Here is a 64,445-nt window from a genome sequence, read left to right as displayed (position 1 = left end):
AGGAAATAGGAATATTAGTATTCATGGATTCTTCCAGCTGCAAAGAACTAATGTTTTAAAATCAAGTGATATACTAAATTATTTATCCATTAATTTATCAAAGGCATCAATTAATTTTCCATGTTTTACAGTATTTATTCTTTTTATTATTGCTGTCTTTGTCAATTATTTGATCATTTTTTTAAACTTTTATAGTTTTGTATCATTGCTTTTCTATCTGAAGTAGAGTACAAAACATCACTATTTCTCGTAGCCTCCTGTCCTAGCATCTAACAATCTCAAGTTTCAAGCCAGATTTCAAGAGAGCATTCCCCTTGTTCATTTCCTGTTAAAACAGACCTCTTAAAATCATTTTGTAAACTATTAAAATGCCAATTTTGACATGAATTAGAAGCCCATAAAAGTTATAAAAGAAATAGTTACCAAGGAGATACATTTTTAGAACACATATTTATGGAAAATATAATTTCCTAAAAAAAGAAGCAGATAAGGATTGATTAGTTTATAGCTACTCAAAGAACTAACTTTACTTAGACTCAGGCATTCAAAAGCATAAAAGGAAGAAAAAAAAGATGGAAAAGGAAAAGAAAAAATAGGAACTCACATATTGAATATCAGTTCATTCCAATCAATATCTGAAGGGAAATCCTTGTCTTCTTGAACTCATGCCAAAAGACCAAAAAAAATCTATTCTAAATCAAATAGATCTCTTAGGAGAGAAAGGCAATGAAAAAAAGTCTCATGCTTTGTATCCAGCTTTCAAATTATATTTAAAATAAATATATTTTGAAAATTAACTTTCTGTATACACATAAAAGGAATGAGCATTACATCACAAACTGCAGGGGAAACGCACAAAGCTCTCATCTTTTTTCCTTCCAACACAGTAATGAGCAGCAAGGTACTGCTCCCTCAGTGCACGGGGCTTGGAGGCACCTGGGGAAGCTGCAGTCAGGAGTATTTAAGGGCAGAGGAGGACCTGGGTGCCATCTCACAGGCAATCCCCGTGGTGATTCTTGGACAAGACCAGTGAAAAAAAACTGGTGATTTTAATTTCTTGCTGCTTCGACTTTTCAAGTGTGCTGTCAAAGAAATCCTTTTAAATTGCTTCAAATATGTGATGTTAAGTATTAAATGTAAGTTTTATGGTCAGTGACCAAATGGTCTTAAAAGTAGCTTTATTAGTTTCTATGCAGGGATAAACCCTAATACACTGATTATATTTCTTAAGAGCCTCCTTTTGCTTCCATGTCCAAGGCTAATATTTATTAACTAGAGGCCCGTTGCACGAAGATTCATGCAATAGGTCTTCCTTCCCTTGGCTGCCAGCACCGGTTTTCCTCTTGCAGCCAGGACCCAGGCCTTTGGTCCAGCTGCAGCAGAGAAGCCAGGCCTCTTCAGTCTTCAGTTGTCTTTAGTCTTTGCTCTGTGCCTGCGTATGCAAATTAACCCGTGGGCAGCATCTGGCAGCGGCGTCTGACACTGCCCACCCCGCCTCCCCGGGTCCCCAATCGAGGCCTGGACCCAGCGGGTGGTGTCTGGTGCTGTCCACCCGCCTCCCCAGGTCCCCGGTGACACAGGCCCCAGACCATCCTTGATCAGCAGCCTGTGCAGGCAGGAAGCTTGGCTTCCTCCTTCACCGGGGGCAACCCATGCCTCCAGCTCTGTGGCCGCTGCCATCTTTGTTGGGTTAATTTGCATACTCTCCCTGATTGGCTGGTGGGCATAGCAGAGGTATGGTCAATTTGCATGTTTCCCTTTTATTAGTGTAGAAGAGACTTGGCACACAAAATTTATGTGGAGGTACGGTCCCTAGGCCTGGCCTGTGATCAGGGCCATCTTCTACAGTTGCCCTGCAGCTGGCCCTGCCCCCCACCACCACCCACCCCCTGGTTCCCCATTCGCCATTGGGTGATCAGTGCCTGATAGACAGGGGAAGGGACCAAGACGTGGTCAGTGCTCCTCATAGTGACTGGTCCAGTGGTTGTTCTGGTCATTCTGCCATTAGGGTCAATTTGCATATTACCCTTTTATTATATAGGATAGAGGCCTGGTGCATGGGTGGGAGCTGGCTGGCCTGCCCTGAAGGGGGCCCCGGATCAGGGCGGGGGGTCCCCAATATGGGACAGGGTCAGCCTGGGCGAAAGGCCACGGGTGATTTGCAGGCCAGCCATGCCCCTGGCTTTGTCAGGAAGGACATCTGGAAGACATCCGTTCTTTCTGGTCTAATAAGAATATTACCCTTTTATTAGTATAGATGTTGACGGTGCTCAGCTTTTTCTTAACATGCTTAAGGTCAGACTTAAATGTCCCTATTTCCACAAAGCCTTTCCTCATTATGTTGTCTTTCCTATAACCGCATTTCATACCCCAAGTTATCCCATCACACTCCCAGTACCTAAATGACCCCACTTTCCATTTTCACAGGTTTCCATTTTCACACAGAGACATTATCATCTTTTTTTCATGCTAAAGAAGTTCTAAAGATCCTGGTATGACAAAATTTAATACAGATTTAGTAATCCTAATATAATTTAGTAATTTATAAATAGAAATGGAAGTTCCAAATTTAAAACAAATACTCATGTTAACTTTTCTATGTAGATAAAAATGCAAATAAGAAAACATTGAAATCAGAAAGATTCTTAGTGATCATGTAATTAGAGACAATGATATTGACAGATGGTGACAAAAGGTGTTATCCATCTCTATTGCATTAATATATTTTTCATCCAAATATCTCAGTCTCTCTGAAGTTACTGTCTTTTCTGGATTATATTAAAACTCACTAAAAATAATTCATACCTGTGATGTAACTATTCTGCTTTACCCTAAAAATCTTCCTCTGATTATAACATTTTTTGTCTTTAATTTGTTATTATTTTAAAATTCTCTACCATCAACTACTGTCTCCTTTACTTCTAACCCACATAAATATATCTACCTTAATTTGGGCCACTATGTGACAATCATAATAACTCAATGTTATAAACAAGTTACCATAATTGGTATGATTAAGAGAAAACTTAGTACTTCCCAAAAATTCAAAGGGATCATTTTTGGAGGGAAAAAAAAGTAGTTTTTAGAAAAAGAATAATGAGTGCAACCTCAATAGCTAAAAGCTTAAAAAAAAAAAAAAACTCCTTCAAAATGTGAACTTTCTCACCATGTTCTGTCACTGTACCAAAAGGATCTAGGTAAACATGAGAAAAATTTAAAATATTATCCCAAGAACTAAAGGGAAATTGACTAGATTATATATATATATAGTCCCTTAAAACATGAAGATTCTACTATTATTTTAATATGATGCTTTCTTCTGAGTCAGGAAGAACAAGCAAGTTGAAGGTCTACGCTCAGACATTCAGAACACAGTGTCTAATAAATGAGACACTAGGAAGGAGAGCCTGCTAAACGATGGACATAAGTACATAATGTGTAAGTGTAAACAGAACACTACAAGCCAACATGAAGCAGGGCAGGGAAAACACCAGGTCAAAATCACAGTGACAGTAGGCAGGCAAGAGAGGCAGGGAACAGTGATGGCTGTTTGTTCCTGGGCTGTATCTTCTTCTACTTAAAATTGACTGGAGTCCTAACTGGATAGCTCAGTTGAGTAGAGGTCATCCCCATACTGTAAGGTTGTGGGTTTTATACTCAGTCAGGGTACATAAAAGAATCAACCAATGGCCCAGCCAGCATGGCTCAGGGGTTGAGCCTCACAGTTCAATTCTTGTTCAGGGCACATGCCTAGGTTTCGGGCTTGACCCCCAGTGTGGGGCATGCAGGAGGCAGCCGATCAATGGTTCTCTCATCATTGATGTTTCTATCTTTTTCTCCCTCTCCCTTCCTCTCAAATCAATAAAAATATTTATTTTTAAAGTAAATCGGCCGATGAATGCATAAATAAATGGAACAACAAATCAGTTTCTCTCTCTCTTTTACTCTCTCTCTCTAAATCAATAAATAAAAATAAAAAATATATAAATAAATATAACTGACTTGACACCACCCAGTATATGTGTGCACATTGCCTTTCTTCCTGAAGAAATTAATTCTAATGCCCCAAGTTAGCATTATATTAACTCCACAATAAGAAGATAATATTCTCTGTAGGCTTCTTCTAGATCAGTCCAAACTATGAAGAAAAATTTGCAAGTTCCAGTCATCATTTGTCATCTGAGACGAGCTTCTTGCTCCAGAACTTTCTCATGGCATTTTTCACCTCTGCATTCCTCAGTGTATATATCAAAGGGTTGAGCAAAGGTGTTCCAAGTGTATAAAACACAGCTATCATCTTATCCAGGGGGTAAGTGGTCGCAGGGCGGGTATATATAAAAATGCAGGGACCAAAGAACAAGATGACCACGATGATGTGGGAGACGCAGGTGGAGAGGGCTTTTCTCCTCCCTTCAGCGCTGTGGTTTCTCAGAGAACGCAAGATGACCACATAGGAGAACATCAACATGACAAAACTCACTGTACAAATGGTCCCACTGTTGGACACCAAGAGAAGATTGACCACATAGGTGTCCGCACAAGCTAGTTGCAACAAGGGCTGCAAGTCACAAAAATAGTGATCAATTACATTGGGGCCACAGAAAGGTAAACTCAAGGCCAGAAAAACCTGAGCTAAAGAATGCACACAGGACCCCACCCAGGCCACAGCCACCAACACGCCACAGACCCGCTGACTCATGATGGTCATGTAGTGCAGTGGCTTACAGATAGCCACATAGCGGTCAAGGGCCATGAGGATCAGGATGAAGATCTCCAGGCAGCCAAAGAAATGGAATGAAAAGACTTGGACTATGCACTCATTGAAAGAGATAGTAGTATTCTTCAAAAGGGCGTCCACAATCATTCTAGGGGCTACGGAGGTAGAGAAGCAGGTATCAGATAAGGACAAATGGAAAAGGAAGAAGTACATTGGACTCTCAAGGGTCTGGCTGGTCTTGATCGTAGTAATAATCAGAAAGTTCCCCAGCAACGTCCCCAAATAAAAAAGCAAGAAAGTGGCAAACACTATTTTCTTCCTAACAGGATCCTGGGTCAATCCAAGCAGAATGAACTCAGTCACATTATTATTCAGCTGCATGATTTCATGAAAGAGGACAAGGGTGAGTGTAAGATATTTTATCTGCAAAAATAATAATGATAAAGGAATTAATTCATGACATAATATGTGATTTTATGAAATATCTTAAGAAAAATAAATATTCCTCATCATGGACATTGTAGCTGTGGTTTCTTATTATGTCATCTCAACTCTTTGAGCCTGAATTTGTAATGACTACTTTATAGGGTCCTATGAGTCTCAAGTAAGCTTGTGAATTTTGTACCTTCCTATAGTACCCTTTAAATACAACTCTCCTGTGGCAGCCTTTGGTGATCATTTTGTGAAAAATGAAATTCTCTCTCCAGTTCTCTAAAGGCTTGCTTTGCAGCTTTTCTTATATTATTACATACTATGCTGAAATTCAGTTAGCTTCCTTTTTTGAATAAGAATCTTTGGAAACTACATATTCTCGGGATTATATTCTCCATCATGCCAAACCCAATGCCTTGTGCTATGTAGGTGCTTAGAGTGTCTTTATATTGAACTTTCTCTATTACCTCTTAAAATATCATATCTGATTGTTTTAGTGCTATTCTAACTATAAAACACATTCACATCATTAATCTAATGTGGCCTCCTCCTGCCTATTATGTATAGTAGACAGATAAACATGCTCCCAACTCATAAATAATTTTTTTAAAAAACCTGAGATCAACTTTAAATAAGTTAGTAAATCAGCTCCACACCCTGGAGTAGAAAAGCCCACACAGCCAAGTAAGACTTGGGGATTTGGACACCCAGAGAAAGGATTACCTTAAGCATCTGACGTGTTTTACATGGATCCTTGGCCTTGAAAGAATGCAAGGAGAGCTTTGACACTGTTCCTATCTTCCTGACACTGATGTTCGGTTTAGTGCTTGTCTTTGTGGATGACCACATTCACTATTTCCAGATGTGCATTAACACCTTTCATCATTGGGTTCTGAAAGGAACTTGTAACAAAAATGGGTAACAATGATCTGGAGGCAAAACCACACTAGCAAAATAGAACATCTTCTAATAACTTACCTGAACTTTCCAAGCAAGTTTAGCCAACTTTAGAATAGCTAAGTATGTTGAAACCATGATAAACAGACCACGTGTTGGGTTGGAGATAATGGGGAAGAGCTTAAAGGAAATAAGCTGGGAAAAGGTGGAGAATAGATGAGAATGGAACACAGAGACTTTCATCCTAAAAGTCCGTTTTATTGCAGAGGCCACAGTGAGAATCAGTATTTTCCTTAAGGACTCTCTCTTAAACTACTCAACCCTCCCTGACTCAGTTCTACTGCACTTCTATCTTAGGGAGAACCCCTATGCTCATTTTATTTCTATGCAAAATTTACCATTCTCTGTGGTAAAATTAATAGATTGTACCAAAATTCTTTATCTCTCAAAATCCCAGGTTAAAGAATGATAAAGTCTCCCTCCCATGCATATGACACATTACTTTTCACCTTCATTATAGTTTTTAACCTTCACATTGTCCTGGTTTCTCTAAACTTTCCATGAGAAGCAGTTGTTCAGCTTTTCATACTAAATCCCAAATGCACATCAACTGCAAATATGTTCTTATGATACAGTATGAGCAGCATGCAAAGCAGAATGATTCCAGACTGGGATTTACAATCTTCCATTTAAAGCTGTCACTTGGAGATGGAAGAGGTAGCATTCTCTAGCAGCTATGTCAGGCCCCTACCTCTATTAACACTTTCTCTAACTTCTAACTAGACATATTCTCCTTTAACTTGTAATACCCGTAATGAGGATGTATCTTGCTCAGCTACTGAACATGAAAAGCACTGTAAACTTTTCTGCACTCTAGCATCTCAAGAAATTTTAATAAACCTTAGGCACGGAATTCATTTTTCTCTCCCCACACAATGATGGCTTTTCTCAGACCTAGTGCTCATAAAACATTTGTTGAATTCAAAAGGTTGTGTTATATCAAAACTTATTTTCATTCTACTTATTTACTACATTAACAATAAACTTTTTAAAACATGTTTTTCTTTTCCTGTCTCAGAGGAAGTACGAGCAGTATAAGACATATAGAAATATATTTTCAAATCATGTTGGATTGTTCTGTAATAATACTCCCCTGACTATAAAGATGTCAGTCATCTGTCACTTACCTGTTAGAACACTCTAAATCAGTTTCAAGTATGTCTATCCCTTTTGGAAAGCAGGAAGAAGAAACAACAGTGTCTTAGGTGAAAGAGGAAGTGGAACGTCAAGAAACTACTCTGCTCCCATTGAGTGCCCTTAGCTGTCCCTCCATGCATTAGGAGACAAAAACTCTTCTTGTTCTTATCATTTATTTGCACATATAATCCAGGGAAGGCAGTGTGGTGCCTGAAGCCAGAGGCTCAATTTTTACCCAATTTATCTGTATCATATTTGAAGAAAAAATTTAGAACACTAAAATGGACTGGTGTCCTGTGAGAGGAAGACAGTTTCTTTAAAGCAGAAACTTTCCCTTGTGCATTAAATATTATTAAAATATGTGATCTAGAAAGTTAGGTTTGAGGTATATGATTATGCCTCTATTAATAAAAAGTATATTTATAATAATGTTTCCATCTATATCTACATACCTATGTTAATTAAAGGTGACTTTCAGAGGTTCGGAGAGCCATGAAAATAAAGGATCTTAGAGTATTGCATGATATCATAAAGTTCTTCGTTCCCCAAAGTTTAGCCTGAGCTCAAAAGCCTAACCAAGTAAAATAAGATCTTCTGTTTGGAAAATGATCATGAGAAGTATCATCTTTACTCTCTTATTGCTGTGCTACCCCGCTATATAAATAGATGAACTTCCAGAATCTTGAGCCCCAAGTGGATCTGGTATCTTCCAATGGCAGACCTTGTTTGCAGGTACTTTTGCCTACAAGAAATTACTTAGAAGTGAATAACTAAAAAAAGACAGCCTAATTAAATGTAAATTTACCTTAACCCTATATTGTAATTTAATCATCCAATATGAGCATGTGGGGGGAAGGGAGATAAATAGGTGAGCACAGAGGATTCTTAGGGCAGTGAAACTACTCTGTATGACACTATAATGATGGATGTGTGTCATTATATACTAGTATTTGTCCAAACCCATAGAATGTATAGCACCAAGAGAGACCTCTAAGGTAAACTATGGACTTGGATGATTATGAGGTGCCAATGTGGGTTCACTGAGGGTAACTAATGGACCACTCTGATAGGGGACATTGATGATGGGGGGGGGGCTATTCAGATGGGGGGGCACAGGGTAAATGGAAAATCTCTGTACCTCCTGCTCAATTTTTCTGCTCAACCTAAAAATGCTCTAAAACATAATCTTCCATTTAAAAAATACAATGTGATTTATTAGTTGATATATAAACTTTTACACACATATGCCAAATATTTCTCTAAGGTGTAATTTCTGGGGGTCATAGGCGATATTGAGGTGACGACAATAATGTATTCTTTAGGTCAGCCTTAGTTACAGATGCCTTGGACTCCAGCCCTGCCTTTGGCTCATGAAGCAGGGAAGGGAAAAGTGTATTCCCTGACGTACATGGCAAACTGTGGTCAGCATCACCTTCCAACATGGTCTCTTGGTCTCCGAGGCTGATGCAATGCTTTAATTATGTAGAATGCTTGGTGCCAAAACCACTTCCACACTAACAGGCACTTTTGTCTATCCACTCCCCAGTGATAACTTCTAGCAACCAATGGTTCTTGGCAAGAAGCTTTAGCAATAAATCTTACCATTTAGCTACTGAAAATGGCTCCTACTAGCAGACACAATTCCCCAACATAGTGAGAGAATTCTCTGAAGACATTACATCAGCCACCGTGAATGGCATCTTTATCTCCAGTACCTTGTCCATCACGAACTGTGGCTGAGGCCTCTTTCCTTTTCTCTCCATCTATGAGTGCATGCCAACCCTCTGCCCTCACAAAGAACATCTTCCTAAGATCACACTCCTCACCCTTCCACACTCTGAGCATGAGCACAGCACCAACTTCACATTCAAAACCTGTGGGTCCCTTTGAAGTTTCCATGGCACATAAGGGTACCTTGTCAATGTATGGACAGTTGTTTCTCAAATTTGAGTATTTTGCAGAGGCTTTTAATAAAAATGCTGTGAAGGTCAGCTTTGACCTTGGTGTTCAGCCAAAATTATTTATCAGCCTAAACTTCAGCATTTAAAAGGCTGAAGAGCCCAATGCCTACATTAGTGTCATTTCTGACATCTCTGCCTGTCAGGGATATGATGGCATATGTTACGGTCATATCCAATCTGCAACTCCACAATCCATGTATCCTGTTCTACCAATAAAGTGAATAAAGGATGATTAGGATGGTTAGTGATAAAGGACCACATGTGCTAGAGGACTCTTTCCACCTTTCTTTTTATCTTTGAAATCCCAATACCTTCTTCTCTTTCCTCATTCTCAACCAATCTCTTTCTACTTCACAAAGACACCTTGAAGTAATCAGAAAAGAATTTCTACAAACTTGCATCACATCCTTTGTCCACCCTCCAGCATTTGTGGCCTCATATTCAGACTCCCCGCCTGTTGTGGTAGAATCTTGATCCCTATAAACTAGCTGTTCTGCGACCTAAATGCAACACTCCTCTTGGAAAAGTTGATATGGAGAGAATTCTCCCCTTTCTGCAGAGGAGAGATTATTTGACTTGAGCACCACCTCATTGGAAGATCAACTACTTTTGCCATTAATTTTTCCCCTTCATAGTAAAATATGTTGGAAGAATTTGATATTTTTCTTATTTATTATACTAGAGGCCCAATGCATGAATTCATGCACCAGTGGGGTTCCTCAGCCTGGCCTGCGGGATCAGGTCAAAACCAGCTCTCTGACATCCCATGAGGGGTCCCAGATTTCAAAAGGGTGCAGGCCAGGCCGAGGGACCCCACCAGTGCACAATAGGGGCTGGGGAGGGACACAGAAGGTTGGCCAGCTGGGGAAGGACTGCGAGAGGGCTCCAGGGTGTGTCCAGCCCATCTTGATCAGCTGGACCCCAGCAGCAAACTAACCAACTGGACCTTTAGCAGCAAACTAAAGGTCGGAGCATCTACCCCCTGGTGTTCAGTGCACGTCACAGTGACTAGTCGACTGTCTGCCCCCTGGTGGTCAGTGCACGTAACAGCAAGTGGTTGAGCGGCCTTAGCATGTCATTAGCATATTACACTTTCACTGGTTGAACCGATGACCAGATGATGAGACACTTAGCATATTAGGCTTTTATTACATAGGATTATTTTTCAATTATGGTTTGTATTCAACATTATTTTGTATTAGTTTCAGGTGCACAGGATAGCAGATAGACATTCATATAGGTTACAAAGTGTTCCCTCCTATGATTCAAGTATCCACCTAGTATCACAGGTAGTTACTACACTATTGATCCCCTGGCCATTCAAGATTCCTGTCCTCCAAGTCCATTCTAAACCAATACCAGGCAGGTTTCTCCACCACTCCACCCTAACAAACTTCCTGTGAATATTGCAACTGACCTCTACATTACTGAATCCAATGGCCAGTTCTCAGCCATCATCTTACTAGATCAATATTAGATTTACATAACATTCTTACTTTCTGGACATTCTTTATTCACTCAGCTTCCAACTTACTTTAGTCTCTTGGTTTTCCTCCTATTTAACAGGTCACTCCTTATTCTCCTTTCTCGGTTCAGGTTCTTCTCTCTGACTTGTTAAGATTGTTCTGCACCAGTCTCAGTCCTAGGTTCTCTTCTTTTCCTCTGTCCGTGCATATTGCCTCAGTAAATGCGTCCAGTCCCATGACCTTAAATGGCAGAGAACTGCTGAAGACCCACAAACATATATCTGCATCCCACACCATGCTCCCTAACTCCAGACTCACATAACTAACTGCCTGTTCAAATATCCACTTTGTTGTCTAATCAACATCTCAAATTCAGAATATATAAAAAACTGAACACCTGCTTACAACCCCTCAACCTTCACACCACCATGACCACCATGCTCCTTTCCCAGTTCATGGCAATTCCATCCTGTCCATTTCTGAGGCCAAAAGTCCTTTTAAGTCACTCTTTACTTCTTTCTTCACACAATCTGACACTAAATTCTGCTGGTTCTACCTTGAAAATACACCCAGAAGCCAGCACTCCTTGCTATTTTTACCAACACCAAATAGTTTTTACCTAGAGCATTGAAATTCACCTATAACATTCAGCAAAATGTTCTTCTGTGAAAATGCAATGTAAATACTTGTCAGAGAAACATGTAAAGAGTCTCTAAGTGGAATATTTTATGCTAAATTCTCACTATACCATTCTTTTTCCCAAAAGCTCTGCATGTCTCCCACCTCCCTCTCAACTCTGAATCTGTTGAAGGTTTATTAATGCTAAAGTGGGACACTGCTGGGTGACTGCAGTTCTAAGAACTGCTTTGCCTGTCAGATTTTTGAGCTATTACACTTGCTTCCAGGAATTCCAATTCCTGCAGAATATTATAAGCAATACTTAAACTATTTAAAATAGCAAAAGCTGAGTTATTGCCGAAAATGAGAAGTAGCAGAAATTAGAATCCTATCTAATAAAAGGCTAATATGTAAATAGACTGAACGGCGGAACAACTGGAACAACTGGAACAACCGAACAACCGGTCACTATGACGTGCACTGACCACCAGGGGCGTGCATGGAACATGGCGGGCGTCGGCCACGGCACAGTGGTGGAGCAAGTGAGCAGGGGCTCCAGACAAAGGCGAGGCACCGGTCATTGTCATCAGGGTGAGCCTCTGGTGGTTACTGAAAATTCTTTGCTCCCGCGCACTGTGGTCCCCCCCTCCCCCGGTGCTCGCACCTGCTGCTGGCACCAGCCCCACTCACACCCACTACCAGCACCAGAGCCAACGCTCACACCCACAGCCAGCGCTGGAGCTGCCGCTCACACCCACTGCTGGCACCCAGCGCCAGTCCTGATAGCTCGGCGCCATCAGCAGGTGACGGCCCCGATCTCCCCTGAGGGCTCCTCCACTTCCCCCTGCTCCTGAGGGGTGATCGGGGCAGCAGTCACCACTTGCACCCACTGATGGCACCAGTCCCACTAGCATCTGCTGCTGGTGCCAGCCCCAATCATTCCGTGCCATCAGCGGGTGCAAGTGGGGCTGGCACCATCAGCATGTGGGAGCGGCGGCAGTGGGCAGAGAGGGGATTGGGGGCGCGGAGGATGGGCCGAGACCCACCCCTGTGCCCACCGCAGCCTCGTGGCCCACAGTTCCTTTCAAGGTGCACAAATTCATGCACTGGGCCCCTAGTAAGAATATAAGATTCCTAACTTCTTTTCATCATCTAACAGTCATGTCCTGCCTAGGAGGCTTTGAAGTTTTCTCTGTTCACAAGGTAAGGTTAAAATGTAAAAACCTTTGTCCATCAATGTGTCTTTTTTATTTCTACTTTTATTTTTTATTTATCTTTATTGCTGAAAATATTACAGATGTCCCCCTTTTTCCCCTATTGACCCCCCCTCCACCCCCATGAAATGTGTCTTTTATGTGAGTAGAAACAAATGTTTCTCAAATCAGATTATACAATCCTTTTCTAAATAAAAAAAAATTATCTTGAAGTCCAGCGTCAACACAAATTATTTATGAATCAACGTTTCTTATATAACAGGCTCTCAAAGCTAAAATTTTGACTAAACACAATAGCTGTGAAGTTACAAAGTGTGTCCAAATCATGTGTGCCTCTCTCCAAACCAAAGGAAATGATAAATATAAGTATCCTACAAAGGATATAAACCAGGTCAGAGTGTAAAGTGGGAGAGTGGTTTTGAGAATAGCTTAGGGGAAATCACCCCAAAGTGTGTGTGTGTGTGTGTGTGTGTGTGTGTGTGTGTGTGTGTGTGTGTGTGATGGAGGGGGATTTCAGAGTGCTATTCTGAGAACCTAGCATGTTCCTCCATATTGCTCAGCCCAAGGGACTGAAACTCTAGGCAGGAAGAGAGACTGGCTGACTTACAGGTGGATTCAGGTGAGGGTGGTTAGTGGATATCAGCCTACATCAGCAGTGTTTCTACATTAACAGCATTCCTAGGGCAGAGATACATGATCCTTTCCCTGTGGAATGCTATAGAGGAGCCATAGAAGGTCTTCTAGGAACCAGCCTAATAGGGCCACTTGAAATTCCAAGTACAGTATTTTGAAGATAACCACTGGCTTTCTAAGGACTGCGCAAGAAGTCAACAGAAATCATACTAGACATTTTCTTCCTATGTCAATGGTACTAGAATTAAAAGACCTACAAAAAGTCGCCAAAAGGAAGGGGAATAAAAAGCTTTCAACATTTGCCAGGCAGCCCAGTAACAGTAAGCCACTTGTTAAGATACCTGGTCAAGTAAGACCTTAATGTCCCCTGACTGCTTCTCCCACCTTCTCTAATTGAGCCCATATCTAAAATCTAAGGGAATCTGGGCTCTATATTACCTAATAATGAGAAGAAAATTTCTGAAGCTTTCTGAGTTTTCACTTAGGCACAGATATGACAAATGTCCCATCTGGGACTCAAATTTTTATTCTGCCATCGCTTGTCTAAACCAGAACTATTGGGAAACTTTGGTGAACATAACATTATGTCCTCAATTGATGGAAATGCTTTACAGACTTGTGAGTTCATTGTGTTCCTTTCTCATTAGCCCATATGACTAAAAATAATACTTTCTGGTGCCAATTTGATGGTAATTATAAACTTGAGTGCTGAAATGGCATGGCAGTACTTGATTAGGAGGTGGAGGTAGAGGTGGTGGTGGTGTGTGTGAATTATACATATAGATTATGTTCTCCTCAAAAATGAAAACACACATTTTATTTTTTATTTCAATTAATGTTATATCTTTTTAATATATTTTTATTGATTTCAGAGAGGAAAGAAGAGGGAGAGAGAGATGGAAACATCAATGATGAGAGAGAATGATTGATGATAGAGAATCATTGATCGGCTGCCTCCTGCACTCCCCCTACTAGGATCGAGCCTGCAACCTGGGCATGTGCTCTTGACCGGTATTGACCCCGGGACCCTTCAGTTGGCAGGCTGATGCTCTATCCACTGAGCTAAACTGACTAGGGTGAAAATACACATTTTAAAACATTCTTATATAAAACTAAAAGACCAGAGTTAAGAAATAGTAGACCTGACTTTTGATCCCAGATTCTTCCAAAAAATCTGATTTTTCAGTTTTGAGATAGAAGAAGAAAAAAGCTTCATTCCTGTCTTTCCTGGTACCCAAATAAACTTAATAGCCCAGGAAGATCAATGATAGAGGAATATCTTGAGATTTCATTTTTCCTTCAAATGTTCACATCCTCAAAAAATGATGCTCAAGAAGGAAGGAAGATAAAGCTCCTTCTCTTCCATCTGGACAAAATCTCCACTTTTCTTCTTCTTTTCTCTCTTCATCATGCATTGCTCTCTGTCCTCCCTTCCCCGCTGTACCCTTCCTCTGCATATTCCTGCTGCCAAACTCTCTTACTGTGGGACTCAAATTTTTATTCTGCCATCGCTTGTCTAAACCAGAACTATTGGGAAACTTTGGTGAACATAACATTATGTCCTCAATTGATGGAAATGCTTTACAGACTTGTGAGTTCATTGTGTTCCTTTCTCATTAGCCCATATGACTAAAAATAATACTTTCTGGTGCCAATTTGATGGTAATTATAAACTTGAGTGCTGAAATGGCATGGCAGTACTTGATTAGGAGGTGGAGGTAGAGGTGGTGGTGGTGTGTGTGAATTATACATATAGATTATGTTCTCCTCAAAAATGAAAACACACATTTTATTTTTTATTTCAATTAATGTTATATCTTTTTAATATATTTTTATTGATTTCAGAGAGGAAAGAAGAGGGAGAGAGAGATGGAAACATCAATGATGAGAGAGAATGATTGATGATAGAGAATCATTGATCGGCTGCCTCCTGCACTCCCCCTACTAGGATCGAGCCTGCAACCTGGGCATGTGCTCTTGACCGGTATTGACCCCGGGACCCTTCAGTTGGCAGGCTGATTCTCTATCCACTGAGCCAAACTGACTAGGGTAAAAATACACATTTTAAAACATTCTTATATAAAACTAGAAGACCAGAGTTAAGAAATAGTAAACCTGACTTTTGATCCCAGATTCTTCCAAAAAATCTGATTTTTGTTTTGAGATAGAAGAAGAAAAAAGCTTCATTCCTGTCTTTCCTGGTACCCAAATAAACTTAATAGCCCAGGAAGATCAATGATAGAGGAATATCTTGAGATTTCATTTTTCCTTCAAATGTTCACATACTCAAAAAACGATGCTCAAGAAGGAAGGAAGATAAAGCTCCTTCTCTCCCATCTGGACAAAATCTCCACTTTCCTTTCTTCTTTTCTCTCTCTTCATCATGCATTGCTCTCTGTCCTCCCTTCCCCGCTGTACCCTTCCTCTGCATATTCCTGCTGCCAAACTCTCTTACTGTCTCTTTCTCTCCTTTGTGAAGAGCAGTGTGAAGACCCCAAAGAGCAACTGACTGGCTGGTATTGCCTATCTCATCCAAATATAACATTCCTCCCTTGCTCACCACTCACAAAATTAATTTTGAGAGATTTTCCAGGGACATTCTAGGTTCTCACTGATGTTTCTAGCTTTCATTGGAGTTAGAGGGTTCACCAATGTAGATACCCCCAGGGAAATAGGCTCAGGCACAGATTTCCAGAGCAGCATTTTCTCAGACATGTTCTCTAATCTTCAGGTTGTTAAGACAGAAATCTTGACTCTGCAAGTGTCCAGACATTCATTAGAACAAGAATGAAACCTATAAAAAAATGGTGCATACACACACAGACTTACTATGTCATTAGTCAGTACTTTTCTTTATGAAGAAAAATTTGTATACAAAGCCAAATTACCTACTGAGTATGGTCAGATGTTGATAGAATTCAAGTAAGGATCAGCATAGATTGTTCAAAATAATTATGGACTTTAAGTAGTAATCATATTCTAATGCAATCTTCTCAGATTTCTTAATTGTTTATTTCCCAACAAGAATATTTTGCCTTTCCTATCCATGAAACAAAACTAAGCTGTTAAGGCAGTCAACATTAGAATCCCCATACATCATTTATCAACTGGAGTCATCCTTTGCTACACCATAATTTTTTCATGGCGTTTTTCACTTCTGCATTCCTCAATGTATAGATCAGAGGGTTGAGCAAGGGTGTCCCAATTGTATAAAACACAGCCACCATCTTGTCTATTGGAAATGTGGTCGGTGGGCGTGTGTATATGAATATACATGGGCCAAAAAATATGACAACCACAATAAAGTGGGAGGTGCATGTGGAAAGGGCTTTTTGCCTTCCTTCTGCACTGTGGTTTCTCAGAGAGTACAAGATGACACCATAGGAGATAAGCAGGATTATAAAACTCACCATGCAAATGGCCCCACTATTAGAAACAACTAGCAAATTTATCACGTAAGTGTCCATGCAGGCAAGTTTCAACAAGGGCTGCAAGTCACAGAAATAGTGGTCAATCACATTGGGGCCACAGAAAGGCAAGTGCAAAGCTAGTACTATCTGTGCTGAAGAGTGGATACAAGATCCCACCCAAGCCAGAATCACCAGCACACCACAGACTCGCTGGCTCATGATGGTTGTGTACCGCAGAGGCTTACAAATGGCGACATAGCGATCAAAGGCCATGAGGAGGAGCACAAAGATCTCCATGCAGCCAAAGAAATGGGCTGCAAAGACCTGAGTCATGCACTCATTGTAGGAGATGGTCTTCTTCTGAGAAAGGGTGTTCACAATCAGTCTGGGGGCTGTGGTTGTGGAGAAGCAGGCATCAGCAAAGGACAGATAGAACAGGAAGAAGTACATGGGACTGTCAAGGGTCCTGCTTGTTTTAATAGTCACTACAATGAGAAAGTTCCCCATCAGTGTCGCAAGGTAAAGCATCAGGAAGACCCCAAATATTGCTTTCTGCTTTCCTGCATCCTGCGTCAACCCAAACAAAATGAACTCAATCACACTATTATTCATCACCATACTAGTAGCTGAAGAAGGTAAGGTGCAGTTGACGCAGGTTTAATCTGCAGAGAGAAGAAAAGACGTGTCATGTTGAGAAGATTAGTGAGCTGAACTCTGAATTCCTTGTTTCTGCTCCATCCTGTTACCTCCAACTGCCTTTAATCCCCCATGAATCTTTGTAACTCTGTGATGTCCAGGCCTCTCCCAGATCTACCTGTTGTTCAGAAACTTATCACATTGGACCAAAGTGTCTGCATTTGGGGAATAAAACAAATAAACGTCCTTTAAAAAGTTTGATTCCTACCAAGACTGAGAACTGCACAATTTGTACTTTTCTTGGGCAAGTGACTTAACCTCTTTGAAATTCAGCCTTCCTGTGGAAAAATAGAGGGCAAATACTTGCCCTGCCTTATTCCAAGTTTTCCCAAAATTTAAAAAATATATATATTATACCCATACATATGCACACACATACACATGCATATTTCATGTATCATATATCTTACCTATGAGCTATGAAATCTGATCAACACTATTCCAATATAATGATTGTTCAGTTCTCTCATTTTTGTATCCATTATCCCAGAACTCTTTGGGACACTGGTGAAATGTGCTTTATTTTAACAGTCTTTTACCAATGCCTCTTGTGTAGCTTCACTGACTGTCTTGATATAACAAATGTCTGGACAATTCTTTGAAGTTGACATAATTGGGGAAACTTTTTTTCCTGCTTTTTCTTTTCTTCTGTTAATCCTCAACCCAGGATATTTTTCCATTGATTTTTAGAGATAGTGGAAGGGAGGAGGAGAGATACAGAGAGAAAAACATCAACGTGAGAGAGGCACACGTCCTGACCAGGGCCACGGATCAAGCTTGTAACCTAGGTAGCAACCTAAGCACGTGTCCTTGACCAGAATAGAACCGAACCCTTCAGTCCACAGGCCAGTGCTCTATCCACTGAGCCAAACCAGCTAGGGCGGGGAACTACTCTTTATTTACTCTACTCTTGAATTTATCCCATTAGAATATTGAGCCTCTCTGCTGATGAATTTGCCCTGACATAAAATTTCTATTATGCCTATAATCTAAGCAGTGTTTTTACTTGTATATATTCCTCTTTACTCTGAATTCCCTTTGATAAAGAATTCAGCCCTACCTGGTTTGGCTCAGTGGATAGAGCTTCAGTCTGCAGACCAAAGGGTTCTGGTTCGATTCCCATCCAAGGCACGTACTTCAATTGCAGGTTCCTCCCCGGCCTGGGCCCTGGTCAGAGGGCATGCAGGAGGCAACCAATCAATGTGTTTCTCTCACATCGATACTTCTCTGTCTTCCCCTCTCTCTTTTACTCTCTCTAAAAATCAATGGAAAAATATCCTTGGGCGAGGACTAAAATAAGAAGAAAGAAGAAGATCCCATAATCCCAATAAACAATTTTATGATTTTTTTTATTTCAAGCCCTTATTCATCACATATATAGTTTGTATGATTAAAATCATCATATAATATCATTTTGTGTTTTCATGTTGGCTTAGAATTGTTTTAACATTTCTTACCATGCTATTATATTTTCCATAGTTAATTGTCAATTTAACAATGTTAAAATGTATAAATTTGTCCATTAAGATACTTATGTTGCTTCCAGTTGTCACTCATAAATAACAATTTTATAAACAACTTTAGAATAATTTCCCAAGTATGATATTGCTCCCCCAAATGCTAGAGATTATCATTGCTATTGATAAGAATTAAATTTTTCAGTATCTTATACCATTTTATTAACAATATTTTTACTATAGAATACTCCATGATGATGATAAAATATTTAAAGAAGAAGAATGCAAAGGAAAAGATTAAAATCTCTCCCATAATTATTTGAATCTATAATCTTGGTCTCCAGAAATAACTCCTTTTGATTTTTTGTATGTCTTCCAGAAAATTTCTATAAAGTTATTTATATGTGTTTACTTATATGTCCTTTTTTATGGAAGTATGGCCATTATTTAAGATTGATTATTTTGTAGAAAAGCTAGTGGTGCACAAGCAAAAACAAACAAACAAACAAAACAAAAGCTGGTTATCTCACATCTTGACATTATCTTATTATCTGACTGACTTGGTTAATAGGCTTTTTTATTATATTTATATAAATTTTTATTAGCAGACATATTTAATATTTTAATCCTTTTTCCTTTGAAGAATGTTTTACCTTTTGTCAGCTCACTTTTTGTGATCTTGATTACCTGGTATAGATATTAATCTAGAAAAATCACTTATTACTTGGCCTGTGGGCATCCCAAAAATGATGGCACAGTGGCTCTGACTTGTCACCTCTTTTCTTTTTTAAAAAAAAATATATTTTATTGATTTTTTACAGAGAGGAAGAGAGAGAGATAGGGAGTTAGAAACATCGATGAGAGAGAAACATCGATCAGCCGCCTCCTGCACATCTCCCACTGGGGATGTGCCCGCAACCCAGGTACATGCCCTTGACCGGAATCGAACCTGGGACCCCTCAGTCCGCAGGACGACGCTCTATCCACTGAGCCAAACAGGTTTCGGCATCACCTCTTTTCTTAAGTATCAGAGTGCTCGCTCCCAATTAGTTTCAGAGGGGCACAGCAAGATTATACATTCCCCTCAATAGGGTCCTCTGCTGTCATCGTCAGTGCTTTTAAGACTTCATATTTTAGAGCAGTTTTAGGTTCACAGCAAAATTGAGAGACAGCTACAGAGATTACCCATATGGTCCCTGCCTCCACACATGCTTGACCCCCAAGCATACACCACTATTAACATCCCCACCAGAGTGCTGCTTCTGCTATAATTGATGGATCTACAATGACACATCACAATTACCCCAAATCCATAGTTTATCTTGGGGCTCACCAGGGTGGTGTACATTCTGATCTGGATAAATGTGTAATGATATGGGTCCATCATTATAAAAACCTACAGGGTATTTTTCACTGTCCTAAAAACAGAGTCATTTTTATATTCACAGAACATAGAACATAATTCCTTTCACACAATACCTAATACTGGTACTTGATAAATTCTAAATAAAATGTCTCACACAAGTTAGAAGAAGGAAATAACACTTTGACTGAGCTATCTATGTGAGTTTTCAATGTTATATTTATTAGCTCATATCAGACCGATATTTCATAAACGTCAGTATTACAAATGGCCAATCCTAGAATTCTTTAAGCGAATCCTCACATGGATCCTCTCTCTTTCTAAACAGAAAGGACACAGTTTCAGATACGCCCTCTTCTCCTACTCTTTTTGTCCTCTCCTCCTTCTTACCTCCTCATCACCTCTTGAAAATAAAAGGCTTTAAAAATATAATGAATCATGAATGTAATAAAATGGTTACTATGGTTTTCAAATGCAGTGGCTGAAATACTGACCATGGCTTTCAGAGCCCTCTAACTCTTGCCAACTCTTTCTTCCCACTTTTTTCCCCCAGTATTTCTCCTTATGCGTGTTTCAGCCAAGCCTGGCACTGCCCAGACCATCTGTTCTCTGAATTTTCTATTTCCTACAGTGGCTAGCGGACCTCCCTCAGCTATAACCTCCCTCACCACAGCTACCTGTATACAAAGTGCCTAGCTGAAATGCCATCTTCTCAGCAAAACATTTCCTGGTTTTACCAGTTGAATCACTTTCTTGCTAATGGCCTTCCAGTGTTAGTGTGTGTGTGCGTGTGTGTGTGTGTGTGTGTGTGTGTGTGTGTTGAATCATGTGATCCTAACTGTAGCCCTTTTCTCTCTTTTGCTTTAATGTCTGTTGTTCATTTGATTTTAAAATATCCCACAAGACAAGTTCACGTTGTCCTATTCCGTGAACTTTGGGCTAAGCTGGGAGGCAGAGGTTAGCAGACAGCAGTCAGAAAGGAGCCAGGTTCAGAACTCAAGCCTTTGTGCTCCATGGGCTCCTTGGCAATTCCCTGACATCCTGCAAACTTCAGGACGGGCAGAGAAATCAGCATTTTATATGTATATGTGAAAACTGATAGTGAGGAGAAGGGGATAGAGAGGTTAGAGAATGATGGCAGGAATCAAAGCCAAAAGGGGGAAATGTGCATGTGGGGAAACGAAGGAGGAAGGGGAATTAAGGGCTGAGACAGAGGAAAGAAAACCCACAGTGCAAAGCGAGCATAAACCCATGTTAGAGATAAAGAGTAATTTGCCCTAGGATTTCACTAGACAATTTTGCTTTGCTCTCTCCCACTCCTCATATTACCCCTTTCTCCAACCCCAGAAAGAGGATGTGATTTTGGGTTGTAAGTGGGGTGACAGTGGATCCTATACAACCAACATTATTATCATTAACATTAGAACAATTGACATCATAGTATTGTAGAATCAGAGTATCGATCAGTATCAATGCATACTGATTGCCTATTATCAGTATGCACCTCTATGATTTTCCTGTCCCTACGCTTTGCAAGTCAGAAATCTGCAGGTATAAGATACTACACCTCTACTCCCTTCGATGTACCCCGTTGGCAGTAAGAATCGGGCCTAAGACAGTGCTGCCTCAAGCAGAAGCCAGTGAAAGTTGGGGAGCCCTGGTGCATCAGAATCTTCTCATCACCGTCGGGAACATATTCCTGGAACTCCAGGTTTTCCAAGAGAGAGAACTGCATGATGGCAACTGCCCTAAAACCCAGTCCTGAGTGGGAGGCAAGAAAAGGGAAATGGTACAGTGCGGCTTGAAGACTCACCTTTAAAAAAAGAGGTGATATCCAACAGAGAGCTCATAGTTTTCACTCTTCCAGTTCTGACCTATTTTACGTGTGTTTGCAACATGCAAATTGTACTTCAAATGGATCTGCTTGGCTTTCTGTTGCAGGATCTATGGGGAGGGGACATACTCCGTGGATGGCCAACTCTTCCTAGAAAATGTGAACTAGACTCTCCAAAAGGGTCTGGAACACCCGCAGAAAGTTTCTTACTTCTACTCTTAGAACTTCCGAGAATAAAAAGGAAATATTCCCACTACTCTGTGGTAGAAACTTCTCTAAAGCCAGGTCTAGTACTCCAAAACATTCCCCTGCAGAGCACATGAATTAAAGAATTCTTTTTCCTTCATGAGATATTTATAGGTATTTCATCAAAGTTCACAAATGCCAGCCTCTGGAGAGATGAGGACTCCACCCTTCCCACCCAAACCTGACGGATTGGCTCAGTGAGTTAATCAGCTCAATTAATCCTGGATCACAGCAAACCATGGGGCCAATTCATCCCAAACAAGGCTGTCAGCGGGCAGATTCTGTCCTCATAGCTCCCCTCCCCTCCTACTCTGTCCTAAGGGACTCTTCCCATTTCAGTTATCAAATGCTCCACCCATGCACCCTGCTCTAAGGAAAAACCGTGCTTTCTAAGTCACATTGAGGCGTAGACTACTAAAAGTTACCAAAGGCTCTGTCCTTCCAGTCAAATGTTTTCTAATGGCAGACAAAGCTCTGAGCCCAGGAGAAGGTTCAAACAGATAGGATGTAATTGCATTCTAGCTCCATCATTTGTTTCTTGACTGTAGTCAAGTTTCTTCTCCAAGTTTCCTATTCTAGAAAATGTTATCATTAGAAATAATAATTATGACAAGTCATAATGATATTGATAAAATATAAGTAATTACAATGAAAACTATTCATTAAAAGTTCTATCATTTCTAAAATAATGTGAAGTAAGTAAATCAGTAGGTAAAGGAAGGAAGAAGAAAGAGAAAATGAAAAAGCTTTTTTACATATTTTATTTATAAATTGATTTCTTAAGAATAATTTATATACAATAGATACACTATTTTAAAAGAATAGGAAATGAGTTTAGACAAATGTATACACATGTATAACTGCCACCACATGGTAGGAGTTTATCGATTTCATTCTTCTATTCAAAGAAGCAGATTTTAGCTTTTTGTGTTCTCTTCATATTTATATATTTGTTTGTCTTCTGCTCTTTATTATTTGGTTTTATTTTTATTTTTAATAGTCAATGTTTTTATTTAGCACAATGCTAGTAGTTGCCATCTTTCCTGTTTTCTGTTTTCTTAATTAAATTTATGGAGGTGACATTGGTTAATAAGGTTATATAGGTTTCTTTTTTTATAGACACAGAATTTATTTTTTAACCAAATAAGTGGCATAGTGAATTTTTATTTTTTATTTTTTTATTAAATTTATTGGGGTGACATTGGTCAACGTAATCATATAGGTTTTAGGTGTGAGGTTCTCTGAATAAGATTATAAAGGTTTCAAGTGTACGTTTCTATGACACATCGTCTGTATATCACATTGTGTGCCCACCAATCAAAGCCAAATCATCTGTCACCATATATTTGACCTCCTTTACCCTTTACTACCCCTGATCCCCTACCCTCTACTCTGGTAGCCACCATACTGTTGTTTGTGTCCATGAGTTTCAGTTTTATATCCCACATGTGAGTGAAATCATATGGTTCTTAACTTTTTCTGTCTTATTTCACAGCATGTTATTCCCAAGGTCCATCCATGTAAAAGGCAGTATTTCATCTTTTCATTTGGTTTTATTATACAGTTCCTTCTGAGAATATGAAGGCAGTCTGTTCCAAGTCTCCCAGCTTCTGGTGGTATGCTGGCAACCTTTGGAGTTCCATGGCTTGTGGATTCATCACCCCAATTTCCACCTTCATCTTCAAATGGCATTTTCCTTGTGTGCATGTGTCTCTGTGTCCAAATTTCCACATTTATAAAGACACCTTTCATATTGGATTAGGACTCATCCCAATGACCTTATCTTAAATTGATGGTCACATTCACAGACATTGGGAGTTGGACTTCAACATCTTTTGTAGGGATGCAATTCAATCCATAGCAAAAAGTGCTCGTCAAAAATTCATAATTTCCCAATTCCACACTCCAGAAGGAACTGTTAGTCCCTTACATATTCTTCCAGGTTTTCCTATGTAAAAAACTGGATCATTTTCCATCATTTCTAAAATTACAGCAATATAGCACAGATTCCTAATAAAACTCTAAATTGGAGCATAATCTGATTTACTTAGCTAATAAATTTAAAGTTATAGTGTACTTTTATGACTAATTTAGCACAATGTTTTTTTATATTTTTACTTCTTACACGTCATCTGTTTGAATTATGTGTGGTGAACTAGAGATGTTATAATAATTACAAGCTCTGATTGGCAGTTATAATTATCTATGATAACTATAAAATGAATAATGAAGTAATTATTACTTAATTTCAATAGTTTAAGGTCCTAATAAAAGACAAACAACAAAAGGAGGGAGTTTTTTGCTATGAAGACAGGAAGAGTGAGCAAAATATCATAAGAGGAGAAACATTTATCAGTTCAGGGAAACATGGAGATGATCTCCATAAAAATTACACTATTATTAGATCAAAAAGTTGTAAGAGGTAAAATTATGGACAGATATTGGGCAACCATGAAAGCCAGGTCATGCAATTTTATTTTGTTTTATTTTGCATAAGCAAAGAGAAGATTTGGGAACATGAAAAAACAGGAAAGCAGGTCTTGACAAAATGTATGTATTGAGTCAGACCAACACCACCTCAGAGTTTTATTATTGAATTCAATCATTATTTCTTAACACTCTTGCACTATCCTAACTCTCTCATCTGAGTGACATCCCAGTAGTAGAGAATGCTATTTCCCCTTCTTTAATTCTTACTTTTACCTGCTGAAATTAAAGCAGTTCAGATATATTTGATACTAAAAAATCTTCTTTTTCCAGATAGACATCTTCCTCTATTTCCTACTCACCTATATTACTGAGTGTTATTAAATATATATTTAATTGAATAACACAATCCTAGATTATATATTATTCTTATATAATCTCACTCAAACAATTTTCACTTTCGTTATTTTATTTGACCTGCACATTACTTTGCAAGGTAAGTATGCCTTGTTCTTTCAATGTACAAAGTTTGACCTGTGATACAGAAAGTTTTCTAAGCACTCTAAAATCAGAGTGCTATGCTACTAGATAGCCTCTCTCTCTAGCATTCACCATTCATGTCACATAAAACATCAAGCCCTGATCACATAGATTGCACCCTAGAAAAGAGAAATCCTGAGCCCTCCTAGAAGGACGCCAATGGATGCCTACATTTTCTGTTCTGACTCCAAAATCAATACTGTAAACTGCATAGTGAGGCAAATATCAAAGTAGAAAATAGATACCTAAGTGAATAATAGAAAGAAGAGGAAAGAGAAGAAAATGACACTGAAGTTAGAGCAGGGAGAGGAGAGTGAGAGTGAGCAGACCCAAGGAAAGAAGAGTCAGGGGGTAGAATACAGAAAGACAGAGAGAGGGGAGAAGATATATAAAGGAGGATAGTTTGATCCAAGTTTTCATCACAGAATTCAGCTTCTTTCTCCATGACCCACTGTAATATCACTAACCCAAAACCAAATACGGGGTATAGCAAGGGTTCCCAAGGATCTTGAAAAACCCAGCTGTGGAACAAGTACTGCTTTATCTTATATTCTGTCCAGACTCTCTTCAAGTGAGGGGGCTTCCCCCAAGACAGAAACTTCTGCCAAGCTGGCCTCAATGCCATGTATGGTTTATTGGCCCCTCTGTGAGCAGAGATGCTTTTGAGAGTGCTGAGGCCAGGAAAGACATAGGGACCCTGGACCACTCTGATCATTCATTGCTGGAAACACTCTCAGCAGCTCCATCCCACCTGCAAGTCACACTGAGTGTAGATGCCATCAGATCAGTCTTATCTTTCATTGCAAACCACCATTATTCTATTCCACATTTTCCCCATGGCATTTTTCACTTCCTTATTTCTGAAGGTATAAATCAAAGGATTGAGCAAGGGCGTTAGGATGGTGTAAAAAATTGCCACCATTTTGTCAAAGGAGAAAGCAGATGGGGGTCGGGCATACACAAAAATGCATGGGACAAAGAACAAAACCACAACAGCAATGTGAGATCCGCAGGTGGAGAGAGCTTTCCACTGCCCTTCAGCACTGTGGGTTCTCAGAGAGAACAAGATGACACCATAGGATATAAGCAACAAAGAGAAGATGATGACGCAGATAAACCCACTGTTGGCCACCACCAAAAGGCCAAAAACGTGGGTGTCAGTGCAGGCCAGCTCTAGTAATGGGTACAAGTCACACATGAAATGATCGATAACGTTGGGGCCACAGAAGGGCAGCTGGAAAGTAAAGAGAATTTGTATCATGGAATGCAGGAAGCCCCCTGTCCAGGCCACCCCCATCAGAATGCCGCACAGCCTCCAGGTCATGATAGAAGAGTAATGCAAGGGCTTGCAGATGGCCACATAGCGGTCATAGGCCATGACTATGAGGACAATCACCTCCACCCCAGCAAAGAAGTGTTCAGCAAAGAGCTGGGTCATGCAGCCTTCAAAGGAGATGGTCTTTCTCTCATAGAGAGAGTCCACGATCATCTTTGGGGCAATGACGGTGGAGAAGCAGGCATCCAGGAAAGACAGGAAAGCCAAGAAGAAGTACATGGGGGAGCCCAGGAGTGCTGGGCTGCTGCTGATGGTCACCACAATTAGCAGGTTGCCCCCAACAGTTGCAATGTAGCCAAACAAAAATATAACAAATACCATTTTCTGAACATTGGGATTCTGTGAAAGCCCCAGGAGGACGAACTCAGTTACAAAGCTTTGGTTTTGCATGATTTCCAAGGAAAAGCGAAATGCTACCATATAAAATCTGCAATTATGAGAACAAGAAAAGTTCATCTGGGACCAGTTTATGATACCATCACAGCACAGTCATCAAGTTGGTGCATCTATATGAAAAGCTGATTATGTGCTTCTGTCGTAATTGAGAACACAAAATTAGAAATTTGTTAAAGGTGGTAGTGGGAGGTCAGACAGAATTCAGCAGGAGATAAACCATTAAATACTTCAAAATGGATAGAGCTTTAATATAGGAGAAAGGAGGTATTCACATATGGTAGGGATGAAACACCGTTTTTATCTCAACTGCCAGCTCTGATCATTTAGTAGTGGTTTCCCAGAGTGAATTGTTGAGGAAGATTCTGAAGCTGCATCCAAATTCTAAGGACAGAGAACTGTAACTTATTGGTCATTAGTGTGGAATGCAAGCCGGGATGATTTGCATGCCACTCCTGATCAGAAAACTACTTTATCTACAAAGAGAAGAAGAAATAACCCCCAGTTTATGAGGCACTTGAAAAATCATAACTACGTTTCCAATTATTTTTTATTTATTTTCATTGTTGAGAGGATTACAGATGTCTTGGGCCTTTAAGATGAATTAGTTCATTCCCTAGAAAAAAAGAAAGATCTATGTAAAAGTGCCTACTCTATACTTACACGTAACAAGTAAGCATGTATTGAGTTGTGTTCTTTATTCATCATTTAAAATAAGAACAGATGTTTATGATAAATAATAATACCTACTTAAGATAATAATACCTACTTATTGTTATGGTGACTAAGTTAAATAATGCAAAGAAATCAACTATTTAGGAAATAGTCCATGTTATATCTATTACCATTATTTTACTGGTAGGCAATTCACACTTAAAGAGAAAAGGTCAAACAAATTACAGATGCTGGATCTGGAATTTAAACAGAATCTCTGGCTCCAACACTTAAGTATTCCTATTGGATCAACAGAGAAAGAAGCAATAAGTTTTCTTTTTAGCAAGAACTTAAGAACAGGGCTGCCCTTTCTACTGTCTCCATCCACCCGTAAAAATCAAAGCCTTCTGATTCCTTTGTTCATGTTTGAATGAGAACTCTTGATAAAGGACACAGAGTAAATGATATAGATTCAGAAAGTAATGGTCCAATTACTACAGATACAAACTGGCAACAACCACATAGGTAAAGAATAGGAACAGTATGTTGAATATAGCTATAGAGTCTTGAGACTTTTTAATTATTTACTAAATAAATACTCTGTGGCCCAATCTGATCAAGTACAATTTGCCATTTATATTACTTTATTGTAAGGATGTTCATCTATAACCTACCTGTTCATCTCACAGGATTATGATGAGAGTCAAATTGGGAAAATGTAAAAGTTGCTTATAATAAATGCCCTCACCAATTGTAGTCACTATTCTCTCACTTAGCAAACCAGCCACCTTATCCAGCGAAAGAGTCATCCAGATAATTACTCCAACTTTTGACTTTGTTTTTCATAGCCAAACAACAGTTTCCAAGAATGATTGTGTCCTCACCTGTACATATAACAGAAATTTGTCAAATGTGTGTGTACATATACATATAATCTGTTAAACATATGAGTAAAATAATGTTTACTGTGAGAATTAAAAATAATCTGATTTTGGTGAAATCCACTTAGAGCTAACAAAAACAATTTACAATAAATATACAATTGTGTATGCTAATATGCATCTTTATACTTACTGTTAAATGACCATCTCCATTATACTCCCAGTGTACTAGACATTCTTAAACAGAGCCTTCACTATGAACACCATATTCAGCTACAAGTTGTCACCAAGAAAACAAGAGTATAAAGCAAACCTATAAGGTCATTGGATCAGCCAACAACCATTTATTAAAAAGTAAAGGAACATGATCCCACAGGCAAGGGAAGTAAAGGGAAAAATAAATGAATGGGACCATATCAAATAAAAAGCTGCACAGCAAAAAAACCTGAAAACAAAACAAAACAAAGAGGCAGCTAACCAGATGGGAGATGATATTTGCAAACAATAGCTCCAACAAAGGTTTAATTTCCAAAATATATAAAAAACTCCTAAAACTCAACACCAAGGAAACAGCCCAATCAACAAGTGGACAGAGGCCCTAGCTGGTTTTTCTCAGTAGATAAGAGTGTTGGCCCAGGGACTGAAGGTTCCCGGGTTCAATTCTGGTCAAGAACTCATACCTGGGTTGCAGGCTCAATCCCTGGCCCTGGCCCTGGCCGGGGAGTGTGTGTGGAGGCAACCAATCGATGTGTCTCTCTCATATTGATGCTTCTCTCTCTCTGGCTCTCCCTCTCCTTCCCACTCTCTCAAAAAAAAAAAAAGGCAAAGAAACCTCAAAAGAGCTGGGGACTGAGTGAAAAGGGTGAAGGGATTAAGAAGTACAAATTGGCAGTTATACAATAGTCATGGGGATGTAAAGTATAGCATAGGGAATACAGTCAATAATGTTGTAATAACGCCCTAGCTGGATGGATAGAGCATTGGCCCGAGGACTGAAGGGTCCCGAGTTCAATTCTAGTCAAGGGCAGGTAACTCAGTTGCAGGTTTGATCCTTCGCCTGCAGAGGCAACCAATCGATGTGTCTCTCTCACATTGATGCTTCTCTCTCTCTGGCTCTCCCTCTCCTTCTCACTCTCTCTCTCAAAAAAAAAAAAGGCAAAGAAACCTCAAAGTTAAGCCACTATGGACAAGCGGCTAGAAAAAGAATTTTCACAGGCATGCAGGAAGCAGCCAGTCAATGATTCTCTCTCATCATTGATGTTTCTCTCTCTCTCCCTCTCCCTTTCTCTCTTAAATCAAAAAAATATATACTTTTAAAAATAATTAAGAAATATCTAACCACTATGTAGTACAAAACTAAAATTATATTGAATGTCAATTGTGATCAAAAAATTTTTTAATTTCAAAAATAAAAAAAGAACATTATAATAATAATAATAATAATGTTGTAATAACTATGTATGGTGCCAGCTGGGGGTTCACTTCATAAGTTATATCAATGTCTAACCACTGTGCCCTAGCTGGTTGGCTCAGTGGATACAGTGTCAGTCTGCAGACTGAAGGGTCCCAGGTTCGATTATCCCTAGTAGGAGGCATGCAGGAAGCAGCCAGTCAATGATTCTCTCTCATCATTGATGTTTCTCTCTCTCTCCCTCTCCCTTTCTCTCTTAAATCAAAAAAATATATACTTTTAAAAATAATTAAGAAATATCTAACCACTATGTAGTACAAAACTAAAATTATATTGAATGTCAATTGTGATCAAAAAATTTTTTAATTTCAAAAATAAAAAAAGAACATTAGTTCCAGATTAGTACAGACATAGGTTCAAATCCAGGCTCTTCTACTTAGTTATATTGGGATGGAAATGTTACTTAAACTTCTCAAAGACTCTAATTCTACTTCTGTAACTGGGTAAATTAACAATGCAAGGGTTCCTATGAGAATCAGATAAGGCAATACACATAAAAACCATTGATGCAGCCCTAACCGGTTTGGCTCAGTGGATAGAGCATCGGCCTGTGGACTGAAGGGTCCCAGGTTCGATTCCGGTCAAGGGCATGTTCCTTGGTTGCGGGCACATCCCCAGTGGGGGGTGTGCAGGAGGCAGCTGATCGATGTTTCTCTCTCATTGATGTTTCTAACTCTCTATTCCTCTCCCTTCCTCTCTGTAAAAAAATCAATAAAATATATTTTTTTTAAAAACCATTGATGCAATTAGAAGCACAAGAGAAAATTCACAATAGTGAGAACAAGCTCCTAAAGACATTGACACAGACCAGAAACAACAATTGATATTTCCTCCTAATTCCTGCTTCACCATGACCAAGACTGATAAGTATTTTTAACTCACCCTCTTATTATTTACAAGTATAAAATATTTTTGGTAACAGTGTAGATGTGGTATTGTTTCAGTGTGCAACCCTTTTAAATGTCCTTAATTACCCATGAATAAATTATTGTGGCCCTCAGACCCAATTTTTCTCAGGTAGCTTCACCGAACAAAGAAAACCAAATAGGGTGAGGAAGTAGAGAGAAAGACCAAGCTCTATATTAATCTAATAATTAATTCAAAGGCTCCCCACTTCCCTTATCTGGGGAGTTTCTAAGAGTAATACCCATTTAGAATTAAAACATTTCTTAGATATGAACAAATCAACCCCCTCATTTTTCAAATAAAAGGGATTTCCAAAGTTCGTGTTAAAACTTTAACAAAAGAGCCCTAGACCATTTGGCTCACTGGATAGAGCATCGGCCTGTGGACCGAAGGGTCCCAGATTTGATTCTGGTCAAGGGCATGTATCTGGTCAAATATCTCACTTCGATATTTCTCTCTGTCTTTCCCTCCCTCTTTCACTCTCTCTAAAAATCAATAAAAAAACATTGAGGCAATTAGAAGCACAAGAGAAAATGCACAATAGTCAGAACAAGCTCCTAAAGACATTGACACAGACTGGAAACGACAATTGATATTTCCTCCTAATTCCTACTTCACCATGACCAAGGCTGATAAGTATTTTTAACTCATCCTCTTATTATTTACAAGTATAAAATATTTTTGGTAACAGTGTAGATGTGGTATTGTTTCAGTGTGCAACCCTTTTAAATGTCCTTAATTACCCATGAATAAATTATTGTGGCCCTCAGACCCAATTTTTCTCAGGTAGCTTCACCGAACAAAGAAAACCAAATAGGGTGAGGAAGTAGAGAGAAAGACCAAGCTCTATATTAATCTAATAATTAATTCAAAGGCTCCCCACTTCCCTTATCTGGGGAGTTTCTAAGAGTAATACCCATTTAGAATTAAAACATTTCTTAGATATGAACAAATCAACCCCCTCATTTTTCAGATAAAAGGGATTTCCAAAGTTCGTGTTAAAACTTTAACAAAAGAATCCTAGACCATTTGGCTCACTGGATAGAGCATCGGCCCGTGGACCGAAGGGTCCCAGATTTGATTCCGGTCAAGGGCATGTATCTGGTCGAATATCTCACATCGATATTTCTCTCTGTCTTTCCCTCCCTCTTTCACTCTCTCTAAAAATCAATAAAAAAATATCCTCGGAGGATTAAAAAATAATAATAATTGCCGAACTGGTTTGGCTCAGTGGATAGAGCGTCAGCCTGCGGACTCAGGGGTCCCAGGTTCGATTCTGGTCAAGGGCATGTACCTTGGTTGCGGGTACATCCCCACTGGAGGGCATGCAGGAGGCAGCTGATCGATCTCTCACATTGATGTTTCTGGCTCTCTATCCCTCCCCCTTCTTCTCTGTAAAAAAAAAAAAAAAAAATCAATAAAATATATTTTTAAAATAATAATAATAATAAACTTTGACAAAAGAGAATACAATATCCTCATAGTTTATGATAACAAGATTCATGATTTTAAGTAATTTAAAAGGTAACTGTCCTAAATGTAATGTGCTGCCTGGACTGAACCCTAGAACAGAAAAGAGACAGTAGTAGAAAAATTATGACATGTAAATAAATATGCTGTTTCATGAAGAGTAATATATCAATATTCATTTCATTGTTTTGACAAATATACATATGGTAATGGAAGATGATATTATTAGGGGAAAACTAAGTGAGGAGTGTACAGGAACTCTCTTTACTATCTTGGAAACTTTTCTATTAATCTAAAATTTTGTCAAAATAAAATTTTAATTAAAAATAATACAACAATTGCTTAGTTTCTGCTATTGAAAAGCTAGCAATTACAGCCTCATCATTTCCTAGTGTCATTGGAGAAGCCACTGAGCCTCAGCACCCTTTCCCATTGAACAGCCCTTGTTCAAGCTGCCTGGCCCACAGAGTCACATCAAACAATTACGAGTGTGCTTTACAACATATAATTCAAAAGGACGATGTGAAATATTAATAGTAGCATTATTTTTAAACAGTGTCTACACATACACAAAGAACTGGAAACTTGAATCCATGATAAGGATAAGATGTTTTAAAATCATGCTTTTTAAAATTGTATTACTTCTAAAATTGCAATTAAACTATTTCATGTAATCCTTTTGGAAATATTTTAGCAGATATTTTCAGGATCGGAAACATATCTCTACTCCTTTTTCTAGAACCCAGCACTAAAAAATTATTCTAAAGGTGAAATGAGGTATTGTCGTTTTATAATGGAAGATGATGCATGTATTTTATGATAGTAAAAATTTAGAAATATCTACAACGTTCAATAATAGGAAGATGTTTATGTAAATCAGACTACTACAAATTAAGGTTCTGTGAATAAAGTACTATAAATGATAGGACATAGTTGGTAAAACACATTTATAGTATATTAAATGAGAAAAAATTATAATAATGCTGCTTATTTGCAAAACATTTTAATATAATTTTAAAATCTAGAAAAGAATATATGAAAACAGAGTTATTTTCAATATGTATCTTGATATAATTATGAGTCAACATTAAAAATCAAGGTTAGAACCCACAACACCATATTTTCCTTTATTAAAACAGTTTTTTTAAAAGGGATATGGGCTTTGAGGATAATTGTATTATCTCCAGTATAACTAATTTTCATAGGTGTAACCAACAAGCTAACATAAACTTTTATACTAAAAATTGTAAACTAATGTAAATCTTTCATAAATAGCCATATCATTGGCCCAGCCCTTGCCATCCTTTATACACACTTTGATATCAATTTGGAATTCATATACTTTTAGGGTTAGGCCCGGCTCTTAGGGATAGGCTCAGCCCTTCCGGATTAGGCTCCACTCCTCAGGGCTAGGCTCAGACCTTTGGGACGAGGCCCAGCATTTCGGGGCTAGGCTGGGCTCTTCAGAACTAGGGTCAGCCCTTCGGGACTGGGCTCGCTCTTTGGGATTAGGTTCGGCTCTTAGTGGTAGGCTCGACTCTTAGGGCCAGGCTCGGCTATTCAGGACTAGTCTCTGCTCTTCAGGGTAGGCTGGGCTATTGGAAAGTAGGCTGGGCTCTTCTGGGCTAGGCTCCATCTTTAGGACTAGGTTTGGCTCTTCTGGACCAGGCTCCGCCCTTCGGAACTGTTCCAGCCCTTCTGGTTAGGCTTGGCTCTTGGGAATTAGGCTCAGTCCTTGGGGACTAGCTGGGCTCTTTAGGGCTTTGTTGGGATCTTTGGAGCTAGACTCAGGTCTTGAGGACCTGAGGTTTGCCTCTGAGGCTCCAAGGCTAGGCAGACTTGAGGCTAGCATCAGTCTTTAATAATGTCACACTGCACATTGACACATCACCGGCTTTTTGCTTCTGTTGGCAGTAGCAAATTACAATGAGTCTAAAGGGTCTGAGCCCCTGACTGGCCTGCGGGGAACAGACACTCATTCTAACCAAACCGCTCCTCCCCTCCCCCCGCCCGCCATTCCTCTGCATTCCATCATGAGCCTGTTCCCATACACTAAAAAGTTGCAGGTTTGATTCCCAGTCAGGGAACATACCTAGGTTGCAGGTTTGATCCCCGCTCAGGGCACTTATGGAAGGCAACCAATCGATGTTTCTCCCTTACATCTCTCTCTCTCTCTCTCTCTCTCTCTCTCTCTCTCTCTCTCTCTCATTAAAAAAAAATATCCTCAAGTAAGGATTAAAAAATAAGAAGAAGAAGATATTTTCATCCTCCAAGCAACCATTTTTATCTACTTGGGGGAGATAATGTCCCCATTTCAAATGTATGTGTTAGAATAACCTACTTATTTTTTAAAAGGGAAATAATTTGGTTTTTTAAACTTAGACCTAATTAAAATTCTATCTGTGCTCTAAACTACACAAATCTATATCCTATTCTTCTCTTCTGTATCACCCAATTGATAAAAAAAATTTTCATAATACTCATTGCTAACAAAATCATATTTTCCATTGATTTGTTTATTACCCATCTATTCCTCACTGGATCTAAGCTCCAGACAAAATACAACCCTTGTTTGTATTATTTGCTATTGTGTACCCAGCTCCCAGAACTCCCTGGCACATTATAGGCAAGAGTATTTTTCAGTAAAGGAAATAAGTCAAAATTTCTTAAACTTAATTGATCATGGAGCCATTTTGTAAGTAATAAGTATTTACTAATAGAATATTAACACTATAGTGCTAATCAATATTAACACTATGGGATAACAGGTGTTATCCTCAATCATGCCCAAGAAATATCAGTCTTCTCAATGATCAAGTTGCTTATTTTTTTCTCAAAACATCTCTCTCACTTACATGTCACCTTCTTTAAAATTCAATCATTTGAATTTCTTTTCTTGACCTCATTGCATCCCACATTTTATGAGGCCCATCAAGGGAAATACATCGATGGAAATGAGATCATCAGATGACTTTTCCCTGACATGAGAAAAATTAAGACAGTGCAAGTGACCTAGGAAGCGGAGGTCAAGGGAGAGCTGAAAGAAAGAATGTGGCCCCCAAAATAAGGAGAGAAAGTCTCAAGGACAATCTTCAAAATGTGGCCAGTGATCAGTTCTGTGTTTTGATATTTTCACATCATACTAGCAAGGACTAGTGTTTAGTGGGAAGATTAGAGGAGGCAGAGTTAAAAGAATGACTGTATTGCTTAGCTTTATTGAGGCTCACTTTTTTTCTGTATAAAATATAGACCTATCTAATAAAAGTTGTTTCTTCATTAAGAGAGTGAAAATATGTTTGCCTCATAGTTGGCCTTGAGCAATAGTTAGCTCACTCCCCTCACTTAATACTTTCACTGAGTTAAAAGTCAAAATTATACACCAATAATGAACTATCAGAAAAAGAAACTAAGAAAGCAATCCCATTTACTGTTGCCAACAACAACAACAACAAAAAATAATAAGGGACCTAGGAATAAATTTAACCAAGGAGGTAAAAGACCTATATTTGGAAAACTATAAGACATTGAAAAAAAGCAATTGAGGAAGATACAAATAAGTAGAAGCATATACCATGTTCATAGATTGGAAGAATTGACATAATTAAAATGTCCATACTACCAAAAGTTATCTATAGATTCAACGCAATTCCTATTAAAGTACCATTGACATATTTTACAGATCTAGAACAAATATTCCAAAAATTTATATGAAACAAAAGACCCCAAATAGCCTCAGCAATCTTGAGAAAGAAGAACAAAGTTAGATGTGTCACAATATCTGATATGAAACTATACTACAAGGCCATTGTAATCAAAACAGCCTGGTACTGGCAAAAGAACAGGCATATAGATCAATGGAACAGAACAGAGAGCCCAGAAGTAAACCAAGGAATGTATGGTCAATTAATATTGTCTAGGCTTTTTGCTAGGTGCTTTCGATAACTTTTAATGTAGTTTACTGAGATCTCAATGCTCATGTACATAGATCCAGGATATGAAATGGAAAGAACAGTGATAAATCCCTAAATTGATGATTCTAGAGTATTTTTCTCCAGAATCTCACTCTTATTTTTCAAAATCTTCGTACATGTGTTACTTGAATGAAATTGGCTTTTCCATAGGACTTTGATCTCAGGACTTCTTTTATTGATTCATTGATTCATTTATTCATTTTTATTGTTGTTAATCCTCAACTGAGGATATTTTTTTTCCATTGATTTTTTAGGAAGAAGGGAAAGGGAGAGAAAGAGAGAGAAACATCAATCTGACAGAGATACATCGATTGGTTGCCTCCTGCAAGTGCCCCAACTAGGGCCAGGGATTGAACCTGAAACCCAGGTACATGCCCTTAACCAGGAATAGAAATGGTGATCCTTCAGTGCCAGGGCAAGACTTCTTTTATTTTTGCTTAGCTTCTTAGATGGCACATATGGGGAAGAGGACAGTTGGTGAGTGAGAGAATCACTGCTGATTTTTTCCCTTTTTTGGCACTATGTATCTACCAAAAGCAAAAAGAAATACCCCCCTTTTTTTCTATCAATGGTCTGCAAAATTTGTTAATTTTCTTTCACAATTTACAATAGATAAAAGCCTCCCTATTTATATACATCATCATGTTCTTGACATTTGAACAGCCTAAGTTACTCTCCTCTTCAACAAACTCTTCATGGCATTTTTCACCTCTGTGTTTCTCACTGTGTAAATGATAGGATTAAACATGGGAGTGAGGATTGCAAAAAACACAGTCACCAACTTGTCCACAGGGTAGGTGACCACCGGGCGCATGTAGGTGAATATGCAAGGCACAAAAAAGAGTACAACTACGGTAAAGTGGGAGACACATGTAGAGAGGGCTTTGCGCCGTCCTTCAGAGCCATGGGATTTCAGGGAGCACAGGATGACTATGTAGGAGATGAGCAGCATGGAAAAAATAAGCAAGCACATGGCCCCACTGTTGGCGGCCACTACCATTCCGAGCCTATAGGTGTCGCTGCAGGCAAGTTTCAGCAGTGGAAAGAGATCGCACATGAAGTGGTCAATGACGTTGGGACCACAGAAGGGCAAGTTGACCATGAAAAGAATCTGTACAGTGGCATGCAGTATCCCCCCGATCCATGCCACCATCACCAGGAGGCGGCAGAGCCCCTGCCGCATGATGGTCATGTAGTGAAGGGGCTTGCAGATGGCCACATAGCGGTCATAGGCCATGACAATAAGGAGGATGATCTCTGATCCTCCCAGGAAGTGTTCCACAAAGAGCTGAGTCAGGCAGCTACCCAAGGAGATGGTTCTCCTCTGGTAGAGCAGATCGATGATCATTTTGGGGGTGGTGACAGAGGTGTAGGAGGCATCTATGAAGGACAAGTAAGTGAGAAAGAAGTACATAGGAGCTGAAAGTGTAGGGCTGAGGGAGATGGTAATAACAATGAGCAGATTGGCCAGCACGGTAAATAGGAAAATGAACACAAAGACAATGATGAGTATTTTCTGCAAGTGTGGATTCTGCGTGAGTCCCAAGAGAATAAATTCAGTCACGTTGTTGGTACGTATAAGGTGATCCATTCATAAATTACCTACAAAGAGATAAAGAATGATGCCTATTAATCTGCACAGGACAGAAACAGGGTAGTTACTGTTATGGTGGAGCATGCCCTTGGCACCCCTCACCCTACTAATTGTTTCAATTCTTTCTCACTTCCTCCATAATGCTTTCTCTCTTCAGTCACCTAGTACCTGTCACCTAAAAAATAACTATAGGGCGACATTGAATGTGTAATTTACTGAGGAAACAGTGGGCTCTATATATGCGATCTGGATTCTCCTCTGGTTCCAATTCTATGATTTTGCTAAGTCAGTTCAGGGCCCGGTGCTTCTCAGTCTTCCTCTATGTCTGTGAACTTAACAAATTGTAACTCTCAGATGTATTTCACAAGCTGTAAAGTGCTGCACATAAGTAAAGAATTATTTTCTCTTTTAGAATTTATATTTGAACCCAAAGTTCTAACTATCGGGGGGAAAAAACAGGGTCAATAAGCATCTATCACAAACAGGAAGGTAGAATGTATAAGTGGCTGGACGATACACCCTCCCTGGTACTGACCATTATACATATGCTATTCAGGTGTGTTTCCTCATTGTGCCTGTATAGTGGCTGGCATAATTTCTGCCTGGCATGAGACCTATTGGATGATGAACAGATGCTTGGTAAATTGCCACCTTCTTTCTTCTCCATGTGTAAGAATATGCGTGCTCCCCCAGCACAGAAACCTAGGAATTCAAGGGCTCCCATTCTCCAGCTCTGTTTATCATTGCTCTCTACTTTATGAGAAACATAAATAAGCTTTTTAAAGAAAGATGCAGTCCAACTTATCAGTTTCTGGCTCATTTTATAAAGTATGAAAATATTAATTGCCTCTGGGAAGGAGTATATCCCTGGGTCATTTTACCTTCAAGATAATTATAGTGTTTGCTAATTAAATTTTTACTCTTTAAAACTCTGTTCTACATACAATTTTAACATAGTCACATTCAGTAAATTTGTGGCTTCAGCAGACTTGGAAAAAAAAAAAACAACCCTTGGATGGGTGTTCAATATATGAGGATCTATCATCAAAGGAAGCCCTTATTTTCAAAATAAAAAAAAATAAAACAGATATCCCAAGAAACACCAATCAGAAAGGATATATGCACCCATATGTTCATAGCAGCACAATTTGCCATAGCTAAGATTTGGAAACAGCCTAAATGCCCATCAACAGATGAATGGATTAGAAAACTGTGGTACATCTACACAATGGAATACTACGCTGCTGTAAAAAAAAAAAGGAATTCTTACCATTTGCCACAGCATGAATGGAACTGGAGAGCATTATGCTAAGTGAAATAAGCCAGTCAATGAAAGAAAAATACCACATGATCTCACTCATTTATGGATAATAAAGACCATTATAAACTGATGAACAAAAATAGATACAGAGGCAGAGCAGCATCGAACAGACTATCAAACTATAGCAGAAAGGCTGGGGAGATTTGGGGGAGAGGATAGAAGAGATCAACCGAAGGATTTGTATGCATGCATATAAGCATAACCAATGGACACAAGATACTGGGGGGTAGGGGAGGCCAGGGGAAGGTCAAGGGGGGGAAAAGGGAGACATATGTACTACTCTTTATAATACTTTAAGCAATAAAACATTAAAAAACACAGAAATTTAATGCAAAGAATAGAAATATTCTGCTGACTAAGACAAAGTATTATACATATACACTCACAAGCATATAAAATCTATTATTTACTGTAAGTACCTAATACACTTTTACTCATTCAACAAATATTTATTAGACAATTACTATTACATATTAATGTATATTCATTTGTTCACACAAAGTCATAAAAAGTGTCCCTGTCACATGCCATTGGGAACCCCTCCCAACATTTCATTACCAAACAGCAGCAGAATATCCATTCATTATATGAATGATTCTCCCTACTCCTTTAAGCTTCTGCCTTATGCATTTTCATGCTTTCTTCTCCCATCCTCCCATAACACCCATCATCCCTCATCCCTGGTTACAGGAAGATATTCCATTACTAACTGAAAGAGGACATTTGGGAACATAAATTTCCCAAAAGAAAGAAAGTAGAAAATATAAATATAATAAAATGTACTCTGCAAATAGAGATAGAGATAGAAATAGAGATAGAGATAGAGATAGAGATAGAGATATTCCTTTCCTTTTAAAAGAGAAATGGATAAAGAGGCTTATTTTTTAATTACCCAAAATGAAAATCTTACACATATGTGAAACAAAGCACAGTAGCCTTATTGAATTCCCTTAATCTGGGGTGGACTCCCCAACAGATGAGAAAAGAGTAGAGTGCACATAGTAAAAATAGATATAATTAATTAAAGTGATTTAGAAATAACTATGAAGAAATAGAAATTACTCTGTCTTTTTTATTTACTCTTACAATATTCTATGAATGAACCCTAAAAGAAAGTATTTTAAAGAGAAAAATAATTCGACACAGATATGTTCAACACAATTATTAAGAGCTATAGAAAATTAGAAACTGCATGGAACATCCAACATTAGAGAAAGAATAAGTAAAATATAGTACATCTCTTTGAATAATGTATAGTTTTTAAAAGAGATGTTTTTCATTGTGCAATATAATAGGAAAATTCCTAGGTTGTAATATTAAGTGGGGAAATTTTTAGGTGAAATTTTGAATATATAATGTGATTCTAAGTAACTTAAATATATATCAATTTTTTAAAAATATTTTAGTTCTAAATTGGTCATATTGTACTTATATCTTTCCTGATGCCTGACATGCTGAAAAATATATTTAAACCTCATATTTGGTGAGGATAGGGGTGAGTATATGATTTCTAAGATCCATTTTAACCTGAAATTCTGTAATTATGTGATTTTCGGGCAGGGAGGCAAAATCTCACCTACGAACTTGTCTGGCATAGCTCTGTGGCCAGGGCGTCAGGTAGCTGCTAGTTCACCAAGAAAGAAGGAAAGATGTACTAGTAAGCTTAACAATGCCAACTAGCTCAGCTACAGTAAGTGTCTCTGTTGACTTAATAATGACCTTTGGAGAAGACCTTCCTCTTGAGCCTTATAGGAGTGCTGCCACACATCCTGTTTGTAGGCAAATTCTGTGACGTTTTTAGTGATGGCTAATTGGACCTCATGGGTATTTCACCATCATTAGCAGATCTTGCCAACAACCCAATTATTTCACATAACTTAAGTGACCTTTGAGAACTTTGATAGCATTTCCCTTTAATGTGTATCACCATAGATGAAATAAGGCAATCCAAAGTTTTTTAACCCAATGTTTTCTCTCTTGCAAACATGGTTGCTTTGGTCTCTGGCTTGCCCTTGCATTGATATCATCTAAACATTTTGGAGAATTAATAAAGAAGCTATCAAATAAGGTATAGTTGTAATATTATCACAACCAGGTAAAATCCACTTGTTCCTTTTATAAAAATTACTCCCTTATTTCTCAGAACCCTTTATTTGTTCATTCATCCACTGATTTATTTGCTTTATGTCCAAACCTTCCAATTCAATAGCCATTTATTTAAAAAAACATATTTCATTGATTTTAGAGATGAAGGAAGAGAGAGAGAAACATCAATATTGAGAGAGAATCAATGATCGGTTGCCTCCCGTATGCCCCACACTGGGGATTGAGGCCACAACCAGGGCATATCCCCTGACCAGGAATCGAACCATGACCTTCTGGTTCATAGGTTGACGCTCAACTACTAAGCCACAGAGGCTGGGCTCAATAACCATTTCTTAATCCCCTAATTTGTGGGAGGGGCTGGAATGGGTTCTACAAGGAAGGATGCAGAGACATGGGCCTGCTCTCAAAGACCTCCTTGTGTATGATATGAACAACCAACATTCTAAGGAAAAAGAGAGAAGACTTTAACAGTGTCAGAGAGATGTACTCAAAGTATGTAGAGAGGCCACATAACCAAATGCAGATGCCCAGGATGGCATAAAGAGATTAAAAATTTGAAAGCAATGAGGCTCCAATTACTTTTTATGTTTTATCAGGTAAGATCATCTCCACTCTTGGAGAGAGAGAACTCCTTTAGGTTTGATTGCTCTCAAATGTGATGCCAGAAGCCACAACTTCTACCAATAACCATAATGTTTACAGAAAATCAGAAATGCATTCATTATGTAAAATAAAAGAGAGTTAATTTAATGTAGACAGACTCTGGGGCTCACTGTGATACAAGTGACTTAAATCTGCATTTCAACCACTGGGGGGGGCATAATTTATCTAGAGGTACAGAATGGGGTTCAACAATTTTATTTTTCAGTCCAAAATGTGATCATAATATACAAAATCAACCATATGCTACCAACATAGTGAAATTAACAAAGTTCATTTCTATAGATTTATCCTTAGCTATGAATACATGCTTAAACTTTTATTTTTTAATTAAATTTATTGGGATGACATTGGTTAATAAAATTATATAGGTTTCAAGTGCACATTTCTATAATACAATCATCTGAATATTGCATTTGCGTACCCACCATCCAAAGTCAAATCTTCTCTCATCACCATGAGCCCTCTTTAGCCCATCTCCTTCCTCCTGCTCAATATGGGGTTTTTGTTTGTTTTTCATTTGTTCATTTGTTGCTTTCAGTTTTATATCCCACATATGAGTAGAATTATATATGATTCTAAACTTTTTCTGTCTGACTTTTTTCACTAGCATGCTCTGAAATTTTAAAGAAATTAATTTGGCCAAGACATTTATTTTTACTGTTATATTAGCAATTTTTTAACTATCTGAATTTTTAATTTTCAAATTTTACTCTCCTGGACTAAAAGGGACCAAGTTTTAAGAGGTCACATTTCTATGTAGCATGGAGGTACCATACTCCACAAACAAGACCTGAAATAAAGCAAAACAAAACAAAAAAAATGTAGTCCACCAAAGAATCTTAACACAGTATGATTATCTACATAAGGGATTAATTCTCTTATGCAATTCTCTTGCTCTTTAAGGGCTAAAACATATTCCACTTAGATAAAGATTAATATATATGACTGTTTCAGAATAATTAGGCTGAATAACTCAAAAGAAATAATTTTCTTAAATGTAATCACTGATAATGAAAGTATTCCTTGATTCTGTGAAAGAATAAACATCATATTCTGTATGAGGGACACAGTCTACTTCCAACTAAGGCCACATAGTTACTCCAAACTTTCCTCATGGCATTTTTCATTTCTGCATTTCTCAGGGTATAGATTATGGGGTTCAACAGGGGAGTTATGAAAGTTAAAACCACAGTCATGGATTTATCAATGGGAAAGGTATAATTGGGCCTTGCAAACAGGAAGATACAAGGGACAAAGAATAAAATGACCACGGTTATATGGGACACACAGGTGTAGAAGGCTTTGCGTTTTCCTTCCAAACCATGTGTCTTAAGGGAGTGTAATATGATCCCATAGGAAATTAAGAGAAGGAAGAAGGTGACAGTGCAGATTGCTCCTCCGTTACCTATCATAGAAAGTCCAACGAGGTAGGTATTGGTGCAAGCAAGTTTCAATAAGGGATACAAATCACACAAAAAGTTGTCAATAACGTTGGGGCCACAGAAAGGGAGCTGATAAATAAAGAGAAATTGAACCAACGAGTGCAGAAAGCCTCCAGTCCAGGCCATCAACAGCATGAGCACACATACCCGCCGATTCATGATGATCAAATAATGAAGAGGTTTACATATGGCTACATATCGGTCATAGGCCATCACCACCAGAAGAATGACTTCAGCACCAGCAAAGAAATGATCTACAAAGACTTGAGTCATGCAAGCCTGGAAGGAAATAGTTTTTTTCTCATAGAGCAAGTCTACAATCATTTTGGGAGCAATGGCAGTAGAATAGACAGTATCTATAAATGATAAGTAAGCCAAGAAAAAGTACATGGGAGAACCCAGTGATGGGCTGGACGTGATGGTCACCATGACAAGCAGATTGCCCAGTACTGTCACAATGTAGATGAGTAGGAATACAAAAAATAGAACTTTTTGCCCCTCAGGGCTTTGTGTGAGCCCCAGGAGAATAAACTCCGTCACATTGTTCCTACTTCCCATGTGTTCTTCTGAAGATGTGGACCTCAGGTGTCAGAGGCTGCAAAGAAAAGGGCCAATAATGAATTTAAGAGGATCACAAGCTTTATGTCAAAAAATGGAATGCCTTATTCAACAATTTTTGTTCCACGGGGCCTCACACAGGGTAACTCCTTAGAAAATGAGAGTTTGGAATCTCCTCCCACAATTACTCTATTCATTTTCCCTTCAACTACATTTCATTTCTTGCTTCAACTACAATGATGAGAATTCAGAATTCTAACTGGCAGGCAAATGTGCATGGGCCTATCTGTGAGATGATCTACTGAACAATAGGAAAGCTGCTTTCTTCAGAATATCTTTCACAAAGACTGAATTTTTTGACATCATATTTCACGTTCTGTTTCCGTGAACGCTTCTTGACATTCTGAGATCTACCATGAAAACAATCTCATCTCTAATAACTTTACTTATGTACTTACGTAAAGTAATACCTAGTGTGGAAGCATAAAATTATAGGCTGACATTTAGATAGCTGCCTTTCTAAGTTACTTTACTTTTCACAGTAGTGAAAGAACCAGGCACATCATGAGTGTTTATTAAACTTCATTTTATTACACTGAATTTTAAAACTCATAAAAGAGCAACATTCAATATAAGTATTAAATTATTCCCAACCAAGAAAGTATAATGAAAGCAATGTTGTTTTTTTGAGAACACACTCGCCACACACACACACTTAATTGACATTTATTACAACCTAGGTTTTTGGAGGGGAAAAAATGGATAATTCAAAAAAATGTCAATGGCTACTACATCGACATTTTTCTTTACCAAATTATTTATAATTTATTCTTTCTAGCCACAGCTCAATTCAGAAGGCCAAAATAGAGATTTTAGGTAGAATCATGATATAGTAGAAATAAGCCTATGCCAAAAATCTGGAAATACTATTTGATTTTGCTCAGTCATCTTGGAAAAATCACATCCTATTCTTTCCAGATGTATGTATTTCTGAATTCTTGTCATTGACACTTTTATCCTAAAAGATATGCTAACACTTTTGCTGGTTGACCATCTTTATATTAATCAGATGAATTAGTATATGTTAAAGGTTACTTGATTATTAATGTAGTTAATCAGTTAAACCAGTTATTTTGTTCATATTGCTAGTTCTTGGTCATCTAAGTCTGTGTGGAATATAAGGCAGTTATTCTCATTGAGGAAAATAAATCACTTGCTGGGCCTTTCAAATGTGATCCAGAGCCAATTATACTTGTAATGTGTGCAAGTTCTTTTTGGCAGAATTATTGTAAGTGTGCTCTGTGTCAGTGTCTACCTTTGCAGACTATTTGTGAGGGACAGGAGATTATTCTAGGAGATTTGTGCTTCTGGGCAAGCCAATCTGTACTCAATCATCAGAAGGAGAATAAAAGTGTAGAAAAGAGAAAATAAGAGATAACTCAGAAGAGGCAGATAGAAACCAGCAAACACCATAAACTGAATGAAATATGCTTTGAAATTGGTAAATAATTTGGTTTGAGGAGGCCTGAATGAGTTCAGAGTAGAGGAATTTCACGTTTCCTGAGCTGTCAGTCCAGAGGTGAACTGGAACATAACTTAGCATCAGTATCAGAGCTGCCTCAGGAATCTTCATATTTTCAAATCAAAGAAAAATGGAAAAAAAAATCAAATTCTAAACTTTAAGATATATTAATATAAGAGACTAGCTGCCTAAAGGCATTCCATCTTCAGGGCTTCTCGAAGTTCATTGCATATAATTAAATAACTTCAACACAGTAATGAAGCTATAGCTGCATTGGTAATGGAAAATAAGTACTCACAATTCATAGGAGTTGTCAGAGCATCCAAGAAATCAACTTCCAGTAGGAGGGTCTGCCACCTTCACCTGTTGAGTACTTATAACACTTACCTGTTTAGAACTGTGCTTCCCAGCCATCTGTTGGGTCTGTCAGGATAGTAAACATATCTTACTAGTAACTGTATATACAGAATCTTTGATTGTCCCTTACATACTTTAAGCAATCAATAAACATTTGACTATCACAAATGTTCTTATGAGCATGTAATTATTACTCTAAACTATTGAAAGCTATTAATTTGTTCAGAATGATATAAAACTCTATGCTTTATCAATATTGTATTTTATTAAATATACATGTATCTGCTTCAAACATTTGTGAGATTCTTCAAATATCTTAACATTTTCAATGAGAACAAATGAATCATTAAGGAATGCTCAACAATGTAAATCCATGATAACTATCCCACAATGACAATTAAAACAAGATAAGTAGATCTATAGTATGCCAAATTCAACAACATCAGGCAGAAAAATGAACCACTTACATGGTATGTAAGGCATAAAATACTGGGAAGCACTTTCAACCAGCAAGATATTAAAAATGTAGATTCTGAAATTTTGAGTTTCAGTCCAGATCTTTTTAAAACATAGGATCACAACCCATGCCTAAATGTTTCTATTTAACTATCTATATGGTTATATCTGTTTCCCAATTAAGCAATAGGTTTTTTAAATGATTGAGCAAATGACCAAAAAAAGATGCAACAAAAATGTTGAGGTCCTATTAAACACCTACTCAGCTTATCAGATTTTTAATAAAGATATATTTTAAAGAAATATCACATTTTCCAAGTCAATTTCTTCATAGTAAATGGGGAAAAACTATCTATAAAGCCTGAGTGTGGCTTAACAGACTTTAGGGGCAAATAAAGAAGAACAACAATCAGAGAGGGTAAATTACTCAACATCATCTGTATAATGAGACTTATAATAGCATCTAACATGTAGGATGGTTTTAAGGATGAAATAGCACAACACAAACAAAACTCTCTGAAGGAATGGATAGTAGTGATAAATGCACAACAATGTGCTATGTCTATTTTACAAAACAAAAAAATACCCACACAGAACCAGAACATTTAAAGATACTAATATGAGATAACAATTATAAAGAGCTACAGTAATCCTTACTATCATCATCAACATATTAAAATACAAAATATGTAATTGTTGGATTCTCCATATAAAGCAATCTACATACATTATTGTGAAGACCATATATGTCCGCTTATATTGTTGCATTATTTATGTTATGCTATGTGTTCTCTCCATTTCAGCATGCGTTTAAACATCTCTAATACAAAATATTGGAGAAAATTATTATCATTGTATTTGTTCCATAATATTTTACAAAATGGATAAAGTGCATTCACTTTCTTATTCTGGAGCTTCTGGCATAAAACATTTGAAATCAAATGATAAAGCCTGCTTCTTTAAAAGATACATAATTCATTCAAAGTAAGTCCATCTATCCCTATTCTCAGAGCAGTGAAGAGTGTTTGTGAATATGTTACCTTGATTTTCTATTTCCTCTTCTGTCCCCTGTTCCAAATCCAGGCTTCTGCAATTCTGTCTTTGGTTCTGGAAGTTGAAGTTCAGTGTGATGCAGATAAGTCAGGATTGCCACCACATCAACCCAGGTGTGACTGCAGAGAACAGATCAGGGTACACCTCATCACTGCAGCTGAAAATGCTTGTCACATCCAGATATAGCTCTCTTTGCCTGTACAAAGCATGACAGTCTTCTTCAGCTTTCATAAAGATTTTACCGTTTGGGTTATGGCATTATCCAAAGTTTGGTTTTAAGAAGAAACAGTTGATATCATGGATGAATCACCATACTTGAAAGTTGTCATTGAGAATATGTATTAGTAATCAAATTTAAAACCTAATTCTTATGTTTAACTGACCAAATAAATTGACCAAACTTTTAATAGCATATGTAGTCAATAATGCAGAGAGCTGGATATTCAAATAAATGGGTTTTTAATATTTTTAAAATAGTCATATGACTGTTTTAATATGGTTCATGTCTAGCAAAGTAACTACTTTTATTTTACTACATCTTGACAATAGCATTAATACCCAAGGAGGAATCTCCTCCCAGAAAAGGAAGATATGACTGGGGACCTAATCAATGATAAATAACAAATCACTTTACTGAGTTGTTAAAATAGTTTGTCCCCAAGGCTGCTTGTTCAAAAATAAATTCACTGAGGAATTGTGCTGAGACCTTCTGCATGATTCTTCCAGTGCATTCTATGTTTTCAGAGGCTTCTCCTGGCCAATCACCGTGGGGAATTAAGTGAAAAAATAGCAATAGAACATCAAAGAGCAAATCACTTATTAATAACAAAATAATAAGATTGGGTGAACAGCCTGTAAACACCCTGGAACCTGAACCAGAGAGGGAGGAGCTTTAACATCATTATGTACTGGTTCCTCTGACTGGATAATCACAGTGACCTATCTTCAACTTCACTGATTCTTTTTTTGTTTCCTCAGATCTGCTGTTGAGCCACTTTAGTGATTTTTTTTCAATAATTGTACTTTCAACTCCAGAATTTATTTTTGTTCTTTTTCATAATTTTCATCTGTTTGTTGATATAAATCATTTAGTGTTGAGACATTGTTTTATAATTCTTTCCTTTAGCTCCTGAGGCATGGTTTTCTTTAGTTCTTTGACTATTTTAACATAACTAGTCTTTGTCACTGATCTGACAAGTTTCCCGATTACTTGGAAGCATTTGACAAAATAAAATGATGACATGGAGGCAACCGATCATGTTTCTTTCACATGGATATTTCTCTCTCCCCTCCCCTCTCTCTTCTCTCTCTCTCTCTCTCTCTCTCTCTCTCTCTCTCTCTTTCCCTTACTCTTCTCTCTAGAAATCAATAAACATAACCTCAACTGAGGATTTTAAAAAATTCTTTAATCTTGCAAGCTCTTTGTAAATAGTTTTCAGTTGTTCCTTTGAAGAGTGATATCTGTTCCTTTCAGGGTAGTAATATTCAGGTGGAGATTATCTTTTGTAATGAACACATTTTTTATGGGGAAATACTGAAGGCATCCCCATTAAAGCTAAGAATGAGTCAAGGTTTCCTTTATTCACAGTTATTATACCACTTTTTCCTCTGTTAAGTGACATAATAATATAAAAATGAGAAATACAATATAAAATATTTGAAAGATATCAAAAATAATTAATGAAATCATTATCACTCAGCAATAGTCTAAAAGAATCTTTAAATCTTAAAGACCTAAATAAATACTGAGACTTTTTCCTGTTCTCGGATAGAATGATAGAATAGATTCGATGTGATCAAGATATCAATTCTTCTCTAAATTAGTTAGACATTTAATATGCTGTCTGTCAAAATCTTAGTAAGTTTCTAAGATCTCCAAAATTATTCTAATACTTATGTGGAAAAGAATTTTTTGAAACAGAATTTGTTGTTTTTAATAAGACTATTGTGTGGTAGGCCTCTTATCAGATATCAAAATATACTTACATGACCTAAAATAATGTGGTATTGACTTAGGAATAATTAACCAATCAAAGGAAAATAGTCTAGAAATAGATACACAAGTATTTGGACTTTAAATAGAGTAAATATGACATCAAATTAGGAAAGTAGGTTGGTATATAAGGTAAGGAATATAAAACTCTAAACTCTACAACTTAAGGATACATACATGTGTAATTAAACTATTTTTAACTATGATTAACAAAAATTTCAGCATAGGGATTACCCCTGGAAAGAGGCAGAGGAATGGTATATACGGGTAATTTTAATATCAATCATATTCTAGGTAGGAGGCGACAAAATCTAGAAATAAATTGCATATATTATTGGTATGCACGAAAAAATACATAATAAAATTTTAAAATATTTTTATTGATTTTAAAGAGAGCAGATGGGAGAGGGAAAGAGAGAGAAACATTGATCAACTACCCCCTGCACAGCCCCTACTTGGGACCAAGCTTGCAATCCAGGCATGTTTCCTGACTGGGAATCGAATTGGCAACATTTTGGTGCATGAGACAACACTCATCCAATTGAGGCACACCGGCCAGGGCATAGTAAAAGTTTAAAATAAGAAAATGTCTCTTTTTTTTAGTTAGAAAACTCTTACAAAACATAGATGATATTCCTATAATACAGTGAAAGCAATTCCATCTTCTTCCTAGTTCATGATGTTCCAGAATGGGTTACAACTAAAAAAAAACACCTGGTTGTTATTGTTTGTTATATAAAATTTAAAAACAAAATTTTGTTTATACCAAAATAATCTTTATTAAGTCTATAATTTAAATTATTTCAGTTGAATACAATTTTTAGGGAACACATTGCTATGCAAAATAATGCATTTCTTTACCCAATCTTCAGTATCATTAAGACAAAAGAAGTTTTATGTACTCTTTGAAGAATGGCAAAAATGCACATAATATTTGGTGAGGAAAGGCATGAAAATATATTTATGACTTGAATGAATATGGTTTTCTATCCTCTAATCAAGAACTAGAATCTGTTTTCATTGTCGGTCATCCCACACAGGTCCCGTCAACCTGTGAACAGCTCCAATATCCCATCTAACAAAACTGCTCACTGACTGTGTCTTTAACCAAATATGGGACCATCTCCCATCTAAACATCCTGAACTTCAAATGCATAGACAGCAACCTAAAGAACAGGAGTAATCTTTTTTTAAATATATTTTTTACTTATTTCATAAAGAAAGGGAGAGGGAGAGATAGAAACATCAATGATATGGAATGGATCCAGAGACATGAAAGCATGGAACAGAGTGAGGGATCTTAGAGGGTGGATGGGTGGGAGGTAATCAACCAAAGACCCTGTATGCATAATGCGTAACCCCTGGACACAGACAGTAGGGTGGTGAGGGCCTGGGGTGGGGGTTGGGGGTTGGTTGGAGGGGATCGATGGGGGGGCAAAGGGGGACATATGTAACACTTTCAACAATAAATATTTTTTTAAAAAGAAAAGAAACATCAATGACAGAAAGAAGCATTGATCAGCTACCTCCTACATGTACACACACACACCCTCTAGGGATCAAGCCCCCAAACTGGGCATGTGCCCTGACTGGGAATAGAACCATGACCTCCTGGTTCATAGGTGGACACTCAACCACTGAGCCACACTGGTCAGGCCAAAAGTAATCTTAAAGACAAAATGCATAAGGCAGCTACAGAAAGTTGCTGTGTGGATAGGATAACAAACATTAACTGTTTGACCCCAGAAATTTGTTCTAAACATTAGATGAATTGTTTTCTCATTATTTAGGGTAACAGCAAATTTTCAAAGGTAGCTTATTTTTCAAAGGAAAAAAAAAAGCCTCTTTCTTCTAACGTCCCATTTTAAAATAAAGAAAAAGTTACAAGGTGAACTTAGTGTACTTTTCCTTGTATAGGACAAATACCTGTGCCTTTTATTCAACCTGCAGAACTTCTCTATTAGATTGATTCTAACCTCAATGGATAATTTATTCTACTTTTTTATGCCTTTATGTAAATGAAGAAAAGCATCCCTAAAACCCCATTGAGTTGACTAAGTCATCCATTGTTACAACGGACTGCCTGTTTGTGCTTCAGAATTAGTAACAAAAGCATTCAGTATGGGTGACAACATGCTCATTCTATCTATAGTGAACTTTTTATGCCAGAGCTTTTTCACAGCATGTTTCATTTCTGGATTTCTCAAAGTATATATTAAAGGATTCAACATGGGAGTGACAACAGTAAAGACCACAGCTATGGATTTATCAATGGGGAAGTTAGAAACAGGTCGAACATACTGGAAAATACAGGGAACGAAAAAGAGGACAACCACCGTGATATGGGAACTGCAGGTAGACAGGGCTTTGCGCCTCCCTTCCTGACTGTGAGTTTTCAGAGAACTGAGGATGACTCCGTAGGAGACTAATAGAAAAATAAAGATGAACATACAGATTGCTCCGCCATTGGCAACCACAGTGAGGCCTACAAAGTAGGTGTCAGTGCAGGCAAGTTCCAACAGCGGGTACACGTCACAGAAGAAGTGGTCAATGATATTGGGGCCACAAAAGGGGAGGCTGTACACAAAGAGGAGTTGGACCAAAGAATGCACAAAACCTCCAACCCCAGCCGCTGCCAACAGCAGGATGCAAACCTGTCTATTCATGATGATTATGTAGTGCAATGGCTTACAGATGGCCACATAGCGATCATAGGCCATCACCACCAGAAGAAAGACTTCAAAACCTCCAAATAAGTGTTCCAGAAAGAGCTGTCCCATGCAAGCTGAGAAAGAAATCGTCTTATGGCAACGGAGTAAGTCTATAATCAATTTGGGTGAAATGGCAGTGGAATAAGCCGCATCCATGAGTGACAGATAGGCAAGGAAGAGGTACATGGGGGAGGCCAGGGAGGGGCTGGAAAGAACAGTGACCACAATGAGCAGGTTGCCCACCATTGTCATAATGTAGATGAGTAAAAATACGACAAATAATGCTTTCTGGCCCTGTAGATCCTGAGTGAGGCCCAGGAAAACAAATTCTGTCACATTGTTACTGTGTCCCATTTAGTCTTCTCTAGAGCCTGTTTCAGGGATGAGAGGTCAGGAGAATGGGACCTGTAATGAAATTGTGAACACGACTATGAATACATTATGTTTTGAAGTACACCTTCATTATTATACCTTTACAGAGGTTTACATACAGTAAACATTCAGTAAATATCTATGAGTTCTTCTTCCCGTAACACATTATACCAATGGTTCTCAACCTTCCTAATGCCGCGACCTTTTAATACAGTTCCTCATGTTGTGGTGACCCCCAACCATAAAATTATTTTTGTTGCTACTTTATAACTGTAATTTTGCTACTGTTATGAATCGTAATGTAAATATCTGATATGCAGAATGTATTTTCATTGTTACAAATCGAACATAATGAAAGCATAGTGATTAATCACAAAAAACAATATGTAATTATATATGTGTTTTCCGATGGTCGTAGGCAACCCCGGTGAAAGGGTCGTTCGACCCCCAAAGGGGTCGTGACCCACAGGTTGAGAACCACTGCATTATACCTTCCCTTGACAATTCTATTTCTCCACAGATGATTTTATTTGGGTTACAAGTAAGAGGTTCCATCTCTAAGTGGATTGTCTATAGAAAAGAGTATCAAATGCCCAACAGTCAGTCATTTATTTAATAGAGCTTTATTTAAACTGCCAGTCCGGGCACAGGGGCAGCAATGACTTACTGTCCGGTGGTGATCAAAAACCAAAAACAAAACAAAACAAAAAACTCTGAACAAATTGGCATAGAGTCAGCTCTCCAAGTTTATAGTATTTTTGGTGAGTATCTTTATAATATGATCTATGTCGCACCAAAAATAATGCCCCTTTTGGAATAACTCACTTAATACTATGATAATCCACTATTAGATATTCAATCCTTTGTGTCTCAAAGAATGTTCAGTCTTCATGGATCTCTCATTAAATTTCAAGAGACTGGACTTTGCACTGTATCAAACTATAAAATTCTTTAAGTACATTGTTCTCTATAGCAATTACTTGGTTTGACTCGCCTGTTGGCTCTTTTTGACTGTCAGCTTTTGAAGGAGTTGCAGTTCTCTCCATTTAGTCTTTGTCTATTCCACCACTCTTAACATAGAGACACAATTTAGATTTTCAGCAAATATTTTTTAACTTATCTGACTCTTGACTATCATCAACAATTACATTAGCACCTAGTTGTTTTATGGGGTTTTTTTTTTCAAAGCTCTTGGGGCGAACTAGGTAATGAAGGAGAAGAAGAACACAGACACTGAAAAGAGAGGTAAAGGACAATGAGACATGGTTTTATTTCTAATGCTTCCAAGATACTGAGAGTGCTCAAAACTGGAGCTTCGGTCCCAGATTCCAGACACCAGCAGACCCAAGGGAAAAGGTCAAGCTCAGAATAAGAAGGCGTGGGTTTCCATCATTTCTAAATGTAATTGGAAGTCTGTCTCAGTTTGCTCATTGGAAAATAAAGGGCTTGAACTAGACAATCTCAGAAAAGCATTCCCAGACATGCTCTGAGACCTTTTCGTGTAACACTATCTTATGCTATTCTGCTGACTTTTCTTCATATTTTTATAATAAAATAAAAATTTCCAAGCTTATCCCTGTTCCCTGAAACATGCTATCCAGTGGTAAATGGGATTTTATCATTACAGAAACCAGATAATGATTACAAGTTACTCTGTTGTAGCACAGTGATGAATAATATGGACTCTGGAGCTGCATTGCCTGTGTTGGGATCCCAGCTTTTCCACTTACTATGTCACCTTGGGCAACTTAATAAACCTCTCTGTGCCTCAGTTGCATAATTTTTAGAATAGGGCTACCAAGAAAGCCTGCCTCTTAGGTTGTTTTATTATAAGTAGAGTACCTAGAATGCAGTTGGCACCCAGTAACAGTGCAATAAATAAATGATAGCTTTCATCAATGTTCCTGAATGCTTCACTATGAGCACTGCATCAGAAGAAATCATTTGGATCTTTGTCAATGTGATAAGAATTATAGTTGGGCCCTAGCTGGTTTGGCTCAGTGGATGGAGCATCAGCTTGCAGACTGAAGAGTCCTGGGTTCGATTCCAATCAAGGGCACATGCCAGGGTTGTGGGCTCGGTCCCCAGTATGGGGAGTGCAGGAGGCAGCCGATCCAAGATTCTCTCTCATCACTGATATTTCTGTCTCTCTCTCTCCCTCTCCCTTTCTCTCTGAAATCAATAAAAATATTTTTTTAAAAAAAAAGAATTATAGTTGGACATAAATGAGATTGTATGTCTCAGGATTATCTACTTGATTATATATGAATAGTAATATTTACCTGTGATGGAGCATATTTTGACTGGAAGCAATCAGAATAACAGGGGGGGAAGTGGGATCCATACATCATAGGAAAAACTAAAAATAGAAAACAAAAGAAAAAAGGATCAAATCAGGAAGGAGAAATTATATTAAAGAAATTAATATCCACAAGTAATAATATTAATGTGATAATTACATGAGATTAGTATTCTTTAAGAAATCTTCTTCAGAAAGAGTTTCTTTCTTGATGAAGTGCTAGAAGTCCCTTCAGACTTCCAGGGGTTTCTCAGGAGGCATCTTGAGAAGACATAACAAATAAACACAGAGAACATCTTAGTAAACAAAAGCAAAGAAAATTAGAAAAACACAAACACACATTGATTCCTTGGTGTCCCCTACACCTGATGGTAAAGAACAAAATTAAACAAGAGAGAAGAATTATACAACTATAGATACAAACCAAAATTTTTTGCTTATTCGCTGCTGAGGAAAATTACAGAATTACTAAAGCTGAAAGGTAGACAAGCTGATTCCATTCCCAAAGACTTGGTGGCAGAGGGAGGGAGGACATGTGCAGAAAAAGGCTGAGCTTCCTTTGGAAGCCAGGTGTGAGGAACATCCTACATGCCTCATTCACATTGCGGCATTCAGTTTATTCCGCTGTTCTTCACTGTTGAAGCTATAGACTGATAAAGGCACACCTATTGAAGAACGTAAGGGTACCAGGTAGTCTATATATAATTCTCTGCTTCTCACTCCTTACTTCACACAGGATCTATCTACTGCCCTTACTCATTAATAATCAATGTTGGGTTTCAGCAGAATAAATCTTAGCCAGTTAAATTACTTAGATGTAAAAATTGGATATATAAACTCTTCTCTGTTAAGTCATCAAAGATTTGATACCATAAAAACTGATAGTATTACTAAGCTTTCAAATTAAGCTACTAAGTTCACACATTTATATATTTTAAAAAAACATTTAACATAGTTTCTTAAGAGGGTGGCTTTTTAAAAAAGATAAATTAAACTTCCATAGTAAAAAAAATACACTCTAAAATACTTCAAAATCACAGTTTTATGTCTCTCTAAATAATAGTAAGCAAGGTACTTCCCTGAGCACAGGTCTCTTTTTAAATATGTACAAATAGGGTTGCTGTGATCATTTTAAAAGGTTCACACATATCAAGCTTCTGTATCAGAATCCAAAGTCCCCAGTGGGGAATGTGGTCAGTAATATTGTAATAACTATGCATGTGGCAGGGTGGTTACTTGATGTATCCAGGGGGCTACTTTGTGGAGTATACGATTGTCTGGCCACTACGTTGTACCCCTGAAACTAGTGCATAGATCTTGAGAATATCATCCTAAGTGAAATAAGTCAAGAACCATATATCACTCATATGAGAGATATAAAACTAAAAGCAACAAATGAACAAACAATAAAAACAAAAACTCATACACAGACCACAGTATGGTGGTTACCAGAGGGAAGAGGGTTGGGGGGGTAGTAAAAGGTAAAGGGGGTCAAATATATGGTGACAGAAGATTTGACTTTTGTTGGTAAACACACAATGCAATATACAGATGATGTATCAAAAATTCTCTAATTTAAAAGTCTTAAAATAATCATAAATGTTAGCATTGGATAAAATATAATAGCCTGTGAACCAAGATTATGAATCATTAGTTTATTTGTAATGCATCACATGTTTCACTTTATTTGACAAAATGGACAATAAACACCTGTCAGGCTATAATGCTAAAACCAAATATATTTTGTATATTCTTGTTAATTTCCATGTTTTTCTAGCTTAATTTTCTCAACTCAGACTTCTTCCAATGAAAATATCTATTTAAGACACGAGAAGTATTTAAATATACCGTATAAATTTTCAATGAGCATCCCTTGGTCATTTTAAGAACTCACCTTGGGTCTTCCCCTTGGTCTTTAAAATCAATGCTTCTTTCACTGGGAGTAACTGTAGATCCTAGTCTATCTATGTGTGACTATAGAGCACAAGAATGTATAGCTGATCAGTAGATCTAGAAATAGTTTCACGTGGCCACACTCCCATATTTCCATACAGACGCCCCATCACCTCAGTCTTTCAGACAAGTGTTGCAGTATCCGATGTGGATGTCTAGAATAGAAAGACACTTAAATAAAACATAAATGTTTCCTTGCAAAAATAGTTGGACACTCTCACCTGCTGGGAAAATCTCTTCACAGAAAAACAAAGCTGCTCTGTTCACAAGGCTGTGTAAAAACTGGCTGAATTCGTGGAAATTAACTTGGCCAAATCCATTATTTGCCAATACAAAAAAAAAAAAACACCAAAATTTTAGAACACTACCATTAGTTATTTGTACCTCTTCTCAGTCAATTATGAAGTAACCAAAAAGTACTTGACTTTGAGGATTTAGGATAACATTCATGTCTCGGGTCATTAATCTCTCTCTGTAGCCAACAAGGCAAATGCTGGGATTTATCTTCCTTAAATGACTGAGTATTCTCACAGAACTCTTTAGCCTTTCAGTCACTCAAAGAGCTTATCCCTAAAGACACTTTTTTCCCTAATTAAAAGTATGTCTCTACCCCTCCCCAACTTCATCCCAGAACTTTTGGATGGTATACAGGTTTCTACAAGCCACGAGATATCTATGCCAAGGAAAATAGAACAAGAAAACATCTAGAGGACCAGATACCAATTAAAGAGAGACTTCAGTTTAAGCAGAAATTTGAGTTTTCAGAAATCTCTTAAGTATTTCTATCAGAAAAATAATTATCCCACTTACATGGGCAGACACAGCCTTCCTGGGTTTTTACATCATAACTGATTTAAATGAAAGAGAATGTGAGGAATAGATTAGTTTATTAGAATATTTGGAACAAATACAAATGAAGTAATCTCTTCTGGACAGTTTTCTCCCCTAGAATAATCCTTAAAGAAAAAAGATTTGGGCATTGCCAAGAAAGAGTAGCAAACAGACAAATATATGAAAAGCCTGTAACTTGAAAAGAAAAAAAATTAAATAAAGTGAATAAGCATTGATGGGTTTCATATTAGGAAATCTTTAGGTAAAGAAAATAAAATTTAAGCCAAAATGGAGAACCAGTCTTAGGTTCCTTTATTCAGCCATATCCTTCGAAAAGGAGGTCCCTATACGAGATGTTATACTAGATGCCCTGAGTCTCAGAGGCAGAGAAGCCTGGGACTGGGGAATTTATGGAAGTTGATGTTTCAATTCTTGAAAGGACAAAATAATCACAGTGGTTTCTTTCTGAAGGCCTGAATCTATGTCAGAGGAACCATAATGACTTCTAGTCCATTCATTCAGTCCCTTATTTTCAGTCTAGTACCAAGCAACTGTTTCTCCAAGAAATTATTTTCCAACAAGAGCCTGCCTCTGCATCAAATCTCTGATGGCTTCCACTGTTATTTCTTTAACATGGCTTACTATGTGCTCCACAGAACATCTTCACATCCATGTATATTGCATTTTCTAGGTCACAAGGGCCTTAGATAAAGAAGCATTAAGTACCTATCTGAACTAGATGAAAATTTTCATGATGGGCTGAGTCCCCCCAAAAGTTGGTGGTTTCCAGCTCAACAAAGATAGGGATGAAATCCAGCAACCCCAAATGTTGCATGTATTACTTCTAAGATTTAAAGAGTACATCTTAGTACTATTCATCTCTTAATGGTAAGTGGCAAAAGATGGAGAAGTTGTCTTTAGTTTAGAAGAACTATCTGATATGATAAAGATTACTGTGGACTAAACTATGACTGAGACCTGGAGAACTAATACATACATAGGTTTAATTCTCTATGCCCCTTCCAGCTAAATGCAAAGAACTACTAATGCAGTGGTTCTCAACCTTCCTAATGTCACGACCCTTTAATACAGTTCCTCATGTTGTGGTGACCCCCAACCATAAAATTATTTTCATTGCTACTTCATAACTGTAATTTTGCTACTGTTATGAATCGTAATGTAAATATCTGATATGCAGGATGTATTTTCATTGTTACAAATTGAACATAATGAAAGCATAGTGATTAACCACAAAAATAATATGTAATTATATATGTGTTTTCTGATGGGCTTAGGCGACCCCTGTGAAAGGGTCGTTCGACCCCAAAGGGGTCGCGACCCACAGGTTGAGAACCGCTGTACTAATGCTTTCTGCTTATCTGAAGGATAGACACTTGCTAGATAAGATTATGTTTGCAACAGCCCCAAAGCTGAATTTATATGCTCCAATAAGAATGATATACTGCAAATATTAACTGATACATATGTTGCCTCAAAATGTGCAATAATCCACAGTAACTCTCTATAAACCACTTCTATTGTCATATTTTTAAAATAAAACTTAGATATGAACATACTCTAAATAAGTTAATCTATTACACCATTATAATAGTTCCTTAAAGGAAGAAGCTAGGGAGGATGGGGGAACTATGGTAAACATTATTAGTCAAGTATGACTGATCAATCTAGCCAAAATACAAAGCCTAGGCCAATTGGGCAAAGTTATAGGAATAACATGATCCATGACCATTAGAGAATGCCACAAAGCCTGCCAAATTCATTACTATCTCTTTCACTATCCTAGTAACAGAAAGAAATGATACTGACTCCAGGGGACTTATAATGGGAAGTTACCCATGCAATGCCATTGGAACTCCTTATTCCTAGTGCTCAGATGTTCTTGGAAGTGTTTGCTTTATGAACCTTTGATGCCTGGAGGTTTGTCAGAAGCCTAATCCTAACACCCTGTTTTGAACACTGGGATTTAAGATTCAATAATTCCCTGACACAGTGTCTGATGCAGCTCATTTAAAAGACCACTACTGGAAGACACTGAAATAACACAGAGGGACTTCAGGCCATGCCTCATGAAGCAGAAGAAATACTCAGCCAACTTCTGCCTGGATTCTTGGCACACAAAATTTTGAAATAAAATAAAACTGTTGTGTTTTAAAGCTACAAAAATTGGAGTTGTGTGCCACGTAGCAAAGATAACCAGAGCAAAAAGTAGAACCTGGAAGTGTGGTGCTTTCTCAAAAAAATTTCAAGCATGCGCATTGGCGTTGGTCCAGGAGACATGGCAGCTGGAAGGGCTCCCAGGCTTTTGCAATTAGAGATTTAAAAGATAGGAGGGATGTCTTCTTGTTGTTGTTTTGTTTTGTTTTGTTTTTTTGTTTTGCAATTAGCTGAATGTCTGTCTTAGTCCATTTGGGCTACTGTAACAGAATACCATAGACTGGGTGGTAGACATCAAATATTTATCTTATAGCTCTAGCAGCTGGGAAGACCATGATCAAGGTGCTGGCAGATTTAGTGTCTGGTGAGGGACTGCTTGCTAGTTCACAGACAGCCATCTTTTCACTGTGTCCTCACCTGACATAAAAGGCAGGGGAGCTCTCTGAGGTCTCTTTTATAAAAACACTAATTCCATTTATGAGGATTCAACCTTCATGACCTAATCACCTCCCAAAGGCCCCATCTACAAATACCACCATATTATAAATAATTCAAATCATGAATTTGGTGGGGGAGGGGGGGACACATACATTCAATCTATAACAATGTGCAAAAGTAGAAGAATTAATTATAAAAATTGTGATAAAATTAAATGCTTGCTATTACTTGGTGAATAGTATTATGTTTGGGGGGACTTCAAGATGATATATCTGTAAGACTTTCAACAATAAAGATAAATTTTTTAAAGGCGATATAAGAAACCTCTATGTAATAAGAACAGGGGTAAAACTCGGGATATCAGGTTTTCATAGTGTGGTTTACCTTTGAGAGGTACCCATTGCCCCCTAGCCTTAGCCCCTTATGAATCCAGACTAAGTACAGAGGCAGAATCATAAATTTCTTTGATGACATCCTTCCTACCATATTAGAGGCAAACAGTATTTTGTTTCAAGCCTGATGCATGGAGAAGATGTTATGAATGAGGACTGTCAAATAAAACAATATATTCTGGACTCTTTATTATATAATAATCTATATTAATAAGAGAGGTAAAAATAGTATATATTGTCAGCATCTTTCTTAACAATGATATCACCCAAAATATCTGGTCAAGTTCTGTATTATATATTTGAAGCCCATGAATTATATATTACCTAGGAATATTAGTGGATTATCTTCATGAAAATATAACACCAACAAAGTTGATCCACATGAGGAGATGATATGATTTCCCAATCAGGAAAATACATAAGATTTTGTTATTTTTCCGCATATCTGCCTTACTCATTCAGATTATTTATATATACTTAGCCTCCTTATGATTAATAACAGCCCTCTGAAGCATCATTCATTCTCCTTCAATCTTCACATGCTAAGCAATATGAAAACAATTATATTTTTTAAATCTGTTGCAGATACAAAAATAAGAAATATACTTCAAATATTATATGGGCTATCTTTGTGAGGGAAGAACTGAACTAAGTTTTTATGTTCTATCTCTTTTATTTTCTGAAACTGTAATAATTGCTATTAATTCTGCAAAAGATTATATTATTAAAGAGGAAACATGAAAAAAATCTTCCATTCACTAAAATAGATATACAGTATTAACTATAGCAAACTCATCACATAGAACATAAATCCATAGTATCAACAGAAACATTTTACACATAAAAACTGAGCATATATTTTTCCAACAAATTAAAAAATCTTAAAATATTAGGAAATAATGAAAATCTTAAAAATATATTTTTATCATTGGGAGTATTCACAAAATAAATGTTTTTCATCATGGCCCAGTTATTAAACCTGAGGAGACATTTACTACAGTTAAATAATCACACATGGCTTTCCTGGAAGGAACAATTCTTCATTAAAAATAGGTGCATCCTAGCCGGTTTGGCTCAGTAGATAGAGCGTCAGCCTGTGGACTGAAGGGTCTCAGGTTCGATTCCAGTCAAGAGTATGTACCTCGGTTGCAGGCTCGATCCCCTGGCCCTGGTCAGGGTGTTTGCAGGTTGTATCTCTCTCACATCAATGTCTCTCTCTCTCTATCTCTATCTCTCTCTCTCCCCTTCTCTTCCACTCTCTCTAAAAACCAATGGAAAAATATTCTTGGGTGAGGATTAATAACAACAACAAAAATAGGTGAAACATTTATCTGCTGCCTCATTTTCTTCTTCTGATCCAGAGTTTTTTCATAGCACTTTTCATCTCTCCATTTCTTAGAGTATAGATTAAGGGGTTCAACATAGGAGTGATAACGGTGTAAAACACAGTTAAGGATTTATCAATGGGTAAGGTAGAAGGAGGTCTCACATACATAAAAATACAAGGGACAAAGAAGAGGACCACCACAGTAATGTGGTAGCTACAGGTGGATAGGGCTTTGCGCCTCCCTTCTTGACTAAGAGTCTTCAGGGAGTGCAGAATGACCCCATAGGAGATGAGTAACAGCACAAAGATGACCACACAGATGGACCCATCGTTGGCAACCACAATGAGGCCAATAACATAGGTGTTAGTGCAGGCAAGTTTTAATAAGGGATACATGTCACAAATGAAGTGGTCAATGACATTGGGGCCACAGAAGGGAAGATTGTAAACAAAGAAAAGTTGAACTATAGCATGTAAAAAACCTCCAATCCAGGCCAACAGTAGCAGTACAATACACACTCGTTGATTCATGATTGTCAAATAATGCAAGGGTTTACAGATGGCCACGTAGCGGTCATAGGCCATGACCACCAAGAGTAAAATCTCAGCACCACCAAATAAGTGCCCTATAAAAAGCTGGCTCATGCAACCTTGGAAAGAAATGGTTTTCTTCTCATAAAGTAAGTCTATAATCATATTTGGGGTAAGTGTAGTAGAATAAACAGCATCCATAAATGATAAGTAGCCAAGAAAGAAGTACATTGGGGCATCCAGACTTGGGCTGACCATGACAGTCACAATAATGAGTAGGTTGCCCACCATTGTCACCATGTAGATGAACAAGAACACAACAAATAATATTTTCTGACCCTGAAGACTCTCAGTGAGCCCCAAGAGGATAAATTCTGTCACATTGTTCCTTTGTTCCATAGATCTTTCTGTATGTCTTATTTCAGAGTTCAGGACAAATTACCTGTAAATATAATTATTACTCATGACTTCCTGAAATCTTAGGATAATTTGTACATTCATTCAACAAAGAGGCATTATGATTTATTATGTTGCAGTAATTCCAGAGATTATAAAAATACAAGGCTGATTGAAACATGGTCCCTAACCTCAGCAATCTTACAGACTAGTGAAGAGACAAGTAATTGGAGATATATATGGGGAAAGGAGACATTATAAGATAAGTGAGTTGTCACAAGTAGCTTTCCATCTGTAAGTTAATAAAAGTACATATAGCTTATACCTTATATAAAAATAAAAACTGATTAAAGTTTTAATACAAAAAATTAAAGATTTACTTCATGTTTGCTTTCTAGTTAATAAAAGAGATGACTTTCTATACTCTAGAGATGGGAGAATCTTCTTAACTTATCATTGACATCCCAAATAGACATATTTTAAGGATTTAGCGATAGATACCATAAAGTCAAAAGACAAAAGTAGTTTGGGGGGGAAATTTACATTTTAGAGGACATACACAGAGTTAATATCTAAAATAGACAAAGAGCTCTAAGTAATTTAACAAATGAAAGATAAGCAAACCAATAGCAAAGTGGGTGAATCAGGGAAATAAAGGAAAAATAAATCAAAATGGCCAAAAAACATACAAGATGCTGAAACTCACCTGTAGACACAAAAGTAGCAATTGAAGGGTTTTCTTACTGCAGAATTACCTTGGATTTTTTTAAAGTCATTCAGTCAAGTTTGGCAGATGCTACAGCATCCTCTAATTTTTAATAGATTAACAAACAATTCCTAAAGATCATATTAATTGAACCTATCACAAAATTTAAAAAATATCTGCCTATTAAATATCCCCAAATAGTTATACTTGAAATTAGTTTCCAAGAATCCTGAAGTACATGATATTCTAACTACTTTGCTGTACATCTAAAACTAGTACAGAATAATATTGAATGTAAAGAATAATTGAAAAATAAATTAAAATTTTAAAAACAATACTGATGCTAGAAAGGTAAATTTATTCTGGATCTTTATAATATGAAAATATACAAAAGAGTATTACAGAATTGAATTAATCCCTACATATTCTATTCATCAAAAGGACATGGCTGAGTATGAGAATTTACATAGAACTAATTTTTTTCTTTTTTGATATTTATTATTAAATTGATTTGGGTAACATTGGTCAACATGAACATATAGGTTTTAGGTGTGGTTCGAATTTAATGAAGTAACACTGGTTAATAAAATTATATCATTTCAGGGTTACAATTCTATAATACATCATCTGTATATTGTACTGTCTGTTCACCACCCCAAGTCAAGTTTCCTTCCATTACCATTTATCCCCCCTTTCCCTCTTCTACTTCCTGCTGCTCCTCTTTCCCTCTGGTAATCACCATACTGTTGTCTATGAGGTGGGGGTTCTTTTTGCTTAATCCCTTCACCTTTTTCGCCCAAACCCCCCACCCCACCCTTCTGACAGTTCTCAGTTTGTTGTCTGTAATTATGAGTCTGTTTCTATTTTGTTTGCTAGTTTGTTTTGTTCATTAGATTCCACATATAAGAGAAATCATATGGTATTTGTCTTTTGCTGACTGGCTTATTTGACTTAGCATAATACTTTCCAGGTCCATTACATAGGAGAACTTGTAAAAGACTGTGAATTTTCACACCACCAATGTATCGTTCAAAGCCTAGTTCAGAATCATATGTATAA

At 37.6% G+C, this 64,445-nt stretch overlaps 7 protein-coding genes across 8 annotated transcripts; all 7 read right to left on the bottom strand.

The window, feature by feature from the left end:
- Positions 1 to 4,168: 4,168 nt before the first annotated feature.
- LOC102240634 (olfactory receptor 4C16) lies at positions 4,169 to 5,098 on the bottom strand. The gene has a single exon (XM_005870850.1). It carries the CDS (start codon positions 5,096 to 5,098, stop codon positions 4,169 to 4,171), a length of 930 nt encoding a protein of 309 aa, XP_005870912.1.
- An 8,048-nt stretch (positions 5,099 to 13,146) lies between these two features.
- Positions 13,147 to 17,163, bottom strand: LOC102249941 (olfactory receptor 4C11-like). Its single transcript, XM_005870876.2, has 2 exons — positions 16,265 to 17,163; positions 13,147 to 13,207 (listed from the first exon to the last, which is right to left on the bottom strand). The coding sequence occupies exons 1-2, from the start codon at positions 17,161 to 17,163 to the stop codon at positions 13,147 to 13,149; spliced, it is 960 nt and encodes a 319-aa protein (XP_005870938.2).
- Positions 17,164 to 25,653: 8,490 nt separating this feature from the next.
- Positions 25,654 to 26,873, bottom strand: LOC102240329 (olfactory receptor 4C15). 2 transcript variants are annotated; one of them, XM_014543295.1, is made up of 2 exons: positions 25,920 to 26,834; positions 25,654 to 25,671 (listed from the first exon to the last, which is right to left on the bottom strand). In XM_014543295.1, exons 1-2 carry the CDS (start codon positions 26,832 to 26,834, stop codon positions 25,654 to 25,656), a joined length of 933 nt encoding a protein of 310 aa, XP_014398781.1. The 2 variants fall into 2 exon arrangements, with proteins under 2 accessions (XP_014398781.1, XP_005870911.1); XM_005870849.1 differs by lacking the exon at positions 25,654 to 25,671 and having other exon boundaries at positions 25,899 to 26,873.
- Positions 26,874 to 36,854: 9,981 nt separating this feature from the next.
- Positions 36,855 to 37,781, bottom strand: LOC102249640 (olfactory receptor 140). The gene has a single exon (XM_005870875.1). The coding sequence runs from the start codon at positions 37,779 to 37,781 to the stop codon at positions 36,855 to 36,857; it is 927 nt and encodes a 308-aa protein (XP_005870937.1).
- A 5,139-nt stretch (positions 37,782 to 42,920) lies between these two features.
- Positions 42,921 to 43,937, bottom strand: LOC102249339 (olfactory receptor 4A15-like). Its single transcript, XM_005870874.1, has one exon. It carries the CDS (start codon positions 43,872 to 43,874, stop codon positions 42,921 to 42,923), a length of 954 nt encoding a protein of 317 aa, XP_005870936.1. The 5' UTR covers positions 43,875 to 43,937.
- A 7,387-nt stretch (positions 43,938 to 51,324) lies between these two features.
- On the bottom strand, positions 51,325 to 52,323 carry LOC102249046 (olfactory receptor 4A5). Its single transcript, XM_014543293.1, has one exon. It carries the CDS (start codon positions 52,318 to 52,320, stop codon positions 51,325 to 51,327), a length of 996 nt encoding a protein of 331 aa, XP_014398779.1. The 5' UTR covers positions 52,321 to 52,323.
- Positions 52,324 to 61,765: 9,442 nt separating this feature from the next.
- On the bottom strand, positions 61,766 to 62,683 carry LOC102240019 (olfactory receptor 4A15). Its single transcript, XM_005870848.1, has one exon. It carries the CDS (start codon positions 62,681 to 62,683, stop codon positions 61,766 to 61,768), a length of 918 nt encoding a protein of 305 aa, XP_005870910.1.
- Between the last annotated feature and the right edge of the window lie 1,762 nt (positions 62,684 to 64,445).

Source organism: Myotis brandtii, unplaced genomic scaffold, assembly GCF_000412655.1.
Source record: "Myotis brandtii unplaced genomic scaffold, ASM41265v1 scaffold324, whole genome shotgun sequence".
In the NCBI taxonomy this organism is placed as follows: Eukaryota; Metazoa; Chordata; class Mammalia; order Chiroptera; family Vespertilionidae; genus Myotis; species Myotis brandtii.
Note: the sequence above shows the minus strand (reverse complement) of the source record. Positions and strands in the feature narration are given on the sequence as shown.

Coding starts and splice junctions, on each gene's coding strand:
- LOC102240634 (XM_005870850.1), bottom strand. CDS start 5,098: ATGCAGCTGAATAATAATGTGACTGAGTTCATTCTGCTTGGATTGACC.
- LOC102249941 (XM_005870876.2), bottom strand. CDS start 17,163: ATGGTGATGAATAATAGTGTGATTGAGTTCATTTTGTTTGGGTTGACG. Junction 13,208..16,264: donor AACGCCATGAAAAAATTATG/GTGTAGCAAAGG, acceptor AGCATTCCACAG/GGAAAGGATCATGTATCTCT.
- LOC102240329 (XM_005870849.1), bottom strand. CDS start 26,864: ATGGTAGCATTTCGCTTTTCCTTGGAAATCATGCAAAACCAAAGCTTT.
- LOC102249640 (XM_005870875.1), bottom strand. CDS start 37,781: ATGGATCACCTTATACGTACCAACAACGTGACTGAATTTATTCTCTTG.
- LOC102249339 (XM_005870874.1), bottom strand. CDS start 43,874: ATGGGAAGTAGGAACAATGTGACGGAGTTTATTCTCCTGGGGCTCACA.
- LOC102249046 (XM_014543293.1), bottom strand. CDS start 52,320: ATGGGACACAGTAACAATGTGACAGAATTTGTTTTCCTGGGCCTCACT.
- LOC102240019 (XM_005870848.1), bottom strand. CDS start 62,683: ATGGAACAAAGGAACAATGTGACAGAATTTATCCTCTTGGGGCTCACT.